This window comes from Ostrea edulis, chromosome 3, assembly GCF_947568905.1.
Source record: "Ostrea edulis chromosome 3, xbOstEdul1.1, whole genome shotgun sequence".
Lineage (NCBI taxonomy): Eukaryota > Metazoa > Mollusca > Bivalvia > Ostreida > Ostreidae > Ostrea > Ostrea edulis.
Genome location: NC_079166.1, coordinates 24,931,834 through 25,003,922, shown reverse-complemented (window position 1 = coordinate 25,003,922; position 72,089 = coordinate 24,931,834). Strand labels below are relative to the sequence as shown.

Below are 72,089 nucleotides of genomic sequence, written 5' to 3'. Positions count from 1 at the left end.
ACTTGTAACAAAATTGAATTAATCATTGAAAGTAATTCTTAAAAAATACAATTGGTACCTGACACATATGGAATTATTTCATGTCTATTTTCATAGAGGTTTTAAATTCCAGACAGATTCCAAGATACACAATATTGTCTCCATGCTGATGAACGAATCAACATTAACTCCACTGACTCTCATTCATACATTACGATATAAGTGGTCATGCAACCCAAACGTGCGCCAAAACATGTGTACAGCGTATGGAGAGGACGGCCAACTCCTGATCACGCATGAATATTAGACTTAAAGCCCTAATAGTGCAACCTGAGACTGATTAACTATCTCAAACTTTAGTCAATCAATCAACAAATGCCCTATTTGCCATTAATATTTCTGATAATGAAAGGTGAAGATAACGAACAGTGATCAATTTCATAAATTCCATAAGCAATTCGAAATAGACAGCTGGGCAAACACGGGCCCCTGGGCACACCAGAGGTGGGATCAAGTGCCTAGGAAGCATCCCCTGTCGACGGATGACACCCGCCGTGAGCCATATGTATTGATCAGGTAGTATGATGTAATGCATAGGTGAAAGGAGATTCACCTGATTTAAATAGGTCAAATTCCTTGATGTAAAACTTATACGGTACCAATTTTGATGCACCAGATGCGCATTTCGACAAATAATGTCTCTTCAGTGATACTCAAGCCGAAATTTTGAAATTTCGAAACAACAATAAACTTGTAAGAGCTAGAAGGAAATCCAGAGTGCCAAAAACTGGAGCCAAATTCGTCCAAGGATAGAGCGATGCATGCCCTCAACTTGGGTCGGATTTCCGGCTGCTAGGTAGCTACACAAAAGTAAGATTCCATGTTGCTTTTAATTGAGCATGAGTTATAGATTTCATGTCTTTGGTAACTGAATACGAGTCAGATTCCATTCAGCTAAATAAATGGACATAAAGATTTACTGCTATTTAACGATGAATCAAATTCGTATACATGTGCAAACTCTGCCCCTTGAATATACCAGATGTCGGATGTTAGAAGATACCAGTTAATTAGTTGCTGCATCGTGTTTATTATCTCTATTAAACGTTTCTGAAAATTTGGAACATTTTGTCTTTCTTTGTATGTCGTTTACTTTGCAATTTAGAATTATTCACCCAGCAGTATGTTATATAAGGCACTTAGAACTGTATCAGGGTGAATGCTTTACCATATAAACGTCCACTGGGACAAGGTACCACCGCTATTAACGTCATGTCCTTTTTACTTCCAATGCATGCCGCTTAGCGAAGGAACAGTCACTAATCTCTGCAAGGCGAAGATAATGAACAGTGATCAATCTCATAACTCCTATAAGCAATACAAAATAGATAGTTGGGTAAACACGGACCCCTGGACACACCAGAGGTGGGATCAGGTGCCTAGGAGGAGTAAGCATCTCCTATGTTAAATGCAGCGATCGAATATTTCTTTAAGGACTTGTAATCTCCATTCACTTGTTTTTTTTTTTTTAAATCAGCTCTTTTAGCAAATAATTAAATCATAAGGAGTGAACAATTGAATTCAGAGAAAATTATGATTGTGGGGAAGGCGAGGTCAACTAAATATGTTTATTATAATAATTTGTCTTATTTGTAATAAATGTTACCTGTTTTTATGTATGTTTATAATGAAATGGTGAAGATAACGAAGTGAGTAATATCATAACTCCTATAAATAAGATTAATAGTTGGGAAAACGCGGACCCCTGGAAGGAACATGGTGGAATCAGGTGCCTATAAGGAGAAAGCATCCCTTGTTGACCAGTCACACCTGTCGTGAGCCATATATCTTGACGGGTACATGTAGATAAAGTAATCCGTACTCATATCAGTGTACAAAGAAAGGTCTAACAATTGGTATGAAACACGGAAGACAGCATCGTACCCAATGACAGGTTGTATTGGTAAAATATACCGTTATAAGAACCATGAAATTTGCGAAATGCTGAATTTTAATGAGGCTATTGAAGCTCCTGCAACATCAACTTCGTTAAAAACTAATCATACACAGAACAAGCTCTTGCGTATCGAATCCGTTGAGAGACATAAACACCATATGCAGATGATAATGGAATATTGATATATAAATATGGGAAGTTTACGATTGAGAAGCTAAAATCAAAAGCCATACTGATTGTCAAAAGTTGAGTCGTCAGTTTGCCATTGACATTTATGTTTGATAATATATGCAGGTATGACAGGGTATGCTTGCTCCTTCTAGGCACTTAATCCCTCTTCTGGTATGTCTAGGGGGTCCGTGTTTTTCCAACTCTTTATTTTGTATTCTTGTTAGAGCTGTGAGACTATTTCTTCTTCACCTTTTGTAACGAGTTCTATTTTCTATACTGGCAGTTTGTACATTGCACTATATATTTCCGTGCATTGATTAAGTGTTAAGTTGTATGACGAGTGATATAACTAATCGATTTAGATAAGAAAAAACTGAAGATCGTGCGCTTTCTATATCAATTCAAACCTAACACTGGAAATGGATGCTACAGAATTATGGTTCTTTTCATTTCTTATTGTGTGTGGCGAAACATCGTCATGTTCAAACACCAATATTTTCAATAGTGAATATCTCAATCCAAAGAGTATTGACCACAATCAGGTATTGTAAAACTTTTAGAAATTCTTTTCATCAGTTGAAAGGCGCGTCGCCATGCATCATCAAAGGTTCCACATCTCTGAAAATAAATTTTCTCCATAGAAATAACTCATGCATTTATACAAATTCTGGCACGTTGAATGAAGAGTTCAATGCACGAAGAGTTCAGTGGTGACTCTCTTCTGTGCTGTAGGATCAAATTCAAAAAGAAAAATTTTATATTTGTGGATTTTTGATAAATTGTACGTAAAGTTTGGTTGATTTTCATTTCTATCAATTGTTCGAAATTGGATCTTTCTAAAAGATAATGTGATGTGAAACGCTTTCGGTATTGCTATTTGAGATAATATCACTAAAATACTAATCTGGATGTTACTAACGAGTTTACATAGATTTTTACATGCTTCGTCATTGATAAATGGACGGATACATCATTTCTGCGAATGTTCACATATGCTGAGCGGGAAAGAGAGAGACAGTGTTTTTCCATGGTAAGGGATTTGTGAAAGAATACACCATTTTTTTTACGAAAGATGAATCACTTACAACATAGTCACCAAATGACCTGGAGACTAGTGAGATTTTCATCGCATACATATTTCCCCAATAAGAACAGCTGTAATGAAAAGTTATAAGAATAGAGACTTTCGCTATAAAGAAGACGTGGGTCAAATTTCTCAAATTTACTCCCGATTTAAATTGTAAACACCTAATGTATTAGGTCTGGAACACGAAGGCTTTCAGGAATTATCTTTAAGATGTAAAACTCATAATAACAGAAATATAAAACAAATATTAAAAAAAATATAAAAAATAAAAACAAAACGATACTTTTAAACGATCAATGGCACTTGGTGATTAAAAACAACAAATAATTGAAGGTAAAACTAACATGCGAATTAAAACTAAATTACAAAGAACATCAGGAACGTTGCTAAAGCTGGCTACTCAAGGTGTAAATTTTGTAAAATCTTCTCATGAAATAGGGTCCTGGTAAACCAAACTCACCAAAAAGTAAACGAAGTTGATAATCAAACAAGTTGCTACATGACTTTCTGCATATGGTCAGTTTTAAAATCGAGACAGGCTACTGACAAACAAGTTGATGGTGCATGGGTTTCAACAGTCTCGTTTGAAGGCAGCATTTTGCAAATTCTATGTTCGTTATAATAATCAAATTTCCCAATACAACCTACCATTGGGTCAAATTCTGTCCGACGTGTTCCATACAGATTGTTAGGCCGTTCTCGACACACTGATTTTGACTACGGATAACTCCGTTTACCAAGATATCGGACTCACGGCTAATGACAGTTTGCACTTGCAAATTAATTTATCATAACGGCCTTAGAATTTGCGAAATGTTGATTTTGAACGAGACATTTTATTATATACACGGCGGGTGTGACCGGTCGACAGGGGATGCTTACTCCTCCTGGACACCTGATCCCACTTCTGGTGTGTCCAGGGGTCCGTGTTTCCCAAACTACCTATTTTGTATTGGATTTAGGAGTTATGAGATTGATCACTGTTCGTTATCTTCACCTTTCATACGAACATGCCCTCACGAACCAGTTGAGAGATATAAACACCATATCTATGGATAATGGAATATTGCTACACAAATATTGGAAGTTGATGATTAAGAAACTGAATTAATACAATTTGTGTTACAGTTGTGCTGTTAGATTGCCATTAGCAGCTATATTCAATAAATATCCAAATTGACAAGATATCAAGCAATTTTAAAACAATATACTTTTAAGTTAGAGATAGCGATGCTTGCTGTCATGTATGATGAGCATTTGGAGGGTTGATTGTTTGACATCTGTCCACATCATATTCGTTCAAAACTTTACTTTGTTCCATTGCGAGTTTTATATACGTTACTTGAAGAAAATACAGCTAGTCTATACTTCGATTTTTTAAAACCTCAATATAGACTGAACTCTATGATTATGGATATTGCATATCACAGGCTCTTTAAACCAGCACGGGTCATGGATGATATTCCTTCCAAATCATGCCACCAGTTCCTTAAGCTCAAATTTAAAAACAACGGAATAGATGCCGTCAACATAAGCAACATTGTTCGTCATAAAAGGGTTCAGTCGTGTATTCCAACTTATTTCAAGTTTAAGTCTACACCCTGTATTTCCTACAGCTATACTTCTACTATTGAATCCAAACCTTTTAATGATAAACAATCTTTGCAGTGCCTAGATATTGACCATCTTATACGTAACCACCAACGTGTTCTTCATCTTCTTTCAACTATAGTCCAGCTGAACATGTTATTAGTGGTGATGTTGATATAGTTGAAAATGAGGACCTCAAATCACTTATTGTAAAAGGTCCTAAATACAGAGAGCATCGGTCTTTCAATTGGCGACAGAACTTCATCTCTATTATGAATTCTGTCCAATATTATGCCAGACTATGGGCTAGATATAAAAAAGAATGTGTTACATTGTCATAATGGGTTAAAAGCATAAGAGAAATATTACAATCCCGCATTAGACATATTAAAACAAAAGTACGTACCATCTACCCTTCTGTATTAGTAAACCAGAAGTGATAAAAGAATTAGATAGGTTACCTGGGGAATGCTTTGGTTCCAGCTGACAAAGCTATCAACAACATTGTCTTTGTTTGTAAGGCTCATTATTATAACTGTGTTTTAAACGAACTTGGCATTGATTCCACGTTTGGTAATCGTACTTATACTCCAACTGCCCTTTCATTAGATGAAATTCTACAAAACCATGCTTCAGTTTTAGACACATTTAATATCGTAGTCAATGGGTCGAATGAACAGTACCTATACTGGATTCCTAAACTACATAAAGACCGTTACAAACAAAGATATATATTGCTGAATCCAGTAACTTCTCTACCAAGCCTCTATCTTGGCTCCTTGCGAAAATATTAACAGCTGTGAAGGAGAAACATCAAACTTACTGTGCGACTACATATGCCAGAATTGGTGTTAATCAAATGTGGATTCTAAAAAATTCTAGAGAACTTTTAGTAAACTTGAAATCGCAAAAACTTTACCCAAAATCAATAACATCAAATCCTATGACTTTTCAACATTATACATGTACACGACCATTCCTCACGATAAATTAAAGACTAGACTTTTTGACATCATAATCAGTTGCTTCTTCAAAAAAATGGAAAACGGAAATATTCATATCTAGTGATCAGTCATCCAAAAACCTACTTTGTTAAACACCACTCTGAGTCCACGCAGAAGTACTCTGAAGTTGAAATAAAAGAATGCTAGAGTTCCTCATTGACAATATATTCGTGGTATTTGGTGATCAGGTCTTCCAACAGTCTGTTGGAATTCCCATGGACACGAATTGTGCTCCTTTGTTAGCTGATCTGTTTTTATATTCATATGAAGTAGACTTTATTTAAAAATTTCTACGTGAGAAGAAAACATCTCTTGCTGTGGCCCTCAATTTGACATTTAGATATATCGACGACGTTTCGTCTATTAACAATGATAACTTTCATTCATATGTCGATTGGATATATCCCTGTGAACTCGAAATAAAAGACACTACAGAGTCGTGCACGTTTGATTCATATTTAGATATTTTATTGAAGGTAGACATTAACGGCAAAATGACAACTTAACTGTATGAGAAACGGGATGATTTCAGCTTCTCTATCGTCAACTTCCCATATTTATGTAGCAATATTCCATTATCACCTGCATATGGAGTTTAGATCTCTCAACTGATTCGATACGCAAGAGCTTGTTCTGCGTATAGTCAGTTTTTAAATCGAGGCAAGCTACTGACAAACAATTTGATGGTACAGGGGTTTGAACAATGTCGATTGAAGTCAGCATTTCACAAATTCTATGGTCGTTCTAACGATCTAGTTCGTCAATACAGCCTATCATTGGGTCAAATGCTGTCTGACGTTTTTCATACCGACTGTTAGGCCGTTCTTGTCACACTGTATTTTGACTACGGAAAACTCCGTTTACCTTATCAAGATTTAGGGCTCACGGCAGGTGTGACCGGTCGACTGGAGATGCTTCCTCCTCTTAGGCACCTGATCTCACCTCTGGTGTGTCCAGGGGTCCGTGTTTACCCAACTATCTATTTTGTATTGCTTGTAGGAGTTATGAGATTGATCACTTTTCGTTACCTTCACCTTTCATCGAAAATTTTCCCCTCAGATTAAGACGGCATGATATATAAATAAAGTACCACTTTAGACTATGTCTAGTGCTAAGGGACGTAGGAGTGAGGGTTGTTACGACATTGTACATCCTTTTCAAGGTTACATCCGAAAGATCAATAATTCTCGCTTCTAAATGCCGAACGTTTGGCGAATGATCAATCACTACCTATGTTAACGTGTTATGTTTGATACAGTCATGAAACTCGATCTCACGACCTCCCGGTCACCAAGCGAGCGCACTATCACTGAGCTACAGCGACCGGTATACGAGTATTTAAATCATAATAAAATATACATTTATGATATTGTCAATGTATCTTATGTACGATATCATTTACTCAGGTATTGAATAATCGAAATAAATGGTAATAAACTGTCATTAATCACCATTGAATAATATACTTTAATTCTACCCCATTGGAAATAAGTCATATGGCTTTCATGGGTTATCCGTGGCACAAGCATATACATTAATTTATTCACTGTGCTGTTAAAGTCAAATAACTGTTAAATTTTACCCTTTCATCTTCTGTATTTAACAACAACTTTTGTTTTAACTATGTGAGCCTCTGTGATATTGTCTTGTATTTATATTGTATACGTGCCTATTTCTAACTAAATAAACTAAACTAATCTAAAAAAAACTACTTTTGGTTGGATATGTGCTGTTGAAACCAAATATGTCATTTGATTTTAATGTCTTTGACGCTTTGTCAACTCTAAACTGATGTTTATTGCCAGTCTGAAGGAAGCGATATCCGTTACAAAAAATAGTAGAGTGTCATGCTTATGATCACAGGATGGCCAGATATTCAAGGGGTATCTCAGTAACTTTTTGACTCTGGTTCGATTATTGTTGTAGGTAGTGACTCTTTGTAAGAGAATAGGGTGGTTGGTAACTTGGAATACCCGGGTATTCTGATTTCTTCCCACATTCTTTACACCAACACATGTGCTAAACCATATAAAGGACTCCATTGGGAATAACTCTCATACTTTTGTAGGTGATCATGGTATTCATTGAAGAGAAAACACTCCATGACATGTTTTTAAAGGTCATTGCCATAAGTGAAGAAAATATGAATTCTTGTAAAGGAAATAATTTTCTTAGTATTGCAATACTAAAATGTTTTTTAGACGTCGAGTCGTGTTCCATTTCTTGTCTGTTTGCTAATTGTTAAAGGGGCATGGACACGATTTGAGGTGAACATTTTAAATTTTTATTCCCATTTTTATTGCTACAATGCTTAAAAAAGTATTTTTAATGGTCAACCAAAATTTTTATATCAGTTGTTGAGTTATAAGTGAGATGCAGCACCTGCAATTCTTTGTTATATAAACAAGGCTCGTGCCATGCTTTTGTTTACATTAGAATACGGATGTATATTTAATTGCTGTTATAAAATTTAGAAATTCATTTCAAAATTAAGGATTATCCCCCTCATGCATAGCTCTTATCCTTTGACGAATTTGGTTCCACTTTTTTGGCACGCTGGTTTTGGCTATATTTAGCTCTAAAACTTCATAGTTATTTCGGATTTCAAACATTTCGGTTGATCATCACTGAAGAGACATTATTTGTCGAAATGAGCATCTGGTGCATCAAAATTGGTACCATATAAGTTTTACATTATGACCCCTGGGTCGAGGCCTCTGCTGGTGGACTGTTAGTCCCCGAGGGTCTCTACAGCCCAGTAGCTAAGTACTTCGTTACTAGCTTGAAAATACGGATGTATATTTAATTGCTGTTATAAAATTTAGAAATTCATTTCAAAATTAAGGATTATCTCCCTCATGCATAGCTCTTATCCTTGGACGAATTTGGCTCCACTTTTTTGGCACGCTGGTTTTGGCTATATTTAGCTCTAAAACTTCATAGTTATTTCGGATTTCAAACATTTCGGTTGAGCATCACTGAAGAGACATTATTTGTCGAAATGCGCATCTGGTGCATCAAAATTGGTACCGTATAAATTTTACATTAGACCGTTTAATAGAAAATAGCATATTTAAAACAAAATGAGACGTGCCAAACACTAGAAAGTATTTAAATGTGTTAAGAATGCACTTGTAAATAGAAACAATCCGCTGAAAACGAAACTTTTATAAGTTTATTTAACGTATGTAAACACAAACATGGCAGGAACCTTGTTTACAGAACAAGGACTTGTGACCTCTGTATCTACCATGTACCTTTTACTAATTTTCTGATCAAATCGTCTCCATGTCCCTTTAATAGGGTGTCATTTCAAAGGATTGGCTCGAATGTTGATGAAAGGAATTACTGAGCTCAACAAATACAGACACTACAACATTCTAAAGTAAACTGTGATAACTTGCTGTTGTCAATGAATGTAAGAGTTCCATGCATTGTTAATTGATAAATATAATAACATATGTTGTAGATATCAGGACGATGGTACCTATACAAGGACACACCAAGCATGGCTATCAGAGACAATACATACGGAGATTTTGTGGTTCTTAAAGACGGAAGGCTAATTAACATTGTATATCACTGGGTCCCGTAAGTGTTTTAACAAATATGTAGCGGACAATATAGAGCGAACTTATACAACCTCGCTAGTGAGCTAGCTTTTTAGTCACGTGGTGGAGTTCTTTTCTTGATCATGCAAGTTAAGCAAAGGCAAGCGTGATCATATCTTGGATGGGTGACCAGTTAACGTTACAAAATGGTGGCCGTGTAGATACTCTGGTGTTTGGTATGAGGCCTGTTTCAGGTAGAGTATGGACGTGGATTCGTCCGGAGCGACGGTGGTTGTCATCGTGAACATTGCCGTTGCTGCGCAGGTGCCACACACTCAGAGAGCACTCACGCTAAGCTTCCGGACGAAGCTTCCTTGAGATGGGGGAAGTGTAGCAGACAGTATAGAGGGAACTTATACTGCCTCGCCAGTGAGCTAGCTTTTCTAGTGATGTGGTAGAGTTCCTTTCTTGATTATGCAAGTTCAGCAACGACAAGCGTGATCATCATGTGGATGGTTGACGGCTGCACGTTACAGTACTATTTGAAACATGCTATAATTTATTCTATCACGTGATTTCATTGCGTAGTTGTACCGAAACTGCGAACAATATGGCTATATGGAGAAAATAATATTCGTATCCGATATTGATTTTTGCATTCGTACTTAGTCTAAATAAAATCCATGTTTCAGCATTGTTAAGAATGCTGTAAATAATAAGTGAAATATTGGTGAATTGTATTGCATTTATTGCATTATGTGTCACTCCACAAGTTGATACGAATGGCGGATTGATTGTGTACCTTTTCACATAGAATCATTGAAAAGACAACTATCAAAGGTGAAGATAACGAACAGTGAACAATGATCAATATCATAACTTCTCTAAGCAACACAAACAGGAACCCCTGGATTTACCAGAGATGGGATCAGGTGCATTGGTGTAAGCATCTCCTGTCGATCGGTCAAACCCGCCATGAGCCCTATAGCATTGATCAGGTAAACGGAGATATCCGTATTCAAAATCACTGTATCAAGAACGGTCTAAAAATACGCATGAAACCAGTCAGGCAGCATTTCACCCATTGATAGATTGTACTGGAAAACTAGATTGTTATGCCGAACATAGAATTTGCGAAATGACTTTAAACGACACTATTGAAACCTCTGCACCATCAACTTGTTTGTCAGAAGTCTGCCTCGATTTAAAAACAAGCTCTTCTGTATCGAATCAGTTAAGAGATATAAACACCATATGCAGGTGATAATGGAATACTGCTATACAGATGTGAGAAGTTGACAATAGAGAAGCTGAAATCATCCCGTTTATCATAAAATTGAGTTGTTAGTTTGCCGTTAAGACTTATTTTTAATAAAATATGTAAGTAGGAAGCAGAGGTGGACGACTCAGTGGTGTCTTATTTCGAGTTCGCGGGGATAGATTGAATCGAAATATAAATGGAAATGATTCTTGTTAATAGATGTAATTAAATGCCGCATTGAAGGCCACATGATTTTTTCTTCTTCTCACGTACAAGTAGAAATGATACAATTTCATTACTTTGCTAGACATTCGATAAGTCAACATGTTATGTACTATGATAATTGAATAATATGAACAATACCTGATCAAGATATAGGGATCTCAGCGGGTGTGATAGGTCAACAGGAGATGCTTACTCCTCCTAGACACCTGATCCTACCTCTGGCATATCCAGGGGTCCGTGTTTGCTCCTCTTTCATGGGAATTTATAACATCGACAATTTGTGATGAAAACAGGTTTTCTACGGTTGCTTTTCCATATCATGTAGTAACATTCCACTATCACCTGCATATGGTGTTCATAACTCCCCATTCAATATACGAAAGCATGTTTTTTTGTATGATCAATGTTTAAGTCAAGACAGGTTACTCACAATAAGCTGATGTTGCAGGGTTTTCGCCTAAAATCAGCATTTTGCATGTTTTATGGTCTAATATGTAAATACAACCTGTTGTTATGTTAAATACTGTCTGAAGTGGTTCATACTAATTGTTAAGGCATTCTTTACATACTGAATGCGGCTTTGTTTGGCTTTGTTTATCTAATCATGATAAAGGGATCTCAGTGGGTGTGGCTGATCAGCAATGGATGCTTACTCCTTCTAAACAGGTAATCGCACCGTCCAGGGGTTCAAACTTTGCACTGCTCTCATTCTTTACTCTTTATAGGATATATAAGATTGATTACTTTTCGTTTTCTCTAAAGATCATATCTGTCGGTAGGGGATGCTTGCTACTCCGAGGCACTTGATCCCACCCCTTGAATATCCAGGGGTCCGTGCCAGTCCAACTCCTTATTATGTATTTGTCACAGGAATTGTGAGATTGATCATTGTTCGTTATCTTCGCCTTTCATATACGGTCATAGTGATTGTAATTGAAATCAAGCAGACTGTTTGTACTTTATAACACTTACATGCTAGCCTTCATGTTTACGATACGTCTTGTTACATGTCTCTATACCTTTACGTTACTTTAGAGATCGGGAAGAATGTCAAATATCGGCGGTGTCATATGTTCCTACGACTTCAAATTCATCAGAAGCAGACACATCGGCAAGGTTCCAGGTTACTCAGATGTCTACAAACGGTGTGTATCCTTCAACATAATACTTTTCATCAGCCTTCAGTCTTTAAAATAACATTTTATGGGAGAGATTAATATTGAACGTAAGCATTCCCTTCTCCGTATTTGAAGAATGGAATTATCATTGCGGTTGTTTTCATTTCACAACTAAAACTTCGATGTGATTTCATAATAAATTTCATAATATCAATAAATAAATTCATTTGTATTCTCCATATCATATTTTTGTATTACTGAAAAAGGAACCCGACAATCAACATAGTTTATTTAATATTTTGCTTTTCAAAGAGGTAGTAGGAACATATACAATTGTCGGTTTTAACGGTCATGCAACTGATGGATTTGTGATCGTACATGAACAAAAAGAAAAAGATGAGTACCTTATCGCCACTCGACAGAAAGATGCTAGTGATCTAGATGACGTCATCAAGGCATATTTACGGGCTCTTAATGTGGATCCTCGGCAGTTCAATGTGAAATCTGCAGACTACGGTAATAAAGCTATTAGTATTTATCACGAATTGGGTCGGTTTCCCCCTTTCTCCTTTACGCGGTTAATCGAGTTTTGTTCTAGTACCAAGGTATTTGGTTGCTATATAATCAAATGTTGCCCGCTTTGAAAAAGACAGAGGTCGACATTTTCCTCATTTTTAAATTTTGCTTAACACACAAACACACGCACGCACACGAACACACATATATGCCAGCGGAAAAAAGAAACTGTTATACATGTATACTTAAAAATTGAAAGTAAATAGCGACACATGGTTAGAAATTGATTAGAATTTCTTGCATTTAATTTACAATATTCAATGTATTGAAACCGAAAAACATGGAGTTTTGGAATAATAATTTGATTGAGAGATGCCTCGCATGATTGAAAATTACCTTTTGCATGCTATTGTGATATCACACACACACACACACACACACACACACACACACACACACACACACACACACACACACACACACACACACACACACACGCCATATATCTATCTATCTATCTATCTATCTATCTATCTATCTATCTATCTATTTACATGTATCTATCTATGAATGCGATGAATACGTATTCTAGTATCATAATAATCTATTTTGACTTTTTATCTATCTTACAGAAATAGTTTGGTTAGTTTATTTACGTAAACTAATTTTGGTGACATTTCTATTCAGGCTGTGAGCGCATAGAAGATCGGAAGGTTGGGCAATTGATCTGTAAATGAAGATGATTCAATAAACATACGAAAATGACACAAATTTGGACCTAGAAGGAGAAAAGTTTATTCTTTACTTCACCTTTATCTGATAATCACCATTGTAATTCAATGCTGTTGCGTAGAATTATATTAAAACTATATAGTTTTTCTTTATGCACAAATGGATATCTCCCACGATGTAATAATAAATAACACGATACTATATCAATATATTGACCAAAAATAAACGCCCCAAGATCCATAGTGTGTTGCCATGTTTTGGTGATGATGATATAGGGTTTGAGACGCTAGACATTCAGGGATAACTGTAAAGCTCGAAACGAAATCGAAACGAAACGAAATCGACCAAAACAAAACTACCGAAACGAAATAAAATTAAAACCTAATGAAACGGAACGAAACTTTCCGAGGTTTACAACTTTTATAATCATGCCCAATTCTAAGGATTACCACGATCAGCGTGAATATCCTCAATACAAAATTTATAACAAATTCCTTACTTTTATACAAATATCACAAATTTTGCTAAAGTTATTGTGATATACATGAACCTTGAGATTTCTTCAACATTTAAGAAAACAAATTGCTGTAATTGCACTCCAAATATATTTAAATTGCTATGTAATCTGGATTTGAGATATACTTCTTCGGCATTGCTAAATTTGTGATTATGAACCATGCACATTTCGTGTCACAAATCCGATTCTTAGAATAATCCATTATCTACATATTTAGGAATAATCAAAAAGTCATACCTTTATCACTAGTCCTCGTTTTTGTATTACCGATGTTCGTTGTCTTCACGTTTTCGCCTATGATCCCGAGAACTACGCTTTTAATCATATATCGTATTACGCACGTTTTTGCTTATATCCACTGCTATAGAAACGGCTTAATTTAGTACGAATCAATTAACAGCAAGTGCTAGAGTAATGAATGATATGGTGGCAGGGGACAGTTTCTTTGGTTTTGAAACATGTGGATAGGGGGTATACAACAAAGTCAGATTATGACAGACTAATAAAAAATCATATTTCCCTTTTATGTCAATACTTGTATTTCATATTAGTGTAGTTAATAAATTATGACCCTAAATTACATGTAATCTATAAATACTGGTGCTGGTGCACAAAACATGCTCTGAGCAGGTTCCCCTTTTTTGATTTAATTTTCCCTCATTTGGGCTAATCCGCACCACCCCCACACCATCACAGTACCAAACATGGGGATTTAGACACTGTGCACAATCAAGAACCCTATCTGCCCTTCTCAAAAATCTACCTCTCATACGGGGCCATCCACCTTCTCTCACAGCTACAGACCTTTTGCTAGACCCTGCATGTTTTCACCGGAATTTCTTCAGCAAATGACCACGTGTCTTAGTTTCGTATTTGCACCCATCTATATGCTAGGAATCATGGTGACACCTACATGTTGTATATCAACATTTTTACTAAGCACTCAGCTACATTTGACATGCATCCTAAAATTATTGTATACATTTTTACACATGTAATATCACTTTAAATACGGGGTAATTCCATTTTTTGAAAAAGTTGACCGGGCCTGTAGTGCGAAACTGTCCCCTGCTACCCATACACTTTTCATCGGAGCCAAACCCGGTGAGGGTTTGGTTGGTAGTTACATGTACTATTTGTATTTTTAGAAAACATACTCGAACAAACATTAATTTTCATGACGCATTGTTTGATATGCACGTATCTGAAAATAAAATATAATAGAAATTGAAAGTGTAACCAAAAAAAAAAAGACAAAATACTCGCACCTGAAATTGTCTTTCCTCATTTTAAATACTGTTGTACTGTTTGGGGCAATATGAAAAACAAGGTCTAGCCCCCGATTGTTTAGATGTGTTTCAGTATATTCACGAAATAAGCAGTAGATCTACCAGATTAAGTCAAAGTAATTCATTATATATCCAAAGGGCGCAGACACAATATTTTAAAATATCTTTCACAATTTACGATTCACCGTTATGGAATGATATGCCAGAAATTATGAATTATTACTCAACATTGGAAACTTAAATTTACTCATCTTAGAAATTATTTTCATCCTCGAAATAAAAAAAAAACCCATATAGATTTTTTTGTTTCTTTTCAGTTTTAAGCATGCAGATAGCATATACAATATATATATATATATATATATATATATATATATATATATATATACATACATACATACATACATACATACATACATATATATATATATATATATATATATATATATATATATATATATATACATGTAACATACATTCATATGCTATTTTATATTGTATCTGTATAATACTGCTGTCTGTATGTATGTTTTCAGGACCACAATGTAAACTAGATTTTTAAAACTAATCGTGTTATCCTGTTTAAAAGAAGAACATTATTATCATCATTATTATTTCTTTTAATCTAAATAAAAGTAAAGGATTATTTCTAGACTTTCAACAGAAAGTAATGAATAATGACGACTAAACAATTCCTACATGGGTCTGTTTAAGCAAATGCATAACTAAGTATTTCCTTTCTTTGGTGATGTAAGTTCTTATTTTATTTCTTATTTTTCACAATGTTGGTCTTCAGCTGGATTCTGCTCTTCACTGTAAAACCAAGTTCAATGTGATTATCCTCTACATTTTACTGTAACATTTAAAAAAAAGTGTTATCATAATTACACAATTCAAACAAGGAACACAAAGCATACACACCTTGTGGTTTTTATATCTCCATCCGTCACTCTTGTGTACTTCACGTCAGGTTTCTTTACCGAGAGTTCAGCTTTATTGAAAAATTTCCAATCTTCACAATTCCTTGTCCTTACCATCAAACAGAGCAGGAAAAGGAATGATATGCTTCTAATGGCGAGTGAAAGACCATGGAAGGAGACGCGGAACAACCAGAGATCATACAATTCACAAGCCCCGGATGACGAACAAGGAAACTGCCATATGTGACAGGAAACATCCAACATTTTACCAAACAGTATTGGTGATAATCCCCAGCCTGTAAAGTGACATGCACTAAATCAGATAATCCCCAACCTGTAAAGTGACATGCACTAAATCAGATAATCCCCAACCTGTAAAGTGACATGCACTAAATCAGATAATCCCCAACCTGTAAAGTGACATGCACTAAATCAGATAATCCCCAGCCTGTAAAGTGACATGCACTAAATCAGATAATCCCCAGCCTGTAAAGTGACATGCACTATTTCAGATAATCCCCAGCCTGTAATGTGACATGCACTATTTCAGATAATCCCCAACCTGTAATGTGACATGCACTATTTCAGATAATCCCCAACCTGTAATGTGACATGCACTATTTCAGATAATCCCCAACCTGTAATGTGACATGCACTATTTCAGATAATCCCCAACCTGTAATGTGACATGCACTATTTCAGATAATCCCCAGTCTGTAATGTGACATGCACTATTTCAGATAATCCCCAGCCTGTAATGTGACATGCTCTCTATCAAAGAATAAATACATCTTAATACTCGCTTAAAGTCCAAATTTCGCAAATCATTTTGTCATTATAATTATTTGATTTTCAAATGTTGTTCAGTCGAATATTGTGTCACGTGTGCCATGTAATATTGTAGACCGCCTTTTTACATGCTGATTTTGACTACAGATTAATCCCTTTAAATAATCAAGATACAGGGCCCACGGGATGTAAGAGGTCGATAGGGAATTCCCACTCCTACTAGGCACCTGATTCCACCTCCGGTTTGTCCAGGGGTCCGGAATTGTCCTTCTCTCAATTTGGTATGTCTTACAGGAATATGACATTAATCGCTTTTTGCTATCATCACCTTTTCATTTAACCATTGAGTATGTGCGGGAATATTCTGTACGTTAGGATACCTATCGCTCGATAGATGTTCCATCATGAGTAAAAACAATAACGATACATACAGGCTGACATGTCACCCATCATGAAGAGTTGTCACTCTCTGGAGTCTATAAGGAATACAGGCTCTAACAGAATGATACCCTTCGGAATTCCATGGTCTTTTTTTTTTTTTTTTTTTTTTTACATGTACAGTCATCAAATAACCACACGATGTAGACGTAATTGATTGCTGACGTAAGGTACAAGTGAATCACATGAAACATTGTGTATATTCAGTTTTAGTATGAAATATATCCATGCCTATGCTTAAGTCTGTGTATTTGGGAGAAAGTTTCATCACAATTAAAATTATTTCCGGATTTTCTACATTACCCTTTCTACATTACCACTTGATCAGATAAACGGAGTAATCCGTAGTCAAAATCAGCATGTAAAGAACGACTGGACTATCGGTGTGAAACACGTCTGACAGCATCCTTCTTTAAACTATAATCTATAATCAATAAATAATTGGACATGTCATTACTGGTGATATGAATGTACAGTGTAGTTTTAAATGGTGATCTGAAGTCACTTATTTTAAGAGGTCCGAACTTCAGAAAGCTCCGATTTTTCAATGAGCGACGGAACGTCATCTCAATTATGAATTATGTCGAAGATGAAGCCAGAGGATGGTCTAAATATGAAAAGTAAAATTCAGAATACAAGTAATATATATGTGTTTTAACAAACATGTGTACCATCCTTTCCCTTCGTTTCGTCAACAGATGTTATAATTTTTTAAAGAAAGATTTCATTAGCCTAAGACACGAGCCTAATGCATTACTGAAGATAAATTTTTATTCAATATAACATACAGTTTAATATATGCGACTTCAATATAAGTGGGGTATACCATATATGTATAATGTTTAAGCTTTAAGGAATGTCTATATGCAATATATACCTCAAAATGAAATGAATTATACGATAATTTCATTGATATTCTGTAGCTTGATAGTGCTTACCCAATCCAGCCGTTAGACAGCTATTCAGTCCAATTGCCGACGCTTTGTCTCTGTCATCGACACACCTGTTCAATATCATTGAAGTAAATTTAATTTCTAGAGTGGAAATGAAATTTTATTGAACAATGAAGTGAAAGGCGTAAGGCAAACATGCGGCATCGAAACGTACTTTAGAATTCCAAAGAACGCGATAGACCTGTGAACTATATCAGCAAACTGTTCCACCTTAATCTTGATAAAGCTATCGGAATTTGGGAGCCGCTAAATTGTATTTTGACAGATACTCTAGGTAATGTGTACTATTTAAGCATATATGCTTGTGTGTAGTACTTATACACTGTAAATGATTTGTAACTCTGGATACGTACTTGCGTGTAGTACTTATACACTGTAAATGATTTGTAACTCTGGATACGTACTTGCGTGTAGTACTTATACACTGTAAATGATTTGTAACTCTGGATACGTGCTTGCGTGTAGTACTTATACACTGTAAATGATTTGTAACTCTGGATACGTGCTTGCGTGTAGTACTTATACACTGTAAATGATTTGTAACTCTGGATATGTGCTTGTGTGTAGTACTTATACACTGTAAATGATTTGTAACTCTGGATACGTACTTGTGTGTAGTACTTATACACTGTAAATGATTTGTAACTCTGGATACGTACTTGCATGTAGTATACACTAAAATGGGTACCGTATACGTTTTACATTACTCTTGAAATGTGCCTGCGTATAATATTTATGCTTTAGAGAATGTTTCCTCATATCATTTGGCATTTTAAGTCGTTTGGTTCCATTGACCACAGTTATCAGCTCATCGCACCAAATCAATTTAATTGATTTCATTTGGAATATGTGTGGTTATGCTTTATCAAAAAATATACCATAAATGCTGAATTCTATGAGACCTGGAAACATGTGCGTCCATTTTAGTTGCAACGAATTTCTTGATTTTCTTGAGTGAAAAATGAACAGACATAAGCGTAGAAATAAACAGATAGTGACGTATACAAAAGGCGCAGAGAGGCAGTAATGTAAACATCATAGCTATTGATAGGAAGATAACAAACATAGATAGACAATTAGAAAATAGACTCAGGCACATATAGCTCTCTTTACAAATAGCAAAGCATACAAATTTTATATTGAATGAAATATGAAAAGGTTTAACAAGTTGATGCCCATATGTTGGAAATTAATATTTTGGTATTTTTCTTTTTAATCTTAATACCTTATATTGGCAATGATGGAGGGTGCTATTTTCATTGCTGCTGTTATGCTTGACAGAAATATGAAAATGACCCATGGTATTAAGTTAGGACAAACGTCTTCGCAGAACCCCGCTTCTGCCCTTCCATCTGGTATACAAGTGCAGTTACTGAACTTCTACAAATACATTGAAACAAAGTATGTCTTATTTCCTGTTATTTTTACGCCAGGAAATAGGATTTCATTCTTGATATTCATACCAAAGGTGATTTTCATTATAGTGGCATTGATCTTATAATATTCAATTCCGAGACATAGCAATAATGTGAATTATACGTACACGACCATTTCTCAGCAATTCCTGACACCCGGCAAAACATGGGGAATGGTAATTAACCTTATTGGAACCGCAAATCGGGTAAAAATCGTTATCTCCACATGAACAATCCAGGGAACAATTCTGTGACGTCACATCTACGTAACCAGGGATACTGCTATATGACAAAATAAAGAAAGAGAAATGACACTTGTCATTTGATGCCATTTAGTGTAAAAACTGTTTCAAGATAGGTACATGTCTCTAACAGTCATTTATGAGATAAAATCTTGTTCAAGAGAAAAGAAAAACTGATATGAAAATAATCAATCCCTCGAGAGATTTCCAAGACTATTAGCAGACACAGTTTACTATAACATTTTGATACTTTGATTTCAGAACTTTCGCCATTTATATAAAACTTATACGGTACAAAGTTTGATGCACCAGATGCACATTTCGACAAAAAAAATGTCTCTTCAGTGATGCTCAACCGAAATTTTTGAAATCAGAAATAACAACATACTTGATAGAGCTATTTTGGGGAAAAAACAGAGTGCCAAAAAGTTGATGCTATATGATACAATAATTTACTATTGTATTTTATTACGTTATCTCAAAGATTGCATTAGTAAAAACAATAATGTTGAAAAAAAGATTGCTCTAAAATCACTATTTCATGCGAGAACTTGTTGAATAAGGTTTGATGTGGTACACAGATGCGCTTTTAGATCTGTTGAAAGAGGATAGATCATATTCATGTAGCAATATTCTATTATCACCTGCATATCGTGTTGATATGCCTCAACTGATTCGATACGCAAGAGCTTGTTCTGCGTATGACCACTTTTTAAATCAAGGCAAGCTACTGACAAGCAAGTTAATGGTGCAGAGGTTTCAACACTCTCGTTTAAAGTCAGCATTCCCCAAATTCTATGGTCGTTATTACATTCTAGTTGGCCAATACATCTTATCATTGGATCAAATGCTGTGTGAATACAAAATAGGGAGTTAGGTAAACACGGACCCCTGCATATACCAGAGGTGGGATCAGGTGCCTGTGAGGAGTAAGCATTCCCTGTCGACCGGTCACACCCGCCATGAGTCCTATATATTGATCGGGTAAACGGAGTAATCTAATAGTCAAAATCAGTGATCCAAGAATAAGCAAACAATCGGTATGAAACACGTCAGACAGCATTTGACCTAATGATAGGCTTTATTGGCAAACTAGATTATTGCCTAAAAAGAATTCATGATTTGATGTTTTTGGATGCAGATGCAGGTAATTACCACAAGTATTTTTTAAGAATATTATTTTACAACAAACATTCTGTATATATTTCATAGTATATCTTTATAATATGATATAGAATTACAGAAGTGATTAGTTATTTCAGAGAGAGAGAGAGAGAGAGAGAGAGAGAGAGAGAGAGAGAGAGAGATATGAAAAATTTGGTTCCATCTGTTCGGCATCATCATTTTATAGGAAATGAATTTTTGTGTTTCACAGTAGAAATGATATTTGAAAATGATATTGCAAAACACACACTCAATGTTTTCTCTGTACAGTTTGCTGCATAAATATAATACCTTAACCAAAGGATGGAAATATTTTTGTATACTCTTGATTTTGTCAAGGATGCTTATCATAAAAAAGTTTTTTGTAAAGACTAGCTGATAATTTGTTCTATGTTCTAAATAAACTTCAAAATCATTTAGAAGTGATTGAACACAATTACATTCCCATAGTATACGCTATGTTCTATTGTTTCCTCCTCATTGATCACGTGGGGATCCGGGTTAGAAGAGATCTTCAGAACTCCCTTGCTTGTCTTAAGAGGCGACTGAATGGGAAATGGGACGGTCCTTCGGATGAGACCGCAAAATCCGAGGTTCCGTGTAACAGTAAGTGTGGCACGATAAAGATACCCTGTTCAATGGCCATAAGCGTCGAACATAGGCCTAAATTTTGCAGCCTTTCACCGGCATTGGTGACGTCTCCATATGAGTTAAATATTCTAGAGGGGGTCGTTAAACAATGTTCAATCAATCAATCAATCCTCCTCATTGTGACAAAAAGTACACATTTTGAGTTCACTTCTTAGATTTTAAATGAAAATGAGTTTGTAGCTAAATTTTTTATTATTATAAAGTATTCTATATCGGAACTAATGAAGTTTAGTATTTTTTTTGCTTTTATGAAATTTATTTTGTGAATTATTTCCCACTCAGTATTATCTATTTCTAAAAGCTCACTCTTGTTTTGCCTGTTGTCACAGAGGAATTTTTGTATAGAAGTTCGTAAAAGCACTTGCATTTTTTTTTTTACATTTCAGTATATTGTATATGTTTGACATAATTTATGGTTTTACCACCAGTATTTTTAAGTCAAATAAAAAAAAGCAGTTGTTGAATATAATGGGTATTGTGACGCGTTACAGTCCTGTAATTTATTCCAAGTATATGAACTAAGGATTACTTTTCCTTTCAATACGACAATTTGTGACACATCAGGGAATATCAGTTTCCATTCAGTAGTAGAAACGAAGTAACATGTGCTTATAACAAGAGTAAATCGCATATATTACTATGGCAGTGAAAATTTCTTCAAACGAACGTAGACGGGGCTAAACTACAATTGTTTTTAAAGTACATGTTAAGAAAAATGATCAGTTTCATAATTCATATAAAGAATATAAAATCAAGAAGAAGGAAAACACGGGCCCCTGGGTAGGATCAGATGTCTAGGAGGAGTAAACGTCCCCTAAGGACCGGTTACACCTGCCGTGATCCCTATATCCTGATCAGGTAGACGGAGTAAACACTCTGCACTTACCTTTGGTTTGGACCTACAACGGTAGGCTGTGGACAACTCATCGTCATGGCAAGAACCATGAAAATGAAATTAAGGACGTAGAAAAAGGCCATAATCCTGTAAACATTTCTTGGAGTCATTGCAATCTTCCTTGTGAGAAGTCCTCCCAAAAAAGACCCAACAGCAACTGCCGATATATTAGCACCAGCTAAAACGAACAATAACCTATTGCACAGTGTTTTGTATACCGTGTGGAGTAGTTACTGACAAAACTAGATAATGTCAAAAATATCTCGTAATAAACTTTATTTTATTATTCAGTTTCGCAGAAAAACGGTAAAGAATAAATGTTCAATTCACTTTATTTTTCAGGCATTATTTCTCTGTCCATTCATTTATCTAAAGAACTTGTCAATCATGACACATTCTACACAAAAATGGTCTCTTTACCCAATATGTAGTTGGCCAGGTACAGAGGGATGTTGAAATGCGTCATCAGGAATTTTGATGAGAAGCCCGCCCATCCTCCAACCGACATCAACATGAAAACATTCATAGCGATGGTGAGCAGATAATTAGGATTCCGCACAATTCTACTGTACGAGGTCATACTCACTGGATTAAAAGAAATTATGTGTTTTTAACATACAACTCTTCTAAAGTAATTATATTGTCAAATAATATAGATGCATGCCATCCAATCTTATGGTTTCCAATTATTTTATTTTATTAGAAAATCTATTTATTGATATTAGATGTGCAAAGTACAGTGAATAAAGCCAGAGTAAGACCAAAAACAGAAACATCTAAGCTTAATTTTGATAGTTTCTTGAAAATTAACATTCAATGTCATGATAAAAATCGAACATATTTACCTAACACACATCAGGGACGGTGCATTAAAATATGTTACATTTAGTTGAATGCCATATGAAACACGATTGTATCGGGATTCGAGTTCGAATAGCTAGGTCCTCAGTACCCCTTACTTGTCAGAAGAGGCGACAAATACGCCAGTTTCGAGATACGTCCGAGTTATTTTCCTTTGGAGGACTCTCGTACATAGTAAGGTGCAAAACAACTTGTTTACACACGGGAGTGGGACACAATATTCATCACTGCATAAGTGAATCTGCTCAGTAAGTTTATCATACCCAGTTTCGTCACCCAATTTCGACTGATACACAAACTAAGTAAATGATAAGTATTCAAGAAGTAATTAAATACTTAGAATTTTTATTATATCACTTTATTTTGATGCTCCTAGCTATCATATCCAGGACATTGATTGAAAATATAACATTGTATTCATGTTTCCACTTTAGTAAGACATTTCTTTTGACAGTATTTTACATTTCCTACATTAAGTATTTAATAATAAGTCGGTTTTTATACCATTTTATCGTCTTTCTCACTGACTGTGGTACCACTCTGCCCCACCTAAGCATTCAAAGTTCCACTAAATGCACCTCCTACATGTACATAGGAGAGCTCTAATCTCGAAACTGGCGTATTGGGATGGTGTTTCGGAGGAGATTGCAAAAACCGAGGCATCGTGTCACAGTAGGTGTGGCACAATACAGATCCCTCCTTGCTCAAATGCCGTAAGCGCCGAGCATAGTCGACAAAAGCCTAAACTGGACAGCCCTCACCGCTTATGATTTTGTCTCCATATCAATTCAAAATATTCGAGAGGGGCGTTAAACAATATACAATCAATCATATAAAACACGTGTTTTTTGATTTTCTTGTAAAACACAAAATGCTAGTAACACGAGAGATGTCACTTTCACAAACAGACGATACGGATAATTATCTAATCTTCTTGTCAAATGAACATTTGCGATTTTCAATTGAAATTGTATTTACGTTTTATTTTCTCCGAAAAAGAGCATTTTTCTACTATAGTTCTTTCTTGTATTTTGCCCTTAGCGATGTCCTTTGCAGACATTTTCATCTGTCTAGGAAAGAGAGCGAGAGGTGAGGCAAGAAAGATGGAGATAGTCCCAAAAACTACAAAGCCCAGCCACCACGCACCGATCCAACGTGGGTCACGTGGGTTCATATCAACATCTGTAAAACACAGAACAAAGCATCAACATCCTTAATGTACGTAATTCAAGAATTTTAAGATCATAGACTGAATCGTCTATTAGGATATTATTAAATGTTTAATGTTCGCACATCTTCACGTTTACATAAAAACACGAAGTTAAAAGTTCAACATAACGAACAGTGATCTGATGAAAAGTGAGGATAACGAACAGTGATCAATTTCATAGCTCATATAAGCAATACAAAATAAAGAGTTGGACAAGCACGGACTTCTGAACATACCAGAGGTGGGATGTGGTAAAACAGTAATGACTCTCATGGATTGAGAGAAGGGCAAACACGGATACCTGGAAACACAAGGGGTTGTATCAACTGCCTAGGAGAAGTAAGTACAGCCTGTTGATTGGTCAGGAAAACGTAGTTATCTATAGTCAAAAGCAGTATGTAAAAACGGCTTAGTAATTGGTATGAGACATCATTCGACCACCTGACAAGTTTTATTTGCAAATTAGATCATTATAACGACCATAGTGTTTGCGAAATACTGATTTCAAAGGAGGCTGTTTTACATGTAGTTCAACGAATATTCCTATTATATTCGTAGCAAATGCCTAGGATTACAGATGCAAATATCCGATCACCATCATCGATATTTGTAATGCAAAGAATTGTAGTGAGTTTGAAATCAGTTTTCAACACTTTACAACAATATCCCTAAAGACAGAATAAGTCTACATGTTTCGCCATCATAGACAGGTGCTTCTAACAAAAATGAAACTCGGAAATATTCGAATCGCACGATTGGTAATCCAAAACAAACTTCTTAGTTGAACACCAACTGATTCTACATACTCAGAGGGTGATACTGAAGGGATGTTAAAATTCCTCACTGACAACATATACTCAGAGGGTGATACTGAAGGGATGTTAAAATTCCTCACTGATAACATCTACTTACATATACTCAGAGGGTGATATAAACGGATGTTGAAATTCCTCACTGACAACATCTACTTAGTGTTGGATAATCAGATCTTCCAAAAATCTGTTGGAATTTCCTTGAACTGTGTTCCCTTATTAGCTGACCTGTTTCCCCCAAAAGTTTTGAAGCATAATTCATTCAAAACATTGTACATGAAAAGATAAGAATATATTGCTATGACATTCAATTCCACATTCAAATACATTGACAATGTTTATCTAGTAACAATACTCATTTTCATTCATCCACCATTGAGTCGTCCGTCTCTGCTTCATATCTAGATTTTATTAAACACGAATGTTAACGGTAGTCTAACAAATAAACTTTACTAAAAGAGGGATGGATCAAGGGGTCCGTTTTTGCCCAACTCTTTATTTTGTATTGCTTATAGGAGTTATGAGATTGATCGTTGTTTGTTATCTTCGCCTTTCATTCAGCCCTCTATAGCTAACTTCTCATATTTATATAGCAATATCCGATCATCACGTGCATATAGTGTTTATATCTCATCAGACTCGATACGCAGAACTATGTTCTGTTTATGATAAATTTTGAAAACGATGTAGGCTATTGAAAAATAAGCTGATATTACAGAAATTTCAACAATCTTGTTTAAAGCTAATATGCCGCAAATTTTGCGGTGCTTAAACTGATCGGATTAGCAAACCCAACCGGACATTTGGTCGAATGCTGCTTGACGTATTTTCAGAAATCCATGCGTGCTTTGCTCTCAATTTTGTATTACTGATGTAAATTAGGATATTGGTCACTGTTCGTTGTCTTCATATTTTCATATCATTATCATCTCTGAAGAAAATATCTGATATTTTCCAGATAAGTAGGTCTACAGTTTTGGACCAGAGGAAGTTATGAAAGACACATCGAGAGAGAAACAAAGTTAATCAATCCCTCCGCAACTTCCCGTTCGTATCATGTTCGCGTGAAACCTAAAACGTGAACATACGTAGTGATTGCTGTTTCACCAAACCCTCGAGGCATTTAGAAATGAAAATCACGAGTCTTTCATATTTGACCATAAAAACGGATATTCCTTGTCGGAACAGCCGTTTACACGTTAAAAAATTTCACTGCTATGGCCATGAGCGCTAAGCATAGGTCTAAATTAGTGGTACTTCACCGGCATAATCATGCTATGCAGAGCGAATTAGTCTGACATGCTTGGTTTATATGTGTTAACTATTGACTTTTTATGATAATGCTATTTATTCTGTTTATAAAAGTAAAAATCCTTCATTCACATTTACGGAATAAATGCTATAATTAAGTACGTAGAATACATGCTAATTCGTTCCGCGGAGCAAATAACATGATTATGCCACTTCACCTACAACTGGTGACATCTCAATATGAGTGATGAAAAATTGACGGGACGTAAAACAAGCAATTAATCAATGACCACTCAGAAATATTTGTCATAACCTTACTGTTAATCGTTCATATGGCAATGGTATTAAATTCATTTACCTTCCAGAGTCACATACATTCTGCTGAAATATCCTCCGATTCCAAATGCTATTGCTGGACCAAAAATAGATGTTGCAACTGCAATTCCTAATAATGAATAAAATAAAAATGAGCTCTTGAAATATATGAGAATATCTATGAATTTGGGATCTTGATAATCTGCATAGTATATAATAAACTTATTACGTGTTCATCATTTTTTTTTTTTAGAAATAAATACATATGACAAAAGAATGATTACAGAATGCATACATCTAAATATCGACCCTTCACTACCGTGATGCTCAAGTCCAAAATCAAATCGTGATCGTAATGATTTTGACCTTGACAAAGTGATTTGCCTTTGACTCTTGAAATAACCCATATGAAATATATTTTTGATTGAATTTATAATTTGAGATACGTGTATGACTCACATATCATCGATTTTAGAATTTAAAAGAAAAAAAAAAACCTTTCTCAGAGAGTGCACATCCTTTATATTCACCACACACTACTCAATGGGAGAATACTTTTATTTCAGTTCAATAACCCCAAGACTTTGAATGATCAGTATTTCCTCTTAGTTTAGGGACTCCACTCAGGGCTTGCAATAAACTCAACGCGGTACTTCATTTTCTAAGTGTGCTCCATAAGATTAGATTCTGGAATTCAAGAATTGCATTGACAATTGTACAACTATTGGATTCGTGTACCGTGTAACTTTTTCATTCCAATTCGCGACACGTTGGATTAAAGAGAGATAAAGAAATACATACCTTTCATCACAGAAGAGTATTCTGATTACTATATATAACACTGAAACATCATTTAATGTAAGTGTTGCAGCACTCAATCGGAAAATGGCTGATATTTCTATCAGAGTCGTGCGTTTTGTAGTGAATGTATCGTACCTTTTAATATATTAAGTTGTTTTGGAGAACATAGAGAAAATTCGAACGAACCTGTGTAGAACCCCGTCTTCCTTCGATCAATGTTGTCATCAATATATACCAAATAAAACGGACCCCTTGGAGCTTTCCCAATGCCCTGTAGGGTCATTCCGATCCCGATTAACGACAGTGCAAGAGCTTTAATGGAATAACTCGGCGCTGCCAATGCATTCTTAGAGTCGTCCGTATCAGATTCACAAACACTGTTAGTCACATTCAACTCGGGTCGACAAAGAAGGGAAATCTTGCTGTTTTCTTTACTTGCATTAGCAGTGGATGAGTCCAAGTTGAGAGAAGGCAACAGACCTCTGGAAACGGCCACAAAGTGTGGAAGACTGCAGATTAACCCGGAAATTCCATACAGCAAAATGCATACAAATAACATCCGGGGAATGTGAACATACCGCGCAGCCGCCGAAACAAACAAGACGACAGCAAAAAAGCCGACGTCATTAAAGCTCATAACAAGCCCGCTTTGAGCACTATTCAATCCGAACTGTCGCTCCAGATTGGGTACCTGTGTGTTGACGTAGACAGACAGAGTTTGGGATATCATGCCCACGATGCTGTATATCCCTACAAAGGCATTGATGTTTGCAAAGTGCTGCAGAAATTTCGGTTTGAACGTCCCGATACCACATTCTGTGTTTTCCTTCTGACCCTCAAGAAAGACTCCGTTGCTTTTCATTTTTTCTCTGCTGTGAAATAAAGGAAATGAAAACGATTGCAAAAACAACACAAAACATTTTATCTTATAAAGAAGTTTCGTCTTCATAAGACCATAACTAGATGCAATAATGTAGCTCTATCCGATTTTTTTTTATTCTGACGTTTTCGGGATAGGTCTACAATTCCATAGGATCTCCGTAATGGTGGCAAATAATTTTATGTATAACCGATAATAAGCTCCGTGTATTAGTCCCAAATGTTGTTTATACCAAAATGAGTACCAACTTTGTGCTCAGGCATGTCTAATAAAGGTGTTTTTCATTAAACATCATGTACAACATGCAAAATTCTTCGTCTGCTTCGCCATGCTTGTTATCGCGAGATCTCGTGGGTGGATCTATTGAACAACCTAAACATTGACAATCTGCGCGAAAATGTAGTTACTCGAGCAACGTCGACAAAGAAAGGAAAATCATATGGTTGCAGAAAAATTTACACTCTGCTGTTCGTTTTTTAACTTGATATCAAATCTAAACCTTTTTAATACCGAGGAAATATCTTTCCCTTCCGTAATTGTCCATTGATGTAAATACTACTTTATATGGCATATGCAAATAATTTGACACTTCAGTACATCCAACACGGCGCACAAATATGAATCGTGAAATTGGAAATATCGAAATTGTTGAAAACGGTAGAATAGAGCCTCACAAATCGTAAGGTGAGTTGTGGGTTGTAAATTTATATATTGACTAAGAAACATAGAATATCATTTTATTTACGTTAAGAAAGTCAGCAAATGTTTAGAATGATCGAAAATGTTGCGGGAGTGAATCACTCCCGCATTTGCACCATTACGGAGATCCTACGGAGTTGTAGCCCCCCCCCCCCCCCAATCGGAGAGGGCTACATTATTGCAGCTAGACCGTAACCAGCTTATATATGAAACGAGCGTTGCTTTTTGTGAAAAGTAAGTTACCAATACACAGTTCCCTGATGTATTTCCTCGTATCAGATATAACGAGAAAATAATTAAAACATTTGATCTAAAATGATCTTCAACAGCCTCTGATTTACAATTTTAAAATAATTCCATGGTTAGGTATTGTAGAGATACAATCATTGGGTCAACTGGTGTCTAACGTGTTCATACTGATTGTTAGACTGTTCTTGGTACACTGATTTTGACTACGGATTACTCCGTTTACCTGATTAAAATATAGGACGCACGGCGGGTTTGAACGGTGGACAAGGGATGCTGGTAACTCCTTCTAGGCACCTGATCCCATATGTCGAGAAGGATGTTAAACAATATAGCAATCAATCAATCGAATGATTCAATGACGTCACGTGTAGAAGCACAGGAACCCGAGATCTGAATACTACTATACCCCCACCCACTCACCTGAACTTTTTTGCAACGATAATTTTTCCAATATATGTGAATTCCTTGTCTATCCGATTTATGTAATCGTTTCACGCTTTTTGTAAGCTTTAGAGATTGGCCTTCGTTCGGTATATTACTTACTCCCCCCTTTTTTGATTTTTTTGAGGCTATAATTTCTCTGAAATGTGTGGATTCCCTGTCTATCCCATCTCTCTTTCGATTTATATAATCATTTCACGTTTTTTATAAGCTTTCTACCGTTATAATAAAATATCACACAGGCACTTGTTCAGTTTCGGGATTTCCGCGGACCAATCACACGACGCATAACTCATTCCATATTCTGTGACCCGGGGCTCCTCTTTGGCTGCCAGTGGAAAAGAAGAAGTCCTGTCCGGTAAATGCACGTAAGATTATGAAAAATAAAAGAGATGCAATGAGCTGAAGAGACTTGTATAGTATGACATCCCCCTGACCTTCCGCTCGCAAAAATCACTGCAACTAGAGCCAAGCTCGTTGCAAAGCAACGAGAGGTCTTCCGTTGGAGCTGTGTGACATAAAAACCTTAAACTTGACCATATGTCCTTGGGTCAGGTCCTAATGCAGCCTAGTTAACATGAAAATACAGGAACCGTACATGAGTATGTGTGTGTGGGATCTAACTTTCGCCTTCTTTCCCTCTTGATATGTTATACGTAACATCACCCCGAGAAAAATTATTTGAAATACTTATCCAGTGATTTTACAAAAGACGAATACAAGTTAAGTTTTTAGAAAGAAAATAATCAATTGTACTGTGACAGGAAGATAAGTACTGTAACGATATAAATAGTTTGGCTACGCTGGCGATTCTGACTTCTCGTATGTACTTATGAAATAGTTTGAGAATTTAATATATATCATTGAAATGAAGCTATAAAGGTGTACTATAATTTTTTATCGTTAGGTGTTTAATAAATTTATACTACTAAAGTATATGCGTGTATGATCTCATTCCACGAATCAGTCTTTTGAGGCGCGCGTGTATGTGGGATTAAATTCTTTCAGCATTTAACTTTTCAGTCCCAATAATGAACAAAAAATTACTATTTAAATTATGAAATCTGTGGTTCAGGACATACAATAAAGGTTTATAGCTGTTACCAATATTTTATCATACAACAAAATTATGATAGCATAATATTCAGACTGAAGAGAATAATTCATCGAGTTTAAATTATTTATACATACAAATCAAATAAATTGCTCTCAAATCTTGAATATTTTATTAAACTTTAATATTTATCTGCGTAAATAAATGTAGGTATATTATATACACAGTGCGCACAGAAGTCGCGTATGCATTTCACGCCAGGGGCACGTGCTGAAGTAAGTTATACACATATTTTCCCCCCTTCACCTACCTAATGATACGGTTACCTGTTGGCGGGTCAAGCATTTTACTCATATATATATACATATTATTACTACAGTAACTTGATCCGAAGAGTCGGATCACGTCGAGTTGACAGGCGCGGATCATCAGATCACACGAGACGCGAAGCGTCGAGTTTGATCTGATGATCCGCGCCTGTCAACGAGACGTGATCCAACTCTTCGGATCAAGTTACTTTAGTAATGATAAATTTATTATATACCCCCTTCTGCATTTTAAATCCACATTTATAAGATGATAAATGTAATCCAAATTATCAAAAACAGACATACCATGAAATTATGTTTTGTGTACGTAGTTTTGTTTTGTGACGCGGTCAATATTTTCCACAAATAACGTTGCGTTGATGCATTGTGACGTCATTGTGACGGCATCAGTTTCAGAGGATACTGATACGGAATCAGAAAACCACAGTGTGGTGATCCGGAAAACCGGATCACACGCTGTGAAATCCACAGTATCAACGAACGATACATTGATGGGTATATAATAAAACACAATACTCAAACAAAATATTATGTTTATGAGATCAATAAGATGTTAAAGAACAACTTTTTCAGCGAAAGCCATATCAAAATATTTACCGTTTTTGAGTTATAAAGCGAAAACTTTGAAGATCCCCAGATCCCTAACTTAAGGGACCAGCCCCTTTTTAGGGATATCAAAAGAAAGCTCTTAACATTTTGCACAACGTTTGTTCTACACGTCTTAACAAAATAGTTTTAGTTTAAAAGATACAAAGGAAAATGTGTGTAATTTTTTGCTCCTTTAGGCGTCTTAATTTTTGAACCCTTACAACCACCATTTCGAACGCTGTAATCAAAAAACAACAACACAACAACAAAAAACGATGTGCACAACTACTTTTCATTTTCAATGCATTTTCTGCTCAAGCTTATACAGTCTCGGAGCCTTTGTCTGGAAACCAAAGCCCCTAAAATTTCATTCAAAGGGGAATAACTCGTGAACAGAAGGGAATTTCTGAAATGAAGTACATTATTTTAAAATCGTTCTGTAAAGTTTATAAACCCTGAAAATGTAAGCAAAATCCATGCAGAAATGAGCGAGATATGAAGCTTCAAAGTTAGCGTCTAGGAAAAAGAAAAAAAAAAGAAGAATAATAAGAATAATCTTAACCAGCACAATCAGTAGAAGGTCTTCCGTTGTTACGGAAGACCTTAATTACTTGGATATTGTGTCCCGAAGCCGGAGCCCCTTGTTTGTTTAAACAGTTTTGTTTCTTACCTTGTGTATTTTATTATACTCGGTAGAGGGCCAATATCTAAAGCTTACATAAAAACGTGAAACAATTATGTAAATCGAAAGAGGCATGAGATAGACAATGAGATGCCCACCACAAGTTTCTGACGGCTGGGAAATTTGATAAATATTTCCGCCAAATGATACAAGTCCATGACCACCCTTATTGATCTACATGTTGTACTTTTAGAAACATTGAGAGATAATCGTTCACTGTAATATAAAACGACCCCGTAGAAAACAAAATAACAGCGCAAAAAAGACTTGATGGAGGGGAGGGGGGTGGAGGGGTTAAGTAATATAAAACAACTCCGTGGAAAAAATCTCAGCACAAAAAAAGACTACAATGTTAAGAAATATTTTGGTGGCACGCGTATTGGAAAAAATTCTCATATGTAAGAAAAAACAACAACCCCTCCCCCCTACAAAACCAACAACAAAAAAAAAAAAAAAAAAAAAAAAAAAAAACCAACCCCTCCCCCCAAAAACCCAACTCAAAAACATCGGAGTTTGAGAATATATTTTTGGGTGGTGCAGTTCGGTGAGAAAAATTCAAATTTTCTGAGAAATCTCAGATTTGAGAAAGTCTCAGCGTTGGTGTCCCCGAAGCCAGGCCTCAAGACCATAAACTGATAATAGACTTAAGTCTAAATTTCAAATCCAGCCAACTTTTGAAATGATTTTATCAACAAATAAATATTTAGTATTTGTTTGCATTTTAGTTTTTTTTTTTTTTTATAAACCTGCATTTTTTAAAACATCAGTGCTAAATAAATTTTAAGATATAAGCAATAAAAATTTTGACTTAAGTTTATTCTCAGTTTATGATCTTGGGGCCAGGGGTCCGTGTTTGCCCAACTCTTTGTTTTGTATTTATTATAGGAGTTACGAGATTGATCACTGTTCGTTATCTTCACCTTTCATCCCTTTTCATCAATATTTAATTATTAATTTATAAAAATGAATTTTCCATATCGTACATTGTATACCTTCAGAGATTAATCTTATTCATGATCTACAGAATGGGCAGAAATAATATTATGTGAAGTTTTAATAACGGACCTGTAAAATGCAAAATGGAAACAGAAACAGCTCTATTTGGAAATTGCATTCACAACTATTCATTCATGATATTATTCGAAAATTTCAAACTAGTTTGGTGTAGGAGAGAATGTTAACTGCATGAAAAGTAAAAGAAATACGAACATAGTAAAGTGAATGCATATCAATCCAAAGAAATATAAATACAACGGAGGAATGTGAATGTTTCAGATATCGTTAGTTGAGCGGGCGTAAATCCGTAAAGAGTGGAGCGGACGACGCGAGTGGAAGCACATGATATGCAATAAACGCTATAATGCGTTACATCGGAACGAACCTTAACGAGGAAAAAAGGGGTAGAAAATTGTTTCAGAGCTTTTACTGTTCTTGTTGTTTTTAATCGATGATGATGTTACTTTACGAGTAATGAATTTAGAATTTTATAATTGCTAGGTTGAGATAAAAGAACGTTTCCTTCGGTAATTAACGGAAAAGAGTTCTACTTACTTACCTTTTGCGACACAGGAGAAATTTTACTGTGGTCTCTGTAGCTGTAAATTTGAAGCTTATAAGACTATAAATGGTGATGTGTATATATTCATGTCAATGAATGTATGGTTAACGTTATAGCGGGTGCAGGGTATATGTTAAAATCGGTACGTGTGGAAGAATACGCAATGATCATTTTATTTCATTTCATAATCCTCATTAACATTCTATTTTAAGATTTAGGGGTCAACAAGATTAACATAGAGAAAACGCACCGTCATCTTTGTGAAAGGCATATGATACACTTAGTGCTGCTTACAAAGTGACACGTTCTTTAATGAACTGTGAGTTTTCCCAGTTAAGTTTCATAACAATACAGACACACGTGAAATTGGTTTTCAGAGAATTTATGACACTTGCCACAAACTTTCGTCAAAATGATGAAAATGAAAAATATGAAAATTCAATCGAACTGTTATTATATTCTTATGAAGCAGAGGTTATTTAAAAGCTTCTACATGAGAAGGCTGTGGCCCTCAACGCAACATTTAGATATATCAACGACGTTTTATCTATTAACAAAATAATTTTATTCATATGCCGATTCGATATGTCCCTTTAAACTCGAGAAGACACCACAGAGTCCTCCACATTTGTGTTGTACATAGATATTTAATTGATTGATTGATTGTATATTATTTAAAGTCCTGCGCGAAAATATTTCATTCATATGGAAACGTCCCCATAGCCATTGGAGGGCTGTGAAATTTAGTCCTATGCTCGGCGTATACGGCCTTTGAGCAGGGATCAAGGGATCTTTATCGTGCCATATCTGCTGTGACACGGGACCTCGGCTTTGGCGGTATCATCCAAAGGACCGCCCCATTTAGTCACCTCTTACGAAAAGCAATGGGTACTGAGGATCTCTTCTAATCCGGTTTCCCACGGGAAATCATTTTACTGAAAACAAATATCTATGGCAAACTAACAACTCAATTGTATAACAAACGGGATGATGTCAGCTTCTCTATCGTCAACTTCCCATATTTATGTAGCAATATTCCATTATCAGCTGCATATGGTGTTTCTATCTCTAAACTGATTTGATACGCAAGAGCTTGTTTTGCGTATGATCAGTTTTTAAATCGAGGCAGACTACCGACAAAACAAGTTGATATTACAGGGGTTTCAGCAGTTTAACAGTTCACGTTTAAAGTCAACATTTCGCAAATTTTATGATCGTTATAATGATCTAGTCTGCCAATACAACCTGTCGTTGTGTTAAATGTTGTCTGATGTGTTTTATACATATCAGAAGCATGATTCTATTTATAGCTCAGTTTTAATACGTGAGTGGTTGAAACATTTTTGCGTTCAATTAGAAGAGTGTTGATTCGGCTGAAGTTATTTGGCTATCGTGCCATAAAGATGTCTTTCTTTACATTCACCCACAAAGTAGCAGGAATGCATTGTGTCAAACTTTGTAAAGTTGGAATCTAGCCTCGTAGAGGGAAGTCTGTTCGTCGGAAGGGAGTCACGTTTGGCTATATCACAGATGGACGAATGTGTGTATGGAGGTAACCTAGAACTGTGTATGCTGAACAAATTATCGTAAAGACGATTCCGTTTGGTGTTCATTGTTGAATCAGGTTTGGTGTGGGGCTGTACTTCCTACGACAATAAACTGGACCGTATTACAGTTAAGAACCTTAATGCACACACTTACCAGAGAGACATTCTTGCCGTGGGTCTTGTGTCTCCTCTTGACAATCATCTTTTTCGACCAAGGTCGGTGGTCATTATTGAGAAAGCCAGACCACGTCGTGATCGTACAGTGCAGAGGTGTTGCTCTAAAGAGTCAGTTGTGACCTGCTCGAAGTCAAGATATGAACCCTAATATGTACATTTAGATGATCGCTGAGTTCGTCAAAGCACACAGCAATTCAAACATTAGATAAACTGATATATCCATTGCATCATAAGTGGCAAGTTCTGCCATAACATCAAATTCAAATGCTCAGAGGCTTAAGAAGACGCCTAGAATATATGTTATCCGTTTAACAGAAGTTGCATTTGATACTGAAGAAAACTGTTTAGTTTAACATTTACATCATGTGTGCTTTATTCAACCTTATTTCATTCATAATACACATTTCAATCAATAAATAAAGGCATAGTTATTTTTTGCAATTAAAGGTCATACAAATGTAATAAGGAAATGCCACTTTTATGTTTTGAAATAATGACCATATACATGCAATCTTTATTTCCTCAGATATAAGATCAAATGGACTCTCTCTCTCTCTCTCTCTCTCTCTCTCTCTCTCTCTCTCTCTCTCTCTCTCTCTCATATCCAAGCGATATACTGTAATTACCTATGGGAGAGGTTGGTGTTGGAGTCTTAAAGGACCCAACGCATGTTTCTAATTTTTTTTTTTCATTTTTCAGCAAAATTAATTATTTTCATGCCTAAAACTACTTTAAATGTGTTTTAGAGAAATATGTTGTGTAGTTTAAAGTTTGAAAGCGATAAAATTCAAATTTTGCGATATGTATATTTACTTTCACTATTTTACGTGCCATTATGTGTGACGTCATGTGCGCCCTCGTTTTTGAAAACATCTTTTAGCCATTTCATAAACGGATTATATTTAATCGACAAAAAACCAATAATCACGTAAATGGCTTGTAAATTACATTGCATTAAGGTGTTTTGTGCCGTGTTAGGGTGTATTAGTGGTCGGTAGAAAGGATTTAGACTGAGTAATTTTCATTTTTTCGAAGGAAGGTATGAGAAAAAAGACGTGAATAATTTTTTGTTGGAGCAAAAACTTTACCTTTAAAAAACACCAAGCCACCTTTTCAAAAACAGATTGGAAAGAGACCCAGATAAACCTCGAGACAATGGATATACATATACATGTATTGAAGCTACATGTATAAGCACTGCTAGGCCTATGTACAGCATATATACATTCTGTTCAATACACACCCGGATCAACTGACCTTCACCTTGTAACAACATATAACTTGTGCTGCCAATTTCTACCAACTGGTAGATTTACAAAAAAATTAAAGACACAAAATAATTGAACTTTTAATTATAATAATAGAATATTTTACTTCCTATCTTTAAATTGAATTATAAAAATATTTCTCATTGAACTCGTAATATCTTGAGTGCGTCAGTATAACGCCGAGCTCTCACTTCCTAACGACGTGCAGATCACAATTCAAAAATACTAAGATTGCTTTATTAAAATAAAATAATATGATTTCCACTTTCAATTTGATTATTTTAATTCAGTGATTTATTTCTTCTTCTCCCCCCCTTTCTTTCCGAAATGCACCTATGGCAGTAGCTTGGCCTTGGGCCTAGTTGTCAACAATGTAACGTATTATACAAATGTAATTTGTCTAATCCAAAATTAAATAATAATTACACTCTTTATTTTAGAAAAACAGCGCCAATTACAGATGTATAAAGGAATAACATAACCAAATAGTTTGTCGACAGCGACCCGTATATAAACATTATTTACACGCAATATTGCCGATTTCGTACTCGCTTTTCCTCGCTATATTTGGGTATTTACATCGCTATTTGTATACACTAGTGGCGAAAACATATAAAACTCGGAAAATTTGTCAACATCGATTTAAATGTTACCCATGGTGAATAAATCAGGCTCCTAAAGCTGAGTTTTTAATAAAATCTCACACTATTTTCACAATCAGTTAATCGAAGAAGGGCGCATGTGACGTCACTGTACCACGTGGCTACCTGCTTAATTAACTAGACTTTTGAAATCAGGGCTTAGATTTAAGTCTGTATTGTGGTTAATTTATCGCAAAATTTCGGTGAACGAACTATTAGAATTAATTACTATAAGCATATAAAGAAGACAAAATGCATATAATTTTGTATACTTTGAAAACATGTTATGTGTCCTTTACGGATTTTGTACAATACAATATGCCCCTTTTAAAATAATATAAAATCTTCATTTGATCTATGTACCATTATCAATTTCTGAAAGTGTATTCCATCGGTATTTGTGTGGAATAATTAAAAAGGTTGTTTTTTTTTTTTTTTTGTTTTTTTAAAAAAAACATGATGAGAGCTTAAGAGTACATCCGCGTTATAATTGTACAACCGACGATGATTCAAGGCAATCTCTACCCAGAGTTGTCGTTCCTTGCTCTCACTTACACCCCTGTTAACGTCTCAAAATAAGCAATGTTATTCCACATGTAAATTCACATTTTTACGGCTAATAAAACTAAAAACTATCTTATAAAATATCGGGAAAATGTAGGACAAACAACTATTTGTAGATTTTTTTCCCATTACTATATATTCTTCATGTACCTATGTATAGTCCTGGTGCAAATGAACTACCTACATTGTAATATCCACGTTTCAACCAAAATTACTGCTTCTTGTGTCACAAAAAGACTTGACATCTGCTCAATTGCAATATTTATTTGTTGACGTATATTTTTGCAACTGAAGTAAAAACCATACTTTATTTGAGCATACGTACCATTTTACAAAAATCTCGTAAAAACCGTTGACACGTTGACAGAGGTGTAAGTGAGTGTAAGGAACGATAACTCTGGGTAGAGATTTGATTGAAGTAAGCAGTGAAAGACGACAATTTAGATACCGGCATATTGACAGTTATATTTTAGAATAGGGATTAAGAAATACTTTCTAGAAAACAGAAAATGGAAGTATTTTCCTTGTTTGCAATATTGTTTATCACACAATAGATCGATTATATGAGTAAAACATATGTATTTTGATTTCATCTATTTCATGGCTATTGATGCGAGTAAAAAGCATTGCTGTTTGATCTAGAAAGCCGGGTCATACTTCATAAAATCAACTTTTTTCAATAGCAGGAGTATAACATTAGGCATTTATCTGCTAACCCATCATCTGGGCCCGGGTTTTCGAAAGTTTAACGCAGTGTTAACTCCTAACCAAGTGATCAGACAACGCAGTGGTTAAATTCTGTTTTTCAAAGGAAAACTCTCGTCAATATGTCTGAATAGTGTATAACAGTGGGCTGTTGGATTTATGAAATTATACCGTTGGTTTTAAGGTAGTGCAACAGGCAGCGACATTGTTTATATCTTATGGCCCGATCTGCGTACCATACTGTATGTACATTCCCCTTAAACATGGAGCCGTATACGTTTCAGTATGTTTCAAATTACCTTTAAATTGTGAAAGAACCATGGATGACACATTACCAGGAAGAGAGTCTTCCGACCTAGACGAAGAATTACCAGCTATCGAGGTGAGTGACTGTGTACACCACATACATTAGGTCAATGTTTGTCCCATGTCTATAGAAATGATCACGTTATGGTACGCGGTTTGTGCTAAAACAGTCAAATGCATAATATGATACATAAATTCGAGTTGTTGCTATTATTACTGTAATATTGTTGCAAATGATAAAACGGTTTTAAAAAAAGTTCAGAATTTATTATAAGTCCAAAAATATTAATTCACAAATACATTTTAGAAACAAACTGAATTTAACAAAGAAATTTCGAAGATTGACTCACATACAAACTCACACACATCTAATCTTTGACAACTCCGCCCACATTCGTACTGACCAGCCAATTAACTTAAGGATAATAAAGTTGCAAGAACAGGGAAAAGCCGTATGACATTAATTTACAATACTGAAATTAGGTAGAGCTAAGCATAACAAATTCAAAGAACACAATCCTAAGATCTAACCATAAAGTTGATAACAAGTATGAGTAAATGACATTGATATCTTGAGACAGGAAAGAGATGTCAAGGATTAGAAATTGCTAACATGTGCAAAAATGCCCTTTCTAAACATCAAATGAAATAATTAAACTTCAATTACAGATGTCAAACAAGACCAAAAATTAAGAGAACAAATATATGGAAATAGATTGATAATTAATAATTTGTCATTTATAAACCCTCAATATACATAATCATAACATCCGCCCACAGAAAATAAAATTGTAAAACAATTTTACATTGGGTTAATAAATGCAAATTAAAAAAAAAAAATGAATACAATGGGGAAATAAAATGAAAATAAAATAAACTGCCATGTACATATTACAACATGAGTAAACACTCAAAACAATGTTCTCGTACTAAGCTGTACATTAGAAACATATTAAAATGTAATTGTACAATCGGTATAACCTAAATGACACGTATGATTACTTATAACCATCTATCATATAAGTACCATGGTTTCACAACGACAAGCAGACACGGAGTCAATAATATACAGCAGCTAAAACAATTACTTAGATAAACAACGACTTTGAAACAGTCACAATCAAATAGTAATTAATAGCAGAGCTTGTAAACATTGCTCCCTCACATAGTCGGTCACTCAACTTAATTAAATTATCTCCTCAGCACCACGAGACGAGCTCCTGCAGTTAGATAACTAGAGCAAATTTACATTCTCGGACAAAAGTGCTGTGCCTTTCTATCATGATAAACAATAAATCACTGCAATAGTAATGATCTCAAAGTCCAATAATCATAAAATCAAAAAAAAATCTATACAATGAAAATAAAATAAAAAAATCACATAACAAGCATAAGAAAATTATTTACACATATATACAATAAGGAGATCATGGCTCAATCAATAAAGGGAGGGGGTCTTTACTGAACAGCTACCATGGCTTTAGTGTTCAAATATCCGCAGGTTCGCCTGAAATCTGGATTAAATACTGTAATCCGTTTGGAGAGTATCGCTGGCCTAAGATTTTCTTGACTCTGTGAAACCCATCACTGTCGGAAGATGCGGTGAAGGTGACAATGGTCCGTGGGTCCACATGATTGTCATCCCGGTAACGAATTGGTGGTCGAATAGTCCGTTGAGGGCGCTTTGGACATGCAGGAACTGGATGTTGTTCCGTAACCTCGTCAGTCTGACAACTTTGTTCTTTCTGTGTTACTTGTCGCGCCGATACCACACTGAAAAAGTCAGAAGGAGTAGGTTCCCGAACAAAAGCTTTCTTAACGCGATTGATGTGGACAATGTTATCTTGCACTTTGTTGGTGACTGGGTCCTTGAGTAACACAGTATGTGCACTTGGTATGTTGTGTACAACATAAGGTCCGGGAAATTGGTTTTGAAGCTTGTGCGCATTTTCCTTTTGTACAAATACATAGTCATTCTTTTGTAGTGTTAATGGCCGGAGATTGGTATTAGCATTGTTTAACATTGTGTCTTTGGCTTTCTTTACGTTTTCCATTATTTCCGTCCGAATAATGTTTATTTTTCTAAGTTTGTCACCAAGAAAAGTAGCAATGTCCTTGTTAATTTCCACTGGTTCCGTGTGGTAATTCACCAGAGGAAATTTAGGTCTACATCCAAATACAATCTCATATGGAGAATATCCAAGACTCGTATTCACAGAACAATTAATTGAGAACACCACAGATGACAAACAATTTTCCCAATTGCTTTTGTCTGTAGATACGTAAGGTGTTAGTCTCTCAGCAATTGTCGCATGCATACGTTCACAGGCTCCAAGACAATGGTGTGCAAAGGCCGGAGTAAATTGTTGGGCGACGTACAGCATCTTGCAGAGTTCGGACATAACCTTGGTTATAAACTCACTTCCCTGGTCACTGATAATTGTACTACATACCCCAAATGTCGTAATGAGCTTGAAAATGCATGGGCGACTGTCATAGCGTCTTTTGTCTTGATTGGAAATGCAACAAAATATTTGCTGAACATGTCGACAGCCGTAAAGATGTAGGAACTGCCCTGGGTAGAAATGGGTAATGGCCCATACAAATCAATCTCCCATACGTCGAAAGGCGCTGTTGGTGTGGGATATGAAGTTACACCAGATTTAGTAGGCATACGGGAAATTTTACGTTTCTGACATTGTTGGCAAGATTTTACATAGTCGCTGACAATTGGAGACATTTTCAGGAAAAAATAATGTTTTTTAATTTTATCTAGCGTGTCCTGTATTCCACCATGTGCAGCCAGCGGGGAGTCATGATGCATGTATAAAATGTCTTGAACCATACTTCGTGGGACTACTAGTTGGTATTTGTTAAAAGTTTTCGCTCTCTTTGATTTTGCATGACGGGAGTGAAACAGCATGCCATTGATTAACGCGTAATCTGAATGTTTCACTAGAACGTCTCTGGCTAGTTTCTGTGAATCTGGGAGGATGCCATTTTCAATGTAATTCATCAAATCTTTGAGTTTAGGGTCACTATGCTGTTTCTGTATGACGTCTGATATCAAAAAGCTGGTGTCGCGAAAATAATCAGATGGTTCATTATCAGAGGACACAAGAGGTTGATCCTGAACACTTTGGGGGTTACATGGGTTATCTATCTCAGTAGCATGTTCATAAGGAGCATTTCGTTCTACACCACTAGAACTGTCAATTTCTGTAGTCTTATTGAATGGAGCGGAACAGATGGTATCCTCAGTTGAACTTGGTAACCGTCGGCCTTGTCATGATGAACGAACTTAGATCGTAGCCGTTTCTTGCGCAATGGCAACTGAAAATCGTCCTCAGTATCAGCGTCATAATCACATCTGGAAGCTTTGATGAAATTTGATTCCAGATTGCGGGGAAATAGTGTGTGCAAGTCCTGTCCGTTAGGTAATTTTACAGATGTTGGTGTCTCTGGTACATACGGGAAATGGAGATCATCTTCTTCTGGACTAGATTCTAGTATTGTTGGAAATTTTGGATTCCTAGACAACGCATCCGCTACGCACATTTCTGATGCTGGTTTATATTTTATTTCAATGTCGAATTGTTGTAAGATCGCTAACCATCTCTCGTAAATTGCACCTTTCAATTGCTTTTGGAATAAGGGTTTCAGTGCTTGATGATTGCACTCAATGACACAGTGTCGTCCGCGTATATAAGGCGCACAGTCTAATACTGCTGTAACCATTCCTAAAAGTTCAAGTTTTGTAGGGCCATAGGAGCGTTGCCATTGGGCTAGTCCTTTTGAACCAAATCTGATAACTTTAGAAGTACCATCCTCATGGATTTGATATAGCATGTATCCCAATCCACGACATGATGTGTCCACTGCAAGCCGAAATTCCAGGTCATAACGAGGAAAACTGAGAACAGGGGAATTTTTCAGTAGCTGTTTAAGTTCATTAAATGCTGATGTTTGTTCTGAAGTCCAATTAAATTTGGCATTTTTCTTCATTAACTTCAGGATAGGTTGCGCAATAGCACTATAATTTGGAATGAATTTTCTAAACCAATTAAATAATCCCATGATTCGACGTAATTCTTTAATACTCGTTGGAGGAGGATAGTTCACAATCAATTCAACTTTATTGGTTGACGGTTGAATTCCGTCCCTAGATATGGCATGTCCGAGAAAAACACACTTGCGCTGCGCAAAGTGACATTTCGAAGGTTGTAGTTTAAGTCCTGCAGAATGAAAACGACTAAATACTTCCTGAAGGTCCGTAAGGTGTTGTTCAAAAGTTTCGGAACAAATAAGAACATCGTCCAAGTAACACAATACAGACTTGAATGTAAGACTCCTAAGGACCTTGTCCATCAGTAGCTGAAAACTATTTGGCGAAGTTTTAAGTCCCATGGGGAGGCGGAGGAATTTAAATGTGCCATAGCAAGTATTGAAGGCTGTGTATTTAGTTGATTCTTCGGAGATAGGCATCTGGAAAAATCCTTTGCTCATGTCTATGGAGGAGATGAAGTTCGGTGTTTTGTCTGTAAATGATTCTGTTAGTTCTTGTAAGTCCGGAATATTGTACCGAAACTCCTGTGTGACAGAATTGAGGTATCGGAAATCACAGCAAAACCTATAGTAGGACAAACACCGATCTTTTGTTAAGTTATTTATTTTCCCCTTAGGTTTGTTTTGTTTGGACACTAATACAATTGGACTTGTTATGGGAACATTTTCACATTCTTGGACTGGTGCAATGATGTTCTGTCTTAACAGATCATCAAGCTGATGACGCAATACCTGTTTCTTATCTGGTGGTAATCGGTATGGTCGATGATGTTTGGGCTGTGCACCGGGCATGAGGTGAATCTGATGTTCTACAACACGGGTAAGACCTATGTCAGGATTTTCCTTTGTAACAAACAGAGATTGGTGTTTGATTAAACACTCTGTCAATGACTTTTTGTCGCTAGCGCACAAGTCGTCGTTAAAGTTGAAATTTGAAAGAAACTGTTCGTTTGAATGAGGATTCACTGCCGGAGCCGATGAGCTGTCAGATAAAGTTACGTTCGCACACTCGACGGGGGATTTGTCCAAGTCTATCGTTTGAATATGGAATGAATTGTCAAGTGGTTTGAAATGAGCCAGAATTGATCCCTTATTTACAAAAACAGGTTCATCACCAGGGTTTAATATCTTGAGGGGGACTGTGCCGTTTGTTGAAATAGTAACAACTGATTTCACTAACAATAACCCTCTACGCAAAAACAAATTATGTACAGAGCAAACACCTGGTAAACCTATCATTTTGTTTTTACTGACTTTGCCACGTACGAACAATTCTGAGTTGGGTGGAACTGAAAAACTAGATCTACATCTAACTTTGGTACATTTGCTCTGACCTCTGAAAGTTACAAATTTGTCATAGTCTAAAACAATTTGTTTTGAAATAAAATAACAAGTACCAAGTATTAAAGGATGGGATGCACAATCCAAAATATATACAAAAATTGAATGTACTCTAGATGAACATGGTGTCTGCACTGAGATACTGGCTGTTCCAAAGACGCAAACAGACTGATTATTGGCCAATTTGACAGACTGTTCACTGCATGTTCGAAAGTTGGATTTGCTATTAAGTGATAATTTATCATACAGAGATTTAGAAATGATGTTAATACTACTACCAGTATCTAACAGTGCAGTCACTTGCATACCTTTGATATTGACAGGCATATACATAAATTCCCCAGGAATATTTTCATCACACTCACTTTCATCACTATGTACACTTTCACAAAACACATTTTCACGGTCAGAAATGTTGGCACTTTGTGGTTCACCGCCACAGACTGTGGGTGCCATCTGCAGACTGGGCGCGGCTAGTTTCCCGAAACGGACACCTTTTTACAGGCCGCGGCACTGTGTCCATACTGTGTACAAATTTGGCATACGACGGACGGCTCAGGAGTTCCCTTTTTATTCCAATTGCAATCTGCCTGCCGATGCTTGTGACCATTACATATATAACACGCGAAACTGGTGTTCTTTCCCGGGCGGGTTGTTGTTGGTCTTTGACGGTGTGTGGGCCTCCTCTCCTGGTCTCTGGTCTCTAGTCGGTCCATCCGGTCAACCAGCTGCGTCAGAAGCGTCTCCATCTTCGTAGCAGTTGCAGGGGGTTCCCTAGGTGAAATGGCAGCGATGGAAATTGGGGCCATGGACTGCCGGTAGCCATATGCCTCCCCTAGCTTGGCCTGCTGGAATGCGGCTTGAAGACTTTTTGGATTGGCCGCTCGGACGAAGAATGCAAGTTGTTGCGGAAGTCCGTTGATAAATTTAGATATCAGATCCCTTTCTGGCTTGTCGAGCCTCGATCCTTTTTCTAAGACTTGACTGTGGAACCCTTCTATCGGTGCTCCAGGCTGGAGGGTCAAGGCGTCAAAAATGGCAGACTCCGCAATAATTGCTGGATCAAAAATATTCTTGCTGATGTACTGGGCCTGAAAAACTTCTTTCAAAACCGACCAAGAGAGTTTATCTGAAATATCCAAGGCACTAAACCATATAAGTGCCGGTCCTTTTAGATGAAGATGAAAAGCAGCTATAATCCTACTGTTCTCCATTAAATTTTGTAAAGTACAGAAAGATTCAAATTCCTCTAGAAATTTTCGTGCATTTTCACTAGTGTATCCGTGGAATTTCGTAAGTTCTATTTTGGCGGATATTGCTGAAGGTGAATTAAACGATTTTGGTTCACTGGGCATTTCAAGAACAGTCTGATCGGGTGAACAAAAACCAAAATATTCACTGTTATTATCCATGTTGAAGTAATTAATAATCCAAAGAAAAATAATTTAGATTCTCCACCATGTAATATTGTTGCAAATGATAAAACGGTTTTAAAAAAAGTTCAGAATTTATTATAAGTCCAAAAATATTAATTCACAAATACATTTTAGAAACAAACTGAATTTAACAAAGAAATTTCGAAGATTGACTCACATACAAACTCACACACATCTAATCTTTGACAACTCCGCCCACATTCGTACTGACCAGCCAATTAACTTAAGGATAATAAAGTTGCAAGAACAGGGAAAAGCCGTATGACATTAATTTACAATACTGAAATTAGGTAGAGCTAAGCATAACAAATTCAAGGAACACAATCCTAAGATCTAACCATAAAGTTGATAACAAGTATGAGTAAATGACATTGATATCTTGAGACAGGAAAGAGATGTCAAGGATTAGAAATTGCTAACATGTGCAAAAATGCCCTTTCTAAACATCAAATGAAATAATTAAACTTCAATTACAGATGTCAAACAAGACCAAAAATTAAGAGAACAAATATATGGAAATAGATTGATAATTAATAATTTGTCATTTATAAACCCTCAATATACATAATCATAACATTACAGATTACTGAAACTTGATTTATTCCATCTTTATGATTGAATAAACACTAATGTTTGTAGACTGAAAACGCCAAAGAAACGCTACTGTATGCGAGGGAGTCGGAAGACAATGTTGGCGCACAAATTACTGTTTGCGAAAGAAAAACAGAAGTTTCTGAAGCAAAGGTTTCAGAAGATTACATATCTTTACTTGATGAACATTCGAGAAATAAAGGCAGTAGTGATAGGTCATTAAGTCGTCTACCAGAGTATCACAACAGTTACAAAACCACTGAGGCGAATCTTAACAGTGATTTTTTAATACCAAAGATATTACCTGTCCAACCATTTGCCATTAGATCTGACATACTCGATCCTATATTAGCCGTGCATTCTAATGAATTTGTTGAGAAGAAAAGAGAAGATATTCGACAGTTCGCCAGAAAACTGAATCCAACTTTCACTATAACGAATCTTATGACAGACCCAACACTCTCAAGACCAAAATGGCCGTTTTCTCCTTGGAATAGTTCTCAAGTATATCCACATATCAACCCTGATGCCTTCTTGAGTGAATTGGATAAAACGTATGATCCCCATGAAAGATCTGAGTGTCACAGAAATAATATTCTTGGAGATATTTTGGATGTTGAAAGACAAAATGTTGATCTTGATTTTGTACACTATGTATTTGAAAAAGCAGATGATGCGTTCTGTACCGAATTTTCTTTCGAAAATGAGAAAATTCGACAGGATGTGAGAACAATTTTGGAAACAGCTTGCGGCGAATTGTCTAAAAAGCACTTAATTTTCAGAACATTCTCCGTAATGGAAATGGGCAGCGTCAAAGAGGGTACTAAGTTAGGCCCTCCGGATGAATTTGATTTTATGATAGATCTCCCAAGTTTGAATGATGCTCTGGAGTTCTTTAGAGAGGGAACATTTTATCAAGACCACGAGAACAGAGATGTTCGTGTAACGAGACGGGATCTGTTTCGAGATTTTGAAGATCTTTCAGAAGAAGAAATACAAGGGGGTGATGACAAATCATTTATGAGACGTGTGTGGAATGTAATTCAAATAGAACTGGCAAACACAATGGAAGACAACGTCTTACCAGGCTGGACATGGCTGGATACTGTGCCCCCTTTCACGACTTTAGCACAGACACAGAAAATGCTTTGGAAAGGAGAGAAATTTCAACATTTGATAGTTGATATAGATGTCTGTATTTGTGTAAAACCTTCTGAATTTAAAACAAACATAGATTTCAACCAAGACATTTTTGATAAAAGCCGACCGGGTATCCATGACAAAGGATCATCAAAAACTGAGCAAAGTTTACAAAATATATATATATTGTTGAAATCTGATGGAAAAGCAAGATGGACTAGAGCACTTCTGGAAAAAGAGATATGGGCAAGATTTACTCATAATGATGGCAGAAAAAAAGTGCTGCGTTATCTTAAATATTTTAATTTGAGATTTCTACCAAAGTGTTATAACGAATCTTTATTTAGATTGGATCCTGCGTTGCCATCCTATTGGCTGAAAACAATCATGTATTACTTGATTACTTGGTATCATGAAGATTCTTGTTGGTCACCAGATAACCTTTCTCATCGCTTCGTTGAAGTTTGGTTCATACTGAAAGAATGTCTAAACAAGAAGTGTCTATCCAGTTACTTTGTGCCACATAACATCATATCTAAATTTTGTCCCCCATTTGCATCAGAAAAGAACGAGTACCAGATACTTATGAGAGAAATTTCCAAAGTAACAAATGAATACCTATTCCAAAAGTTGGACAAACATGCTCTCACAAAAATTGAAAATGAAATAGAAATTAAAAACCTCCATGAACGAGACCAAGGAATATTTAGCTCAGTAATAGAACTATGTTATTTGTATGCCTACAATGATTTTGCAGATGAAAACCGGAAAGCCTTGCAATCTTTCATAACGGAACTTGGAAATGGACAGTTTACAGTCGAAGGTGAAGGCAATGCATTCAAGCTACTTTACCGCGGTGCAATAGTGGACATCAACCGGAATATATCTGAGAAATATGGAGTAACGAAATCTTATTTTTCTTAACAATCTTAGACTTACTTTCATGGAAGCATGTAAAACACAAAACCAAAAATTGAAACAATGAAGAAAAATTGACGAAATGCAAATGTTTCTCCATTTTGTGTGTTGCAGTTATTTGTATACAGTAACAGGAAATATCGTCATTATTTACAAAAAAAAAAGATTCTATATTCAATGAATTTATCCAAGAAGGCGACGACAAAGAACAGTAATCAATCTCATAACTCCTACAAGGAGTTCTATGTAGAGGACATGAGTTCTAAACTGTCTAGAACCGAACGGTGACAGCCATTATCGATTCATAATACATAGTTTTATTGCTTTACCACAAACATTTAAGATAAACTAGATAATTTGAGATCCCGAAATGGAAAAAAAACCCCAAAAAACATGTCATTATTTCATCTACATTGACAATTTACTTGAAATACACGTATTCTGTCTGTTGTATTAGCTTTTTATTTAATACTTTGTTTACTCGACTGTGGAGAAGCGCCACAAAGAGGTATAGCGCATTTGCTGACGATACGGCCGACTCAGAAATCTAAATTGAAAACACCGGTTTCCAATAATAGACTGGCGTGTTATATTTAAATATAAGGCCAACGTTTTTGATGTTTTGTTAACCAAGATAAATAACTGCCGCAGTTTAGCATTACTGACATTTATATGAGTCGTTCTTTTCTTAATAAACCATTTCCCTATTTGGAATGATGAACAGTACAATATTTTCATAGACCTGTGCATTCATATCACACAACAATGACATTACTTAACTCACTGTTCTGACATTACTGCAGCGCCTTTAATAGATGTCATCAGTTCATGTGCCTTTGGTTGATAATTCGAGTGTTTATCTTTGCCTAAATATCATGACAGTTGCTACAGGAGTTTTTATTTATTTATTTATTTATTTTTGAGAAGTCAAACTGTATAACAGTTCTTTTCCTCCCTTGACTAATTTTTACTTATTACATGCTGTGCATTTGTGTCCTTTTTCTTGTAGTATTTGTTTAGCTTCTCGTCAGCCACATTACGGTTTGAAATTCTTGTGCACACAGGAACATGTTAGTGTAAACAAGCGGGACTACAATGATCTCGGAATAAATTCCCTTTCTTTAAGTCGTAACTTGCAAATATTAGAAGTTATGATGAAAATTACTAATATTTACTATAATATATGTATCACATTTACCCCCCCCCCCCAAAAAAAAAACGACCCCAAAAAATGAAAAGCAAAAGAAAAAAAAAAACAACTTTTGACAGGCTGCTAAATCTCAAGGTAAATTTTGAGAACGATTTTTTCATATTTTTTCCATTTTCAACAAGAGGAGCACCTTAAACCAAATTTCCTCAAACGGACTTATATACAGTCATAAGCAGGTAAAACAACTTCAGTGTTTTATTTCTGGTTTAAGGTGGCCTTTTGCAACAGTTTGCATTTTTTTTATGCCCATTACGTTACATCTACTATATACTCTATATAATCACGGTGATGTTTATGCTTGTCAAATAAGTATACTATCAACATATCGATATCTTTATTAAGTAATTTGGGTAAACACAAGCATAAACTGACATTGTATAGCAGAATATTTGTAAAAAATGATATTCAAGAAAAAGGTATTTATGTAGGCGAAATTGCATACCAAGTGCGCTATACCTCTTTTGACCAAACGTATCGTGCAAAGTCCTTTCGTGACACGGAACTTCCGTCTTTCAAGGTCATATCTAAATGACTCGTGATTTTTACTACTAATGCTGGGCACTTGGCGTAATAACATTCACTGCCCATATTAGACGTGTTTCACATAGCGAAGTCACCGAGTTTAATATTTCTAAAATTGGAAAAGAACTGAAGTAATACAATGGTCTATTCATTTTGATTCTAAATCATAATGATTTTAGACGAAAAGGCATTATGTTCCGCTTTACAGATAATCAAATGGGTATTGGATCTGCCATTCTAAATGAGGAAAGCCGCATGCGTTACATAATGATTTGAAAGGCTATGTGAAGTACTTTATCTAGTTCTGTTAATAGCTTAAAACATATAGCAACTCGTTAAATGCAATAAGAATGGTTTCATGTTTAGCATATAGTTACCAATAGTTTTCATTTGAATGTACATGCATCATTAAGAGAAACCGACATGAAAGCGTGTAATATTCACATCCACTTGAGAGATGATAAAATCTCTTTAGAGTCCTTGTTGAAATGGAAGTCCTCGGTAAGTGACAATTGACAGAACTCGAATACATGATATAGTTTTTACAAGCTAAAAGTTTGGATAAACCATGTAGTTGTAGTAATTTTGACGATCGCGTCTTAACTTAGTCTTTGCACTTTGTACTTCTTTAATTTAAACTTATTTTATTAAGAAACTCAACAGGATTGGGCAACAGGCAGAGCCTATGTAGGCCCTCACTTTGTACTTCAATATGATATCAAGTATATACAATTGCATTTCTGTTTGTGCACAAGCTGCAAATCTGCATAAACGTGTTTAAGGTTGATCGACCCTCATGTGACGTATCAATATTAATGGTTAAAAGTGCAAAAACTGTATTCATTTCCATTCAATATAGTTAGATTTAATCAATAAACAAAGAAAATATGTATGTTGTCTCATTTTTAAAGATGTCAGATATACAAAAAACGGAAGTATATGTTAAAATAAGAAAATCAGACATTTTCGTCATACAGAAAAATTAAGATAGATAAAAACTTCTTGAAATGTCACAAATTTTAAATGTCAACAGTAAAAAAATCAAAAAAAACAAACTGTTGATTCATAAATATGTATAAATTAATTGTGGATACTAGGGATATCATGTATAATAGACATGCAGTAGAAGGAATACCAGCATAGGAGTTATTGCCCTTGAGAACATATTTTGAATTATGAAGAATTGATTATCTATGTAAAATATAAACTTTTCCAGTATCAATTGATTACCATTTTGTTTTATTTTATGCAGTGATTAAAATTCCTCTGAAAGATATATTTCTATCATGCGCAAAGTTTAATTCAATAAAGATTTTTGCAAAAACCTATGACATCACATGAGGATCGATCAACCTTAAGTAAAGTTGAAGACACGAATCTTTACAATTACATATACTAAAGTATTAACCTCAACTATCTTAAGAGGCGTTATCTGAGTTTGTAGACGTACATGGTATCAGAGTTGAACCATTGTTTCCAAATTCAACATCTACATACACAAGTCCATCTTTATTCTTATATCTACCGGCAGTCTCATTATCTTCAGTAATCGGAGTGTCTTGAGTATCGCTTAGTGTTTCGGGTGGTTCGTTAGCTTTATCTGATGTGCCATTTTCGATAGTGCAGGCATTTCCTTCAACTGGGTGAGCTGTAACAATTCTAGCATAGAGGTTTCCCGCAGGCAAGTTTGTATCGTCAGTGAGAGCTTGGTCATCCTTTCTCCCTTGATGATCCATGGTCACTTCTGAAGGGACATTCTCATCCGTTTTGGTGTTGGCAATATCGTATCTATTCACCGGTGGGGGATTTTCTCCGGAGTACCTGGAAATAGATTTAAGGATTTCATTACCAACTGATGATTAAACAGATAAAAAATCTGTTAAAATGACTTCTTTGTATAGATTTGGTTAAGGTTCGAGACAAGAAAGTATTTTCCCATAAAGTGTGTAATGGGTAGATAGTAATTGCCGATCGTGAGATAATATCTACTGCTTGTATTCACCATACGATTTACAATAACAAATTTGAAGGTGTTGTACGTCTCATGTTAATTTCCCTAACGGTGTTGCGTAACGGATCGATAAAATACAGATATTCAAGTATATGATAAAATCAACTGGAACTTTTGTCTTAATTCGAAAATTTTTGAAATAAGTTTAACAGTGGTGTATTGACAAAAAGTAGCCAAAATAATTCGAGTTTAAATCAAGCAATAAGCGATTTATATGATTTTTAGCGTTAAAATAGAGGGATATCCCCGAATTTCAGAAAAACGGCCTCCCTGAAACAAAATGAATTTTTCCACTAAAAACTGTCGCTTTGAAATTTAGTTTCACGAGAACATTTTTCTGTAAATTTTAAAAAGTCGAAACAAATTCACTGATATAATTTTCATCTTCACCTGTACATTAATTGTCCATTGTTACTTAAGTTATATTGCTTGGTTCAGTTGATAAGGTAGTAGAATTTAAAGTGTAAAGAAGTAATCCTGTTTAATGACCGAGTTCGAATCCTTCACGGACACATGATTTTTTCCTCAATATTACGTTTTCCATCTAGATTGTTTTCGTAATTGAAACGCACTTACAATGTGCCGAGTTTGAAATAAAATTCCAACCTAGACACTGTTTAGTTTGTAAATGGGAGTCGCAACAAACACGCCGAACACAGCATGTGATACCTGTGTTTTAAATGGCAAGGCTGTTAACGAGAATTCTTAGGTTTTAAAGTTTTGTAAGAAAAAAGTAAAACAAGGTAAATAACTTTTAAACAGTTTGTATGGATAAGACAATATGTATTCTATGGCATGTCAAACGTTGCAATATTTGATCTTTTCCATTTGTATTGTATAATTTTCCATTTGTATTCTATATTTTCCATTTGCATTGTATAATTTTTCATTTGCATTGTATAATTTTTCATTTGCATTGTATAATTTCCATTTGTATTGTATAATTTTCCATTTGTATTCTATATTTTCCATTTGTATTGTATAATTTTCCATTTGTATTCGATATTTTCCATTTGCATTGTATAATTTTTCATTTGGATTGTATCCAGGGAATGTTTATTTTGATTTGTTACGAAGGATTTCATTAGTTAACGTCACTGATGTACCACATCTGTAGACGTGCTTAGCACACAGGGCCGTAGCAATGACGGTTCCTTATTGTGCCAACGCCTGTGCAGCGATACGGAATATCTGTTTTTAGGGTCATTACGGAAAGACCCGTGATTCTCACTTTTAAATGCCGAGTGTTTGGCAAAGGAGCAATCACTGTCTTTGTTTATGTCTTAAGTTTGATGCGGCAATGACAGTAACGGTTCTCGAACTCACGACCTCTCGCCCACAAACCAAGCGATATATTACTGAGCTACCGCGATCAGGTCCATGTAGGACTAGTTATTTTTGAAAATACGTAGCTAGCTCTAGTAATGGCGAATCCCCCACCCCCTGATCTTTTTTTTTTAAATAGAACTCTCCAGAAAAGCATGCACATTTTTATTTAGTCAGAATTCAGTAGATTCGGGGGACTTAATTCGGCCCTTGGGTCCCCACCAATCAGCCAATTGTTAACATCGAGTTTGGCTTGTTACAACTATTCAATGGATTCAATGGAGTTATCGTTTATCGAATTTGGTAATGCGCGAGATGTTGAAGAGGTAAAGTTCAGGAGCCACGTTTCGCAGGAATGTACCGTATTTGCTAAGTGTAATGGCGTACACCCCCCTCCCCAATTAATTGAACGCTTTTATGCGTCTAAAGTGATCAGCATATTCAAACTAGTCTCCTATTTAACCACTGGCTGATCTAGATAATTCTGAACGAAAGGATGCAGTAAACTGCTGGATGTCTGGGGACTGCCCCCCCCCCCCAATTTTTAAATTTAAGGTAAATCTTGGTATCTTGTTTAGAAAAATGTATTAAAAGATAAAAGAAGCAATAATTTCTTCCATTCCCGGAGAAATAAATGACAACATCTTTTGATTTCTTGAATTACTTTATTGAGAGAACTTAATTTTTCCAGAAACCCTTAAAATTTGCGTCATTTTACTAATTTTACTTTATTAAAAATGACATATTTCAAGCCCTATAAAATCTGTAAAATCCAGTTATGGGGGGCTTCGCCCCCTGGACCCACTGGTTCATAAAGTGGCGCCCCCGTAACTGCAATTCCTGGATCCGCCCCTGTAAGCCCCCCTGGAACAAGTGCGTTTTGACAAAATAAAACGCACATGCATGCTTTTTTGACATCTATATATAAAATATCATATTTGTGAAGGAAAGGGGGGGGGTCTCCCGGCGCAAGATTCCACATTGCTAGCTACATGTATGTTCAACAAGTCCTTATATGGAACCGATCGCGGTAGTTCAGTGATATATCCTTTGGTTCGTAACCGTGAGGTCGCATGTTCGAGTTCTACTCGTGTCATGGCTGCATCAAACCAGTTAATACTTTCCCATACGCATTGCTATCTAAAAGTGAGAATCACAGATCTTTCGGATAATGTGACCTTAAAAGCAGACATCCCGTGTTGCGACAGGCGTTGACACGTTAAAAAAACCCACTGCTACGCCACTGTGCGCGTATATGTAGCATAGTAAGTCTATTTGTGGTACGTCACGGCTAAATATAAGTGGGACCTAAACTAATGAAATCCTTCGTAACAAATCAAAATAAACAATCCCTCGGATGCAATACAAATGAAAGATTTTGCAATGCAAATGGAAATTATACAATGCAAAACGAAAAAAATATATAATACAAATGGAAAATATGGAATACAAATGGAAAATTATACAATACAAATGGAAAATATAGAATACAAATGGAAAATTATACAATACAAATGGAAATTATACAATGCAAATGAAAAATTATACAATGCAAATGGAAAATATAGAATACAAATGGAAAATTATACAATACAAATGGAAAATATAGAATTCAAATGGAAAATTATACAATACAAATGGAAAAGATCAAATATTGCAACGTTTGACATGCCATAGTATTCCGGTAGAAAATTGCTATTGTAATCAATGTTTTCAGGTGCATGTACTTGGAATTTTGTTGGACTTTATTAATGCGTATTAAACTTCCCATATTTTGTTTTGTGGTCAGACTTATGTACAGATGGTTGTAGAAAATAATGCTTACGAGTATAAGAACTTTTAGACTGTAGTATTATAGAATATTAAATATTTGATACAATCTTAACCCTATACACTGTGTCTAATACTCAGAAAAATTAAAACAATTTAATTTTCACGATTTCAAAAATTATGTTTAGACTATGTACAGACACATAAAATATATTAAGCTTGCCTTTAGTAAATTTAAACAATATTTTATTATGTATAATACAAAAAAGGATTGGACAACAGGCGTTGCCTATATAAGCCCTCTCCATACAAATAAATGGTCAAGGTCATACAGATATAGTTATCATATAATGATAATGAAGCAATATAATATTTTAAAATGCCTTTAGTACTGGGGAATCCCACAGGTATGTAAATGGCAAATACGTAATAAGAGTTTAAATAGCAATGAAGGTAAGTTCTACGTCACTAGTGTTTTAATACATGTACCAGTCACAAAGCGAAGCGTCAATTAGGGAATGTGACCGCTTCTGTGCAACACCCTCTTTGCTTTATAAAAGGACAATCTCAGATAGTATTGGAAAAAGTTCACTCCTGTTCAAGTTTAAATATTCCAGAAATGATCAAATATGAATTTCTAGAATATTGTCAATGCAAGGTGAAGATAACGAACAGTGATCAATCTTATAATTCCTATAAGCAATACAAAATAGATAGTTGGGCAAACACGGACCCCTGGACACATCAGGGGTGGGATCCGGTGCCTAGGAGGAGTAAGCAGAATATTGCCAATGAATCGCATAAAAATATCCAACATGCATACCGTATATCATGTCGTGTCAGCTTTTCAGATCCTATCACTGTTTTGATAATGAAATCATACTTTGTATTAGGTGTTTCGATGAACATTAGATAACATTTTTGTGTAACGAGCCACATTAACGATGCATTTCATTGGCAGTCAAGTTTGAGACAGTATTTAGTTTGCATTGAAAGCCGCTGTTATTTACTTTTTGGTACGAGCAATGAAGATGGCGACTTTCTGGGTTAAGGTAATACAATACGAGCTAAAAATGTTGAAACTGCACCATGAAAGGTGAAGATAACGAACAGTGATCAATTTCATAACTGCTATAAGCAATATAAAATAAAGAATTGGACAAACACGGACCCCTGGATATACTAGAGGTGGGATAAAAAACATATTTTAAACAAATGACTATACCTGAAGAAGACAATCAGTACAACAGCCACGAAGAAGACAACCACGCTTCCACCAAGTGCAGACCAGGATGCGATAGCTGGAAATCAGAAATGCAAGATTCAACTTTTTGCGAAATAATTTCACTGATGGATACCATGTGTTTTTCATTTCGTTTGGATATTGATTTTATTCTTTAAAAAATCCATTCAGCTTCATATACGGATATATAGAAAGACCTGCCCAACCTGTACTTAGAGACAATTACCTGTCAGACTAGATAAATTTTCTGATCGTGAGATGCACATTAGATGTAGAAAAACTAAAAATGGTATGGGAATTGGTGTTATAACAAACAGTGGGACAAATTACGCTGCTAGGATAATGCGTCTTTTCTTTCATTGCATGATAGATATTGCAGGCAGAAGTAAATTCGCACATACGAAATCCGCGAATAATTTCACACCGTATGCTCAGTGCATTTACATACATTGGGGTGCATGTAGAATATATACATACGTGGTATGTTTTGCTCTATAAACATACCAAAATGGAATTGCTTCAATTTCCAATGATTGTTTTCGGAGATCAGATGCCATACGTAACATTAAAGGCGGATTCGAAGCACAAACATCAATGAGATAGATGCATACATCTGCGGGTGTATTAGAATATATCAGAAGCTTAGGAAGGAAGCTGGCTCATTGGGTTTACAATACCATTTTCACAGCTTTACATTTCGTGGATTTAGCAGTCAAGTGCATTCTGTACGAGTATTCGTCTCGCCAACGTATTTCATAGTTCAAAACTTTAATTGAGTTCATCCCTTTTCAACTCCTCTCAACCGGCCATCTCAAGTGTACATTAGAATAAAACACGTTGATATGAAATTACGAAGATAGCATTTGTCTTTTTAAAAAGTTTAACCTGCATAATTTCAGGGTTTTTTTTTTATATAGGATTAAAACTATGTTGTTGGGTAGTAAATATCATTTTAATGTCCCATCTCTTGGTTTCAATACATATGGATATGATAAATAGCAATTCTATAGTTTCACTGTGCTAACGTCAGATCAAAATCTACCAAGAAGCCCTTCGGGTTATGTAATAACCCAATGATACAGAATGCTGTTAAGTCTTACATGATATGTCACCAAACATTATCCCAGAAGAAGAGTGTTCTTTGGTTGTAGTTAGTGTTGTCTCTGGAATTATCCCAGAAGAAGAGTGTTCTTTGGTTGTAGTTGGTGTTGTTTCTGGAAAAGATGTAACACTGTCTGCTCTTTCTGAAGATGAGGGAGACATATATGACTTCCCCAGAGAAATAGTAGTTGATACTTTATCTAGTGTTTGGATACCCTTTGTCGTGAAAGTTCCATTGTTTCCTGCGAAGACCTTATCTAAAAGATAGATAAAACTAGAAATTTACCTACTTTTCCGGTTTCTCAAATGCAGAAGAGGTTAATGGGTTCGGTAAGAATAATATATTGAACTTTAAAAGAATATACAGAACACGATTACCTGTAATAACGAATTCCACAATCACATAACTCATCCAATATAGGTTGTTGTTAATATTCTATTTACCTTTTTAAAATTTCTAATTATTTTTATTTGGTATAGTTGTATGTTTTAGGTCCATTTTGAGAGTTTTCACAATGAAAGGTGAAGATAGCGAACTGTGATCAATCTCATAACTTTTATAAGCAAAACAAAATAGATAGTTTGGCAAAAACGAACCCCTGGACACACCAGAGGTGGGAGGAATTCCACAAGGGATACAAAATAAAAAGTTTGGCAAACAATGACCCATGGAAACACCAGAGTTGGGATCAGGTGACGAAGTGAAATGCAAGAAATTTAGACATATTCCAACGCAGTGCCGGATCGCTCTATCGTTAACAACTGCCGTGAAACGAAACATCCATTTTGAAGATTATATTAGAATGAATTGTGACTTTTGATGGCAAGCGTTTAACGAAGGAACGGGTCTTTATCGTAGCTCTAAACGCCTTAAGCTAACATGGCGCTGGGACTGATGAGCGAATCTGGGAAATCCTGGTTGCAAAGTGAGCGCTCTGACCACTGGGTTACTGAGAGCGGTTCATTTAATTTCACAACCATCTGCATTTAAATACCTTGTACCAATCTTAGTAAACATATTTCGTATTTTAATTGGATGTTTGCAATGTTCCAATCATTATCACATTATAAAACCACGAATAAATTTCCTGTCGCTATTTTTACACATTCAATCATACAATACTTTGATATGATTTCCAAGATCATTGTTAATTCTGAGTTAAATGATTCCCATTTGTTACCAAAACACATCCGTTTTCCTTACCTGTGGATTTTAATGAAATTGCTAAACATAAGGCCAACAATTTGAAACACAGCATAATTTGGGATCGCATAGCTCTGGTAAATAGATTATGTCTATTGCTAATGTTGATCTGTAAATGAATTCCCTGGTGAAAAGGAAGTGAATTGATGAAAACGTTAGTGTATATAATTGAAAAGGAAACATGTGCTCGGCTCCTTAGCATATAGTTTGATATCACTACATTTGTCGAATTGAGAGACATCTCTTTTTAATTTCATGAACTGAAATCTTCTCATATACACTACATTTTCTGTATTTGTATCGGATGGCCACTTATGTAGCAATACACCGATGGTTAAATGCCTATTAAGAAATAGCGTGCATATTATATTACCATTCCAATTAAGTGTTAGTTACTTAAACGAATTAGAACCAAACTGCTCTGAAGGAAAACATATATTTTTCAAAAACAAACATTATAACAGAGTTTGAAGCATCACACTGTTATCACACATCCATGGCCTGAAATTGAACAATTAATGCCTTTTAGCATTCCAAATATTTCTATTAATTTTGTCAGAAATGAAATAAATGCTATGTCAAATCTCAAGGCTACGGGGTTAGATGCTATTTCTGTAAAGGTGTTGAAAATTAGCTTAGGTGTGATTGGTGAAATTTTAACATATATGTTAAACATGTCTATAAAAATTGGTGTGGTTGCATCCGAATGGAGAAGTTATTCCTCTGTTAAAATCTGGTGACAATTTTATGGTGAACAATTATCGACCCGTGTCAGTTTTAGCAATCGTGAGCAAAAATATAGAAAGACATGTTTTTAACTAATTTTACGAGTATTTGGATAAAATCAATCTTTTAACTGAACATCAATCCGGTTTTAGAACAAAACATTCTTGCGAAACAGCACTTCATAACATTATTGATAAATGGTTAAGTAATATAGATAGTGGCAAATTAACAGGTGTTCTTTTTATTGGTCTTAGTAAAGCCTTTGACACTGTAAACCACCAGGTATTGTTACACACGCTTTTATCATATGGTATTTGTCAAAATTCTTTTAAATGGTTTCAGTCTTATCTTAGCGGAAGATCACAATGTGTTAGATGGAAAGGTGTTTTGTCAGATAAAAAAATATGTTACAATAGGAGTGCCTCATGGGTCCATATTGGGTTCATTGTTCTTCATTTTATTTGTTAACGATTATCCTAAATGCCTAAAGCACTCAAATGTCTCTTTATATGCAGATGATACATCTCAGGATGTTTCACATCAATCTATGGATGTTCTTGAGCAAAGGTTACGTGATGATCTTTTAAACTCTATGAAATGGATGGAAAGTAATAAACTTACGATGAATTTAAAGAAAACACAATGTATGTTGATTGGCATTGCACAAAAACTCTCAAAGTGTAGAAAAATGTGTATCAAAGTAGGAGATATTGTTTTAGATACTGTTAAAACCGCCAAACTTGGTGTACAAATAGATGAATGTCTAACCTGGTCTGTACACATTGATTCTTTATGCAAGAAACTTTCACAGAAAATAGGCATTTTACGTCGTCTGCAAACTTTTATGTCAAATGCAACATTATTGAAAATTTATAACACTGTTATATTTCCTCATTTTAATCATTGCTGTACAGTTTGGTGCTCAACCAAAAACAGAGTTTTTATTGACAGACTTTTTAAATTACAAAAAAGGGCAGCCAGAATTATATTGAAGGTGAAAGTACATGTAACTCAGACTTCTACAGCTGATATTTTTAATGTTCTTAAGTGGATGGCTGCTCATGATTATTTTGTATATAGAAAACTAGTGTTTGCTTTTAAGGTTCCTAATAACATGACACCAGAATATATGAACGTTTTTAGTTTTGTTAGCCATATAAGTTCCAGAACAACAATAAGTAGTGATAGTTGCATTTTATATTTACCAAAAGTTCGAACTGAATACTAGAAACGGTCTTTTAACGTATCCTCCACAATTTTATGGAATCAGTTGCCCGAGTGCGTCAGAAGCTGTGGTTCTATTACAACTTTTAAATCAGCATATTTACAGCATTATTACTCAAATAAGTAAAATATAGATATGTATATGTTTATTTTTTCCCAGGTGATATCGTGTGTATATTTTATGTATATATTTTATATTATGTTATCTATTTTTCTATTCTCTCATTTATCTCTCTGTGAATATGTTTTATACAGGACCACAATGCAAACTAGTCATCTGTACTAATTGTGCTATCCTGTCTAAATAAAGAATTTATTATCATTATTGTTATTATTATTATTACAGATAAGAAAATCAATCCAAATAATGAGTAAAAGTGAAGATAACGAACAATGATCAACTTTATAAAAAGAAAACTTGAGAGCAAAGCCAACACAGACTCCTTTATCCATAATCAAAATCAATATTTTAAAAATAATGGTATAAAACAAAACAGACAGCATTCAATCTGCAGAAATGCTGTATTTGTAAGATAAATAATTAATTTGCTGTAGTCTGTTTAGGTTTCATTATTGATTGTAAGCATAACAAACTCTTGAGTATCGAATTCAGAGATCAAGGCAGGTGTGACCGGCGGACAGGGGATGCTTAATCCTCCTAGACACCTGATTCAATCTCTAGAATATCCAGGGATTCGTGTTTACCCAACCCTATATTTTATATTGCGTATAGGAGTTACGAGATTGATAACTGTTTGTTATCTTTGCCTTTCATGATAGGCAAAATAAGAAAAACAGATTCCAAAGTTATTAGACATAAAACTTCAATTGGATTTAGCAAGCTGTGACCATTAAAACAGCCGTGAAATGTATTCTAAAAATGTACAGTGTATACACGTGTACGTGTGTACGACACAGCAATTCTATAGACATTTGAACGATGTAGAACTTTATTGAACACTGCTCTGGTTCCACGCTCAGGTGCTCTGGGGTTGGGGTAGGGGATGTGCTGGAGTTCCTAACTGGCGATGGTCTTTGGTGATGTGTTCTTCCGGTGGTCTGTTGTGCTCCTTTCTTGGCTGACCTGTCTTTATATTCTGATGGAACAGAGTTTATCTAAATGCTTTTCTGTAGGAGAAAAGTGTCTCTTACTGTGATTTTTGACTTGACAAGTAGATATATCGATAACGTTTTATTTAATACTAATTATTATGTTCATTAATCTATCGAATCGATAGTTCCCCGTGAACTCAAGGACACCATGCACTTCTCCACATCTGGTTCGAACTTAAATATTTTATTGAAAATATATATCAACGGTCCACGAACAACTCAGCTTCATAGCAAACGTGATGATTCCAGTTTCTCCATCGCCAACTTCCCATATATCTGTAGCATTATTTCAATATCACCTGCATATGGTATTAATATATATCAACTGATTCGATAGGGAAGTGCTTTTTCTGTGTATGATCAGTTTTTAAATCCAAACAGGCTACTGACAAATTGATGTTACAGGGGTTTCAAAAGTCTCATTTAGATTCAGGATTTCGCAAATTTTATTATCATTATACTGATTTAGTTTGCTAAAACAGCCTATCATTGAGTCAAATGCTGTATGATTTGTTTCATACTGATTGTTAGGCCGTTCTTGGCACACTGATTTTAACTACGGGTAACTGCGTTTACTTGATCAAGATGTAGGGCTCACGGCGGGTATGACAGGTTGATAGGGGATATTTATCTCATACGTGTGGTGTATATTGAAAGTGAGATAAAGCATTGCTTTATCACACGCATTATCAAACGTATTTCCGTCAGAATTTTCTGTTAGTTCAGAATTCAACAACATAAGATAATAATACAGAGACAAAGACATTAGCTTGTGGTTTTAGCGAGTTATTCCTAAGAAAGAAAACATTCCTAGCAATGATATTCGTTTTCATTCAGCCATTTTGAGTAATTTGGAAATGATTCATTTCAGAAAAGATATTATTTGTAGAGAACCAAGAAATGGAGAATCTACCAGCAAGAAAAAACCCACAAGTGGCATTGCCTTAAACTTGCAGAAAAACCTTTTTGAAATATATACACACTCTTATTGGACATTGTGCACTGTGTTTATGATTTTGTGCAAGATCTGTGTGGATTGGAATGACCAAAGATATTGAATAGTAAAGAGTGGGCTTGGTAAAACATTTACTGTATCCAGCAATCTTCATTCTTTGTATGGGTTAAGTGCAGTTTTGGACTCTAATTTAGGTACGGCAAGTAATACGCATTGACTGGGATATCAAACTTAAAACTGAAATACGATTTTGAAGAATTTCGTCTTTTGAAAGGGAATATAAATTGGATTACCAAAATGTAGCATTAAAGCCAAGTTCAATTAAGATAGTTACATCTTTATGTGGCATACATACTCTGAAAAGTGCTTCTACACATCCAAAGCGTTTCGTTTAGTTCCGTTCAGACCGTTTAAGTTCAGTGCAAAGCATTCAGCGTTCCGTGCAGTCCGTTCAGTGTTCTGTGAAAGATCGTGTCGAACTGTTCCATACAGAGGGTGTAGTAATCCGAATTCTGTTCAAAGTAGAAAAACGATGTTGGTTTTCCACTTAATACAAGTTAATTTAATGAATTTCCAAATAAAATGTATATGTTGCCACCCTTTTAAAGATACCATTCATAATTTACAGAAGTATAAGTCAAGATAAGAAAATTGCACATTTTCAACCATCAACAAGATTAAAAATAAATGACAAAAATTTTGATTTCAAAAGTTTCAAAAATCTGCTACTCTATACATATATAAAAAATGATTCTGGATATCAAGGAAGTCATTGCATGCAAGGTGAAGATAACGAACAGTGATTAATCTCATAACTCCGAAAAGACATGCACTAGAGAAATACCAGCGCAGGGGTTATTGCCCTTGACAACATTTTTGTCATATAGATAATTGATTATTAATAGAAAATAATAACCTTTTTCAATAACAAATTGTTTACCTTTTTTTTTTTATCACCGTCAGTCAATAACATTCACCCAAAAGATATATTTCTATCATACACAAATTTTAATGAAAGAAAGATTTTACAAAAAAGCTATGACATCAGATGAGGATGGAGCTACCTCAAGAATTACCAACCATCACGTTTAAGCAATGCATTTATTATGAAAGATGTAACATCATAACTGCGAGGGTATATGCATACAATTTGAACTACGAGTTATGATTGTTTGTTAGCACACACCGTTGCAGTTATGATACTACATTTTTCAAAACATAATGATTCATTGTTTATATTTACATTTTCAAAACTCTTAAAATGTCTCATTTTTCATCTATATCTTAAATCTCCCACCCAATTCTTTGGGTAAGTAGCGATTCACGGAACAGCCATAGAAAGCAAAATGTGATGTCATAACGTAAAATGAAAGAGTGCGCAATACTGAAAAAAATAATAATTCAACTCGTAAATTGATTTTCAATTAAATATCATAAATATTAATTTATTAACAAAGTTTTAAATTTTGAACTGTGTTTAAACAATCCATATATTTTCAAATCTATCTAATTGTAAATATCGTAGGTATAGTCACTATAGATGCTAGTCGGCCATGTTGTCACTAAGCTTTTGAAAGCACAATTACTGAAAAAAAGGATTATTGAAAAATCCCGCACGTGCATTAATTTCTGTTTGTTTGTTTGGTGATATTTACCACATTAGAGGTAAAATCAACTTCTCAGGCATTGAATGAGGTATGTGCACTTGTGTTGTCTGGGACGGGAATGGACAATAAAGCCTTGTTTTCATTCTGCACACGTTCACCGAACACAGGGACTGGTGATTTTGTCTGTAATAATAATAGTAGGGGTTTATACCAATACCACCCCTTAATAAGGGGTAATAAAATAATTTTGATAGGAGGTGGTATGGTATAGACCCCTCCTATCATTATTATATAATTACCGGTTACTTCGGGCCGAAATGTTCAATGCAGACGACATACTCAACAGTGTTCATACGCCTAACATATTTATAGTTATTTGGTCTTTGCATTTATAAGCAAATATCCTTCAAAACTCTCTTAATGGAGAGGGCTTATATAGGCAACGCCTGTTGTTAAATCCTTTTATGTATTATACATAATAAAATATCGTTTAAATTTAAAACTCTCTTATGCATTTCATCAAAGGATTAAAGAATAAATATATATAATTCCTCATGTAACATATCGAATTCTGCCATTATTGTACGGAATTTTCTTTTTAGTGAAAATAGTACGAAATTTGTATTTGATTTGGTATTGTTTTTACATTCTTTATCCGTTTGACATAAAGTTAAATATTTTTCTTTTATGTTTATTTAGCTCATCGTCTGGCATATAATCTTCGACACAATTCATAATAGAGGTGAAGTTTTCTCCTATTTAAAGATCGGATATTTCATCATTTAGTCTTTAATTCGTACTGATTAATGTTCAGATTACACTTCTATGGTGAGTTATGAATTTCTGACACACAGTCTGTGAGCACAACACATTGTTATCATTACCTGAATAAAAATTAAATGACAAGAGCTAATATGTTATGGGATGGTTTCCTCATTGAGTAATCACACGTTGTAATTTATGAATGCACACAGAATACGAAAATTTTAAAAAGAAATGATGCAACACGATTTGACACCGGAAGTAAATCTTGATGATTTTTAAAACTAAAGAGGAATTGAAGCGAAAAAAATATGACATTTGAAAATAAAGTATCTACTACACTAAATGTGACACATGTTTATAGTGTTCGATGAGGATGTTGAACGCTAGCATTGCTCATCAGAGATCATGAGACATTTTGGGGAGAAATATCTTTGAAAAATTGATAAAGGGGATTTTCACTTTATCAATTCTAGAAAAAAAACAACCTGTCAATTTATGCCTGTAACTATTAACCTTTCTCCAATCCGTAGATATAATTTCAGTATTTAAACTTTCCTAATTCATCTAGAAATTTTGAATATTTTCAATATTTATTATATGTCTGGCAGGTTTCTTTTGGATTGTTTTGTTTGGAATTTAATTAGAACTAACACTAAATCCCCCAAACACCTTCCGTTTTAATAACATGGCGAGTTCATGTTAGCCTGAATAAACACTTCCATTCGATTCAAATATATGCATTATGGATTTGAATGTTGAGCTTGAGTACTTCTAAATGATATATAGTCAAAGTGTGTTGTTCAACATAATGCAGCAAGAGACATGCATTCAACATTTTATCGATCGTTAAAACCTTTTTGCATGAAAGCTTTCACACAGATGGAACGAAAATGGCCGGTAACCAGACGTCAGTTTGCAGTGAAATAAACCTGACATGTTCCGTCCATTGTAACGACTTGTTACCGCTGTTTTGTAAAGACTGTGACCACCTCCTGTGTTGTGACTGTGTAACACGTGATCACGCTGGACATAAACTCTGTAACGTGTCGGAAGTGGTCGAATTTCATCAGCATGAACTACAGGGTGTTTTAAACAACGAAAAGTCAATACAAATTCTAGAGAAAGTCGTTGTCGATTGGCAAGGAGAGCAGAATATGCTCCCTATGCACACTGAAGATCTTCTACGTAATGTTATCGACAGAGAAGAAGAAATCATTACGAAAGTGAAAAATTGGAGGGAACTTATGATGGACACGATCATTAAATTCAGGGAGGAGCGTGACAAATACCTGAAGGAAAAAAATTCTACTATTTCCGTTTTACTCAATATGAATGAAAGATGCGTTCAACTCGAGTTAGAAACATGTAAACTGGAAATCACATATATCAATTGTGTAGTGCAGCATCTCCTCGGTAATACAAAGAAACCGTCTAACTTTGAAACGTCTGACCTCGTTGATTTTGAAATAGGGTCAACCAATGGCGATTTGGATGATTTCTTTGGGAAGATATCGGAAAGGGAAACGTCCTTAGATGAAATTACTTTTGTTGAGGCTAACAATGTGGAAGAGATTGGAGAGATTGAGGACGATGAAGAGGAGTTCTATGACTGTGAAGATTTACAAAGGTACAAATTTCGTACAAATTCAATTAAACATATCGTACCCTTGCAAAATTTTCAAGCATTACTTCTGAGTTCTGGTACAGTGTACCTTTGTGATTTCAATAAAGATAATTTCGATGCGCGAATCATTTTGTCCGATGTGCATCAGATTGCTAACATACCTACCTCAGGAGATGTTTTGTGTGTAATGAAAGGTTTCAAAGAAATAAAACGGATTTCAAAAGGGAATGTGGTCACCAGGTTCGTGTATACCACAAAGAACGACCAACTGTTCAAATCCGTGAGTTCAGGCGGGAATGAAGCGTACGCATGTGCATCACAGGAAGACTACGAAAACTTGAGTTACACTGAAAGGATTATGTACGGTGTAGATGACAGAAAATTGAATTACTTTAAAGTTAATCTATTCAATGAATCTGGTGTGATTTTAAAAGCTTTTGATTGTGGTTTCGTTTCCGTTTCTGACGAATGGAGTCTGATGAAAATCAGGGAACAAAACAAGTGTATCCGAACAAAATCAAACAAAGTCGAAATGATTGATTTACAATTACGCACACAGAGAAAATCCTATGTGGGATCCGTGGGAATTAATCCCGCATCTAGATTCTGTACGACGGGGATGACAACAGATAACGAAAGCAACATCTTACTGGCTGTCCAAAACGACAACGCCATCCATCTTCTGGACAAGTCTTTGACATTTAAAACACTCCTTATGACTGCTGAAGATGGTCTCTATTGTCCCTCGTCTGTCGCTCTTGACAGGGATGGTTATCTATGGGTAGGATGTGAAGATGGCTGGTTACATATAGTAAATTATCATTATCTACTCAACACGGACAGACAAACAAGGCTGAAACTTAAACATCAAGCCGTTTGACCCCAGGCAAGCAAATCAATTCATATAAACTAATCATATATATTGATTGTGGTTAATTGTTGTGGGAATAAGGGTGTGCAAAGCTTAAACACTGTTGCATTATCATCAAGAATTTGGACCTAATACCTAAACGGACTGCTTCCCTTAAACTGAATTCCGTGATGTAGTCAATTGTTGAGGATTATTTTGCACCAGTAGCTAGATTCATCAGTCTTATTGTGATGTGTTCAATGCAAATAAAGTTTTGTTTATTTGTATATCAGTTCCTTTAAATACATTTCACTCAAACTAAATGGTTACCAACTAAATGTGAAGTACCTCAAATTTAGACCTATGCATTGCGCTCACAATCGATGCAATGAAGGTGCTTTATTTTACCAACACCTGCCACGACAAGAGATATTGCTTTTCAATGTGTCCTCAAAATCCCACGACTCTCACATTGCGCTTGGCGAAAGAGTAGTCACATTTAAGATGTTTTAAAGGAATGAAAAGTTTCCATTTACTGGCGATATTTTCATGAAACGGTTGAATGACCTCGACACAATTTACGGAAGAAAACCGCAGAAGTTTCCTTATGATTAACAATTACACTGGTCATCCCATTATCAGTGACATATGTTACAGTGGATAAAGGTTTCACAGATAATCGTGCACTCGCAATTACCTGGATCAACAGGGCGTGAAGACGCGTTTCTTTTCCAACTTTCGCTATTTATGAAGACGGGAAAATTGCAGACTATATCAAAAGGGATATTTTTATACAACCACAGACTGCATGCAATGTTATGTAAAAATAGAATAAATTCTGATACCTTCAACAGTCTATTTCATTTTTTTGATATGTATGATGCCGTACATGTAATTTATGCAGCCTGTGTTAATACACATATCGTACACATTCAGGAGGAAATGTCTCACATTCGAATTGGTAAAGACATCAAAGTCAGAAAAATGAAGATACATGTGTAATAAATGGGAACTGCTTGAGGAGACACATATATCAAAATTCAAATCCCACCTCTGGTGTGTCCAGAGGTCCGTGTTTGCCAAATTATCTATTTGGTATTGATTATAGGAGTTATGATCACTAATCGTTACTTTCTCCTTTCATGCAAGGTGACGATAACGAAAAGTGATCAATCTCATAACTCCTATAAGCAATACAAAATAGATAGTTGGGCAAACACGGACCCCTGGACACACCAGAGGTGGAATCAGGTGCCTAAGAGGAGTAAGCATCCCCTGTTGACCGGGCACACCCGCCGTGAGCCCTATATCCTGATCAGGTAAACGGAGTTATCCGCAGTCAAAATCAGTGTGCCAAGAACGGTTTAACAATCGGTATGAAACACGTCAGACAGCAATTGACGCAATGCGAAATTGTACTGACGAACTAGATCGTTATAACGACCATAGAACTTGCGAAATGCTGACTTCAATCGAGACTGTTGAAACCCCTGTACCATCAACTTGTTTGTCAGTAGCTTACCTCGATTTAAAAACTGACTATACGCAGAACAAGCTCTTACATATCGAATCAGTTGAGATATATAAACACCATATGCAGGTGATAATGGAATATTGCTACATAAATATGGGAAGTTGACGATGGAGAAGCTGAAATCATCCCGTTTGTCATATAGTTGAGTTGTCAGTTTGCCGTTAATGTCTAATTTCAATAAAATATAAAGTATGAAGCAGAAGTGGACGACTCTGTGGTGTCCTTTATTTCGAGCTCACAGGGATATATCAAATCGACATATGAATGAACGCTATTATTGTTAATAGACAAAACGTCATCGAAATATCTAAATGTCGAATTGAAGGCCACAGCGAGAGATTTTTTCTTCTCGCGTAAAAGGTTTTTGAATAAATTCTGCTTCATATGAATATAGAAACAGGTCAGCTACCAAAGGAGCACAATTCGTGTCCATGGGAATTCCAACAGACTGTTTGAAGACCTGATCGCCAAAGGCCACGAAGATATTGTCAATGAGGAACTCTAGCATATTTTTTATTTCAACTTCAGAGTACTTGTGCGTGGAATCATAGTGGTGTTTAACAAAGTAAGTTTTTGAATGACTGATCACTAGATATGAATATTTTCGTTTTTCGTTTTTGTTGAAGACGCAACTGTCTATGATGTCAAAAAGTCTAGTCTTTAGTTTATCGTGAGGAATGGTCGTGTATAGTGTTGAAAAGTCATAGGTTTTAATGTTATTGATTTGGGGAAAATTCTGTGATTTCAAGTTTACTAAAAGTTCTTTAGAATTTTTTAGAATCCAAATTTGATTAACACCACTTCTGGCATATGTAGTCGCACAGTAAGTTTGAAGTTTCTCCTTCACAACTGTTAACATTTTCTTGAGGAGCAAAGATAGGGGCTTGGTAGAGCACTTACTGGATCCAGCAATGTATCTTTGTTTAAAAGGGTTTTTATGTAGTTTAGGAATCCAGTATAGGTACGGTAACTCATATTTATTCGACCCATTGACTGGGATATTCAATGTGTCTAAAACTGAAGCATGGTTTTGAAGAATTTCATCTTTTGAAAGGGCAGTTGGAGTATAAGTATGATTACCAAAAGTGGAATTAATGCCAAGTTCGTTTAAAATAAATATGATACTAATAGACTTATGTAAATTTATTTTATATGATACAAATGGAATTTCGTACCTCATCTTGTCCTTGGGGTCAGAATGGTTGGGTAAAAATCACCATCATTTACAGAGTCCAAATATCGTAGATAACGAGAAGATCATTTAATCAAGTTACTATGCACTGCCTTTTCAGATGGGTGCAATGATGATATAGATAATGTGGGAAAAATGACTAGTCCGCATAGGAATAACGTTAATGTGAAGTAATATTTACCCAATTCACTTAATTCAAAAAATGGATATCAGCAAATACGAACGAAATGGACAATCCTAGACTTTAATGATATAATGAGATGATTGTAGAGTTATTTCTTTTTATACAAGACTGTAGGCGTGGATCTATAGGGCATGTGGTGACCTCGGACATTCGTTAACATTCTATACAATTTACGTAATTATTGATAATTGATGAAACAGCTTTATTTATACTGTGTAAAGGTAGGTTAAGATTCGACGTATTGATGCTTTATGCCTATCAGTATTTCCATAACAACAAACTTCTGGAAAGATAAGAATTGTGATAGTGATACAGGTAATACAGATTCTCGAGATGTTTTGAGTTCTTCTAATGATTTTAGATGGTCTCTTGAATTGTGCTCTTAGAGATTAAAAAATACTGGAAGGTGTTAAAATGCTTGAAAATAACAAAGCTTGTGGTTTTGATAATGATGAACATATTTCTTCAACAGTATCGATATTTTTACCCATATACAAAACAAAATGTTCAACTTAATTTTTGATTATGGTATCGTTCTAGATGAATGGCTAACCGTCATTGTCAAACCTATTGATAAAGATAAAGGTGATCCAACGCAACCAGAGAATTATCGCCCCATTACGTAATTAAGCTGCCTAGGTAAAATATTTACCAGCATTTTGTGAACACGTTTAGAGACATACGCAGAAGAAGTAAGGCTAATCAATGAGAATCAAACACGTTTTAGAAAAGGATATTTTTTTTAAATAGTTTTTAAATTGAAGCAGGCTACTGACAAACAAGTTGATGGTGCAGGGGTTCCAACAGTCTCGTTTAAAATCAGCATTTTGCAAATTCTATGGTCGTTATAACGAGCTAGTTTGCCAATACAACCAATCATTGCGTCAAATACTGTCAGACGTGTTTCAGGCGATTAATAGGCCGTTCTTGGCACACTGATTTTGACAACGGATAATTCCATTTATCTGATCAAGATATAGGGCTCACGGCCGGTGTGACCGGTCGACAGGGGATGTTTACTCCTCCTAAGCACCT

The 72,089-nt window shown here is 35.4% G+C and overlaps 4 protein-coding genes across 6 annotated transcripts; 2 read left to right on the top strand and 2 right to left on the bottom strand.

Annotated features, from left to right (window-relative positions):
- Positions 1-15,601: 15,601 nt before the first annotated feature.
- Positions 15,602-34,300, bottom strand: LOC125675090 (solute carrier organic anion transporter family member 2B1-like). 3 transcript variants are annotated; one of them, XM_056157661.1, is made up of 11 exons: positions 34,188-34,300; positions 27,901-28,586; positions 26,957-27,043; positions 24,304-24,507; positions 22,885-23,049; positions 22,456-22,642; positions 19,641-19,794; positions 19,323-19,477; positions 18,083-18,147; positions 15,919-16,213; positions 15,602-15,810 (listed from the first exon to the last, which is right to left on the bottom strand). In XM_056157661.1, exons 2-11 carry the CDS (start codon positions 28,574-28,576, stop codon positions 15,768-15,770), a joined length of 2,031 nt encoding a protein of 676 aa, XP_056013636.1. In that variant the 5' UTR covers positions 28,577-28,586; positions 34,188-34,300; the 3' UTR covers positions 15,602-15,767. The 3 variants fall into 3 exon arrangements, with proteins under 3 accessions (XP_056013636.1, XP_056013635.1, XP_056013637.1); XM_056157660.1 differs by having other exon boundaries at positions 34,192-34,300; XM_056157662.1 differs by lacking the exons at positions 15,602-15,810; positions 15,919-16,213 and adding an exon at positions 17,500-17,751 and having other exon boundaries at positions 34,188-34,277.
- A 5,022-nt stretch (positions 34,301-39,322) lies between these two features.
- Positions 39,323-48,993, top strand: LOC130052518 (uncharacterized). Its single transcript, XM_056157659.1, has 2 exons — positions 39,323-39,478; positions 46,884-48,993. The coding sequence occupies exons 1-2, from the start codon at positions 39,341-39,343 to the stop codon at positions 48,897-48,899; spliced, it is 2,154 nt and encodes a 717-aa protein (XP_056013634.1). The 5' UTR covers positions 39,323-39,340; the 3' UTR covers positions 48,900-48,993.
- On the bottom strand, positions 45,655-59,427 carry LOC125675284 (uncharacterized). Its single transcript, XM_048912808.2, has 4 exons — positions 59,281-59,427; positions 58,076-58,333; positions 56,958-57,033; positions 45,655-52,446 (listed from the first exon to the last, which is right to left on the bottom strand). The coding sequence occupies exons 1-4, from the start codon at positions 59,348-59,350 to the stop codon at positions 52,044-52,046; spliced, it is 807 nt and encodes a 268-aa protein (XP_048768765.2). The 5' UTR covers positions 59,351-59,427; the 3' UTR covers positions 45,655-52,043.
- A 7,133-nt stretch (positions 59,428-66,560) lies between these two features.
- LOC125676607 (uncharacterized) lies at positions 66,561-68,174 on the top strand. Its single transcript, XM_048914446.2, has one exon. The coding sequence runs from the start codon at positions 66,561-66,563 to the stop codon at positions 68,172-68,174; it is 1,614 nt and encodes a 537-aa protein (XP_048770403.2).
- The last annotated feature ends 3,915 nt before the right edge of the window (positions 68,175-72,089 follow it).

What these genes read in the sequence shown, in the direction of transcription:
- LOC125675284 (XM_048912808.2), bottom strand. Translation starts at nt 59,350, where the DNA reads ATGCGATCCCAAATTATGCTGTGTTTCAAATTGTTGGCCTTATGTTTA. An exon ending in AATTTCATTAAAATCCACAG is followed by an intron (nt 58,334 to 59,280) that starts GTAAGGAAAACG and finishes TCTATCTTTTAG; the next exon opens with ATAAGGTCTTCGCAGGAAAC. An exon ending in AATGTTTGGTGACATATCAT is followed by an intron (nt 57,034 to 58,075) that starts GTAAGACTTAAC and finishes TCTGATTTCCAG; the next exon opens with CTATCGCATCCTGGTCTGCA.
- LOC125676607 (XM_048914446.2), top strand. Translation starts at nt 66,561, where the DNA reads ATGGCCGGTAACCAGACGTCAGTTTGCAGTGAAATAAACCTGACATGT.
- LOC130052518 (XM_056157659.1), top strand. Translation starts at nt 39,341, where the DNA reads ATGTACATTCCCCTTAAACATGGAGCCGTATACGTTTCAGTATGTTTC. An exon ending in AAGAATTACCAGCTATCGAG is followed by an intron (nt 39,479 to 46,883) that starts GTGAGTGACTGT and finishes TAATGTTTGTAG; the next exon opens with ACTGAAAACGCCAAAGAAAC.
- LOC125675090 (XM_056157661.1), bottom strand. Translation starts at nt 28,576, where the DNA reads ATGAAAAGCAACGGAGTCTTTCTTGAGGGTCAGAAGGAAAACACAGAA. An exon ending in GTTGTAGGTCCAAACCAAAG is followed by an intron (nt 19,795 to 22,455) that starts GTAAGTGCAGAG and finishes TTTGTCATATAG; the next exon opens with CAGTATCCCTGGTTACGTAG. An exon ending in GGAGATATAAAAACCACAAG is followed by an intron (nt 15,811 to 15,918) that starts GTGTGTATGCTT and finishes TTGGTTTTACAG; the next exon opens with TGAAGAGCAGAATCCAGCTG.